This window comes from Leucoraja erinacea, chromosome 17, assembly GCF_028641065.1.
Source record: "Leucoraja erinacea ecotype New England chromosome 17, Leri_hhj_1, whole genome shotgun sequence".
Lineage (NCBI taxonomy): Eukaryota > Metazoa > Chordata > Chondrichthyes > Rajiformes > Rajidae > Leucoraja > Leucoraja erinaceus.
Window position 1 is genome coordinate 13771586 of NC_073393.1, and position 57632 is coordinate 13829217.

General features: G+C 43.2%; 1 protein-coding gene across 2 annotated transcripts; it reads right to left on the reverse strand.

Annotated features, from left to right (window-relative positions):
• Nucleotides 1-5139: 5139 nt before the first annotated feature.
• hsf4 (heat shock transcription factor 4) lies at nucleotides 5140-53690 on the reverse strand. Of its 2 annotated transcripts, none has more exons than XM_055648597.1 (13): nucleotides 52852-53690; nucleotides 37140-37248; nucleotides 27750-27877; nucleotides 24253-24377; nucleotides 23456-23531; nucleotides 21113-21177; nucleotides 17002-17098; nucleotides 16032-16165; nucleotides 14289-14504; nucleotides 12883-12988; nucleotides 11503-11568; nucleotides 10179-10257; nucleotides 5140-6451 (listed from the first exon to the last, which is right to left on the reverse strand). In XM_055648597.1, the coding sequence occupies exons 1-13, from the start codon at nucleotides 52945-52947 to the stop codon at nucleotides 6297-6299; spliced, it is 1452 nt and encodes a 483-aa protein (XP_055504572.1). In that variant the 5' UTR covers nucleotides 52948-53690; the 3' UTR covers nucleotides 5140-6296. The 2 variants fall into 2 exon arrangements, with proteins under 2 accessions (XP_055504572.1, XP_055504573.1); XM_055648598.1 differs by lacking the exon at nucleotides 52852-53690 and adding an exon at nucleotides 40404-40620 and having other exon boundaries at nucleotides 5142-6451.
• Between the last annotated feature and the right edge of the window lie 3942 nt (nucleotides 53691-57632).

A 57632-nucleotide genomic window follows, 5' to 3' on the forward strand; every position in this document is an offset into this window, starting at 1 on the left:
TAAAAGAGGAAGTGAAGGAAAGAGGTTTCTGGAGGTGGAATGCCAGCAGAGGTGGTAGGGATTACAGACATGAAGAAGTTGGGAGATGAAGGAGTGTGAAGAGATTGAAGAGACAATTGAAAGCCTGCCAACTATGGTACTGGAGAAGATAAACACAAAATGGCGGAGTGACTCGGCTGGACAGGCAGCATCTCTGGGTAGAATGAATGGGTGACATTTCGGGTCGAGATCCTTCTGATGTTTTCAGCCATGATCCAGAGAGAGGAAGCAGCGTGCAAACAGGCCATTCGCCTCACTGAGTCCACGCCGACCAGTGTCCACCCTGTATGTTACCACTATCTGACACAGAAGGGGCAATTTACAGAAGCCAATCAACCTTCAAAGCTGCACATTTTTTGGAGTGCGGGAGGAAACCGGAGCACCTGGAGGAAACCCATGTGATCACAGGGAGAAAGTACAAACTCCGTACAGGCGGCACCCATAGTCAGGATCGAACCTGGACTTCTGGCGCTGTAAGGCAACAACTTTGAGGAGGTGTTGGAGAGCTGGTCTGAGCCCGTTCACCAGACATCAGCACTGCCTTTGTCAGCAGGTTTGTAGAAAATATTGGGGTTGCTCATACAGGAGCTGAGTTCAGAGGAAATAACAGAGTAGTCAAATAGTACGGATTTTATGTATTTTGTACGGAAATGCGATTAGAATATTGATGTACGGTTTTGTGTTGTTAAATACGGACTTTAAACACATTGCTCAGCTCAGTCTGAAGAAGGGTCTCGACCAGAAACATCACCCATTCCTTCTCTCGAGGCTGCCTGTCCCGCTCCAGGTTTAGAGCGCTGTCAGTTTAACGCGCGGGAATTTAAACGAAGAACTATCGGCTACAGCACTATGGGTTTTTAAAATAGCGCTACCAGCTGGAGCATTATGGGCTTTGCACATAGCGCTATGGCCACATGCTATGGGTCACAGACTGTTCAGGAAAATTCTCGTATAACAATGAGTCTTTGGTATTCTCTTTCTCAGTGGTAGTTGAGCCTTTGATTATTTTTCAAGCAGTGGTAGAATTCTGGATAAGCCTAGTGGTGAAAGGTTACCATTGGGAATGGCCCTGATTTTACAGAACGGTGGGTGGGCTCAAGGGGGAGAGAGGGAGAGAGAGAGGGGATGGAGAGGGAGGAAGGGAATAGGAGGGAGAAAAAAAGGAAAGGAAGAAGGAGGAAGAGAGAGATGGAGGGTGGGTGGGAGGGGGAGAGAGGGAGGTAGAGATAGAGAGAGGGAGGGAGGCATCCAAAATGGCTTCTACATCATCATCTGGTGCTAAAAGCAGGAACCAGCCGTTCAAACAGCAGTACACAAAGAGATGGCAATGATTACACTGTCAAGTAAGGTGCGTAGAAGATATGTCAATTGGTAGCAAAGTTATACATTCTTGTACTCTTACATGGGTATGACCGCACATTAAAAAAATGGCGCCGTGTAAAAATACTGATTTCCTCAGCAAAATACTGATTTTCAGGTACTAGAATACTAAAATGCTCTGTCAAAACTTGGCAGCTCTGAAATAAGGGCAGTGAAAAAAAAAAAAGTGTTCACTGGGATGTTGGCAGGTGGCAGTGAATAGATTTATAGAGGGGAAGAGTCCAGAGGGAGTGGTCCAGATAGGACAGGAATTCCAAAGAGGGAGATATCATCCTTAGCCTAGGGTTCTTTCCAAAACAACAAATGTGACTCAGATCCTTGAACGCATTCCTCCAATAGCAGTAATTCAAGTATGACACATTACTTAAGTTGCTGGAAGGCTGCACAGCCTGAGGTGCAGCAGTTATTTTCATGGTTTAGGAAATAATCTACCAGCACAAGCCTGCCTTGATTGACTGAGACAGCGAGAATATCAATAAAATATTCATTAACTGCAGCCTCACTCCAATGGCAGATTCACGGCTAACTTTGCCAAAACCTTATCCTCATTTGAACTCTTTTGAGAGATATCAAAGACAAGTTCCAACAAGTTCCAAGTTTATCATGATAAGTCCTCCCAGCAGAAACATACCCATCTTTGGAAACAGATGGTAATGAAAAGAAAACTATTCTATACTTTCAGGATGTTTTTCCCATACTTTTTGTTTAGAAACACCCAATTAAATGGATTTGTTTTTGGACTAGTTAACTCGATATCTTCAACGTGAGCCATGTTCAAACACCACTGGAGTGATAGCAGCAACTGTGCTTGTGTGACCAGACAAAGGAATGTCAAATGACTGAATTATCTTCAGAAAGCACTCCCAAGACAGACTCAGGGTTTGGTAATCAGTGACTGGCTGAGCTTAATGGTGTTCAGTACACGTTGGAATTTCAAATCTCACCTCCACATTGCTGTAATGTAGAGCCTTTACATTGGCAGCTAATTCAACTCAGCTCGTAGTCGACATTTTCCATCCCCCATGACTCTTTTCTCCCTCTCAGTGATTAGTGATAGCCAAGTCTAGGAACAATAGCTTTTTGGAAAGCAGGGACATAGGACTGGATTTGAAAGAGGAATTGGCAGAATCGGCCACGATTTTTTTGGATGTTGGAGCAGACGAGAGGGAACATGTGCCCCGCTCCCCCTACTTCTCATTCTTATGTTCCTGTGATTTGGCTCAGTTACTTTTGTAAACACTGTTTCCTTGACATCGCCATAGCAGAACTGCCAACTATGACTTAATTCAATTTGACTGGTGGTGGAGAATAGAGCTGAATTATATATTCAGATTGAGATATGCTTCCATAGTGCCCAGCGTATCCATTAATGCTGCACTTTGTCCAGTGTGGCGATGTATCCACGCATCACCACACTGTGTGTTCACCTGCATCAGTGTTATCTAAAGAGGACAGCAACTCCTTGTGGGTTAGATGCTTATTGACCATAGCAAACCAAATGAAGGCTACAGGGCAACGATGACTCTCACGTGTGGACATTGCTCTGGCCTCAGTCTATAAGCAGTTGTGCAGTCCTGGCCACATGCCACATATAGTGGACAACTGGCATTCTCAAACAATCCCAATGTCTCGACTAGTGTATAAAACCAAAACCATGAGAGGAAAAGATCGGGTAGACAGAGTCTCTTGCCCAGAGTAGGGGAATCCAGAACAATAGGACATAGGTTTAAGGTGAAGGGGGAAAGATTAAATAGGAATCTGAGATGTAACATTTTCACACAAAGGGTGGTGGGTGTATGGAACGAGCTGCCAGAGGTGATAGTTAAGGCAGGGACTATTGCAACATTTAAGAAGCAATTAGACAGGTACATGGATAGGACAGGTTTGGAGGGAACCAAACGCAGGCTAGTGTAGATGGAACATGTGGGTCGGTGTGTGTAATTTGGGTCGAATGGCCTGTATCCACATTGTATGATGCCATGCTCTCGAGGAACCCTGCAGTCTCTAGAATACATGACAGTATGCCGTCCAACCTCATCATCATGAGGACACAGCTCTAGCCATCAGCTGCACAGTGAGCAGCTACAAAGCAGAAGGAGAAGTGGTGGGAGGAACAGGAGGATCAAGAAAGAAGGAAGCAGCCTTCCTGCCAGGGCGTCTGAACCAATGCATTTGACTCCAATGCTAATAACTGCACTTTCACATGACTAACTTCCACGTTTTAACCCTCCCCTGCCCCAATTCTGAATGTCACAGCCTCCAGTTGGCGAAAGTGCTGAAATAAAGGCCAATACTAAATGAACCAAGCTAAACTTTTAAAGAAAAACAGCTAAGCTTGCACTTAAGTGAAGTGTCGACTCTTCACAGTCTTGGCACCTGCTGGTGTCCTTTGCGTGGCCTCCTGTTCCTGTGCATTGTAAGTGGCTGTAGTTGGCCTCAGATGCTGACCTCGACTTGCTCGGGACCTGGAAGGTTCAGCTCTGCACTAAGTCTACTCAGCATTACCAGTGGAGGTGGGGAGGAAGCACAGTCATCCTGAGGCAGGACGCCAAATCTGCTCTGCACAGCCACTGGCAAACCTAGACATCTGCTGGAGGTCAGGATGCTGGACCTCTGCAAGCCCCTCATAAGTTGAATGTACATGGGTGCATGAGTCATAGGAGCTGAATGAGGCCATTCGATCTATCGAGCCTACTCCACCATTCAATCATTGCTGATTTTTCCCTCCCATCCCCATTCTCCTTCGCCTTCGCCCCATAACCTTTGACAGCCTTATTAATCAAGAATCTGTCAATCTGTTTTAAAAATATCCAATACCTTGGCCTCCACACCTGTCTGTGGCAATTAATTCCACAGATTCCCCACCCTCTGACAAAGTAAATTCCCCCTCATCTCCTTTCTAAAAGTATGTAATTTTATTCTGAGGCTGTACCCTCTGGTCCCAGGCTCTCCCGCAACCAGAAACATTCTCTCCACATCTACTCTGTCCGATTCAGTTAAGTTTCAATGAAGTCCCCCCTCAACCTTCTCCTGGAGTACAGTCCCAGTGGCGTCAAACACTCGTCATACATTAACCCAATCATTCCCAGGATCATTCTCGTAAACCTCTGGACCCTCTCCAATGCCAGGACATCCCTCCTGAGATATGGGGCCCAAAACTGTTCACAAACTCCAAATGCAGTCCGACCAGCACCTTATAAAACATCAGCATTACATCCTTGTTTTTATTTTCTGGTCCTCTATAAGTAAATGCTAACATTTCACTGCTAGCAGTCTATGCTTGTAGGTCAGAACATCGAGCCTGACTGTCAGCAGCCTGTAATCCAGGCTGCTCCAATGGAAGCTGAAACAATGGTCATCAGGTGCTGTCTTGCAAGTGTTCAAATGAAGTTCACATTCACCTCCTTCATAGCTCTGTGCCGAGCACTGTGCTGAACCCCTCTTTCGACTTTAGTCAGAGGGTGGTGAATCTGTGGAATTCTTTGCCACAGAAGGAAAGCAACAGCAACCAAGGTCTAAGTGCTCCAGGTGAGGTTCAGCTAAGTCCGCTACAAATCCTCTATAATGAACACGATGAACTATCTCCTGCACTACCATCGACTTATCCTAATTGAGTTTTTGCACTAACGACTTGATTTGAATTCATAGTATTTTTCTTTTCACTATATTTTATAATCCATGTATAATGTATGTTTTTTGTGTTGCTGAGTCAATGTGCCTGTGATGCTGCTGGAAGTAAGATTTCCATCACACCTACAGTATACCTCACCACACTTGTGCATATGACAATCAATTTGACATGGCTTGGCAATGAAGACCAACATTCAAACTGACTCTGCAGGCACCCTTGATCTCTGGGCCACAGGCTATCAGCCCCAGGGGATTTATCTACTTTTAGGCCCCTTAATGTCAGAGTCATAGAGCATGTGGGTACATGCCCTTCGGCCCAACTTGCCGAACTTGTCTCCACTACTTTCCCATGAGCAGTGCCATTTTAGTTCTCATGTGTGAGACAATGGCAGTGGAAATTGCAGACAGACTTATAGAAAAGGCCCTTTGAAAAGAGAATGGAATGAAGGTATATAGAGCAAAGTTTAAATACGATTCGATAGAGGAAATCCTTAACTGTTTTTAAGCTGAGTGTACTTAGATCTTTGTGCAAGAGGGGAGACATTAAAAAAAAAAGCTTCTGCAACTTTTTTATTGAATGTGTAAAGATTTATCACAATAGCCCGGGCAAAAATAATCCAAATGGAATATCAATACATCAAACCCAACCTTCCAAGCTTTGCACTTTTAACCATTGCAAGTATATAGAATGAAAACAAAATCTGATTAATATTGTGCTGCAATATACAAATACAGAAATGATTACCAATCTTTGTCCGTAGATGTCTAACACACAAACAAGAATTCTGAAACATAATTTGAAAAGATTAGGTAACACACAAGGCAAAAAGTGGTTGTGGACGAGATCTCTGCTCTGTGGCACAGAACCACCACAGGCTCATATACAATCCAGTATAATTCCCTGTGAAGATACTTGAGGCACTGTGTAGATTCTGCCTCTCGGCCCCACCCCAAGTGTCAGCTACAATTTCCAGCAAGATTTCATCTCTTCCAATCCCAATGATGAAGTGATGGGATGGGTGCAGTGAAGAGGAAGGGGTGGTGCAGATTGGAAGATGATGAGAAGAAAGTGAGTTCTTTTCGCCAGTGCCATTGGGGGCAGCAACTTGGTGGGATCCACAATTCTCTAGATGTTCTGAAAGGTTTTTGTTTTCTGATGGAAGACCTCTGCTTTGTGTGAACACCACGGTGGGAGCGAAGGTGTGAGACTGTGCCTTGCAAAGGTGCTACAACCTGGGTGGTTTGCCTCAGAATTCGTCCTGTCCCACCTCCGTATCTGGGAAATAGGCAGCGGTCTCCTCGGTGAGCTCGAAGAGGGCGGTGTCATTGTCCAGGTTGGAGAGTTCCTGATTGATCGGAAGATGTGGCTCTGGAAGGAAATGCTGTGGAAGGTGTGGCTTTCCTGGAAATAATTAGAAAGAGATCAGGGGATCGATCACCAGCCATCTTAGTAATTTCTGAAGCGCCTTTCATGAAACTGAAAACAGTACAGAAAGAGGAAGGAAATATATTGAAAATGAATAACAATAAATGTTACATCTTCCTTCACCCCCAACAAGTTTAATCCACAGGCAACATAAAGAAAGCATCTGAAGAAGGGTATCGACCCGAAACATCACCTATTTCTTTCCTCCAGAGATGCTGCCTGACTCGCTGAGTTACTCCAGCATTTTGTGTCTATCTTCATAACAAAAGGATTATTTAGTAAAAACCCCCATTATAAAACTAATATTTAAAAAATGGAAACAATGGGCATGTTTGGCTGGCTTAGTGCGTTGAGAGATTTATATAATTAGCAGCAAATATAATAGTATATATAGTAGTATCAGTCGAGCTACTATCTCTTAGCTCCAGCAATCCAGGTTTAATCCTGACCTCCAACGCTGTGTGTATGGAGTTTACACGTTCTCCTTGTGACCGCATGGTTTTCAACTGTGGTTCCCTTCCACATCTCCAAAATGTGCGGGATGGTTGGTTCATTGGCCCCTGTAAATCACCCCTCACGAGTAGAATCTGGGCATGATGGGAATGTAGAAAGATCAAAACGTTGGACAGGATTGGTGTGAAAAAAAAATAGGAGCTTGGTGGTTGATGTGGACTCGGTGGCCTGAAGGGCTTGATTCCATGCTATATCGCTCCACGACTGGTTTGGTCCCTAATGGGCCCAGCAGATCCATTTCTAAATTCCATGCAATAATCCCCAAAAGAGGCTGTTTGATTATTGAGGGTAATGACACTTTCATTATTCTGATGATGGGATATATCGCTTACATTATTTTGAGATGCAATTTATTTTACGAGGTGTTTATCTTTTCCTTTGATCTCTCAGCAATGAAGGACTTCTCCTGAAGATAAGCTGGGAAGCATCTGCCCTCCGGATTTGGTCCCTAGGATACTTGAGCTCACAGTACAGTCACTGGCTTCAATCAATTAAGATCCAATTTATACTCCTTATGATGACTTAAGGCTTTTAGCATGTGATGTCCACACTCCCAATCTTAAAGTTTGATAAATTTCCTCGTCCCCTCAATTAGTAGAATGCAGGGGCAGGTACACAAGGCTGACAGTGGCATTTTGAGCTGATGACATGCTTAAGAAATTGGTATACTTAGCAAATATCGTGATGCTGATAATAATATGCATTTTAGGACAATGCAGTGAAGGTGTCGGAATTGAAATACTGTGCTGCTGTTCACACTGTGGCGGTCCTTGGGGGGTAGGCCACTCCTTGGATCATCCCCCTCGCCGATTGAGGGACGGGGCGTTGGTCTGCCACGGGGTTTCCAGACCACCCTGGGTTTAGTGCTCTCGAGGTGTGTGTGTGTGTGGTGTACTCTCGCTGTAGGGATTAAAAGACGTCTGGCCTTTTCCTGACCTCGTCCAGGCTGCTACAACACCTTGATTACAGACCTTGTTAAGAGAGGTAGCAGCCAGGTAGAATGAGAGAAAAGTGGACCTTGCCTAGTCCAAAGGATTTCAGCTCATTTACAATATTTTGATTGCCTGCTAAGTGGGGTCAGCAGTACATGCATTTTTTTGCTTTTATAAATGCTTTTACACTACACAAAGTAGCACGTATCCTCAAAGCCTAGGAAAGTGGGGGGAGCTAGAAGCTAAGTGCAAGATTGCCAGAGGTTTGGTGAAATGGCAGTGGAGATTAAGCTACTCAGGTGTACGCCTTGGCAAGTTTTATCAGAATTACATTCTGCTTACAGTCAGTCGCATAAAAATCATGCTTGGACAAATACGCCATCAGTCTGCCTGACGCACAACTGAAGTAGTTTGAAAGTTAAACTGCTGCTTCAGCTATTTGCCCTGTCAGCTGTTCTCTCATCAATTTCTTGTTCCCACCTGCAGGATGTATCCATCACCAGTATATCTTTAATCTGAAAATCTGTGGCATGGCAAGATGCTCCGTAATATAAATAGACACCTAGTCAGTTCCCCATTTCTTGCAAATATACATCTAAGATCACCAAGGATTAATGTTCTTTGAGCAACAATGTGACTGCAAACAATCGCATGGCAGATGCTGACCCAAGGAATAAGGAAAGATAGAGACAAATCCTGCTTGCACAACAGGAACAAGGACCTAGTAAGAGCAAGTAGTTACCGTATTTCCCGGCAATGAAGACACACCTGCGTTGAAGACCCACCCGCAATTTGAGTTTTTAAATTTTGAAAAAAGACTGGCGGGACATAGAATTTCTCACGCTAAAAATAAATAAATAAATAAATAAAGTGACAATTCAATTTGCCCAAGGTTTCCAGTTCTCCATTCTGAATGACTGAATGGGTTGGGGGGGGGGGGTGTGGGGGGGGGGGGGGGGGGGGTGAGGGTGATGGCAGGTGGAGAGATGGTGGGGAAAACAGGAGCACACCGGGACAATTTGAATCAGTTGTAATCTTATTGAACGACAATACTTGTTCAAGGGCCCAATTGGGGGGGAAGAGTTCCTTTCACAGCGTGTGGGGATTCTAGCCAGGGTCAGCACGGGCAGGAGCGTTGAGAAGGAGGGGGTCGGGGATCATGCCAGCAACTCACTCACCACTGCTGCGGTGCTCCGGGCACAGAGCCACCGCATTGTAGCCGGGTAGGGAAGTAGCTCGGATGGCTGCGAGGGGCCACCGTTCCTTGAATTCCGACTGTTGCTGGGAGCAGGACATGGCCTCACTTGCTGCGCTGGGTGACACTGCATAGCATTCACTGCCCGCAGTGCATGGCATTCACTGCCCACAGTCTTTCAATGTAGACTGGACAGTGAGGGGACCAGCTCAAGAGCAAAGATCAAAGCGGAACGGGTCAGCGAGCGATGGATAACAGGACAGCAGGAGGTGGAGCTTACTCTTGTGTAAGTGCGATCAAGGGACCAATTGAGGTTACTCGCGCTGATACAGGAGTAAGCTCCACCGCCCGCTGTCCTGTTATTCATCGCCCGCTGACCCGCTCCGCTCCATGACTGCTGGCATGATCCTCAACCCCCTCCTTCTCAATGCTCCTGCCCGTGCTGACACGGGCCAGAATCCTCACACGCTGTGAAAGGAACTTTCCCCCCCTCCCCCAGCGGCGCTGTCCTTTTACAGCCGCTTCCCACTTTGCTATCGTTCTTGATGTTGCTGTACTGAGGGGTAGCCAAGTCTTTCTCTCTTGGCTAACCTTCGGCCTCCAAGACGCAGGTAAATTGTTGTGCCTTACTTTTGGGTGAAAAATAGCATCGTCATTGCTGGGAAATACTGCACTTGCAATTTGGCCAGAAAATCTTTGCCTTAGGCTTATGTTTTAGTGTGTAGCAGGAGTGAATTTGATCAATCAAGTACAGTAAAACCTGCTAAATTGGACACAGGTATCTATTTATCTGTTTATTTATGTGTATATATATGGTCTATGGTATATAGACACACTGATCTGTTCTGTGTTTATGCCTGCAATATTCTGTTGTGCTGCAGCAAGCAAGAATTTAATTGTTCTATCTGGGACACATGACATTAAACTCTCTTGACTTGGCTTGACAAATGAAATCTTAGAAAATTAACAATTAGATCAATAAGGAGATTATGGAATTGGCTAAGTTCAGTTTTTGGCAGAAGCTAATTGCACTGTTACCACAAGCGTGTTGTAATGGATTTACCTGAGTTTGCTCCAGATTTCAGGGCTTTGTTGGACGGTTCAATTGGCCTCAGCTCTGGATCCACGATAAGTTTCTGTATCTGGGAAACCACAAACCACATCTTATAATTAGGAAAGAACTGCGGATGTTGGTTTACACCAAAGACAGACACAAAATGCAGGAGTAACTTAGTGAGACAGGCGGCATCACTGGAGAGAAGGAATGGGTGACATTTCGGGTCAAGAACCCGTCTGATATGCCTTCACATCAGACAGGTTCAGCTCATTCAGTGGGTGATTTGGATTAACGATCTGCAGCACAAAGGAATAACTTCAGTAAATGAGATTGAATTCATTTACCAATTCATTTCTTCAGAAGAAGGATCTTGACTAGGAATGTCGCCCTTACTTCTCTCCAGAGATGCTGCCTGTCCCGCTGAGTTACTGCAACATTCTGTGGCTCTCTTTTAATTAGGATGTAGCTACTGGTTATTAATTGTTATAAAGGAATGGTGTTTTATAACCATACTATTTACTGTATGACTAAGCAAATGACCACTATTACATGAGAACAAATGCTAGAGATGCATGAATGTTGCAGACTTCAACATCAGGCTATTATTGGACTGACCTCACATTGCATGCCTCACCTCTACAACATAAAATTAGATACTTAATGAGGAAGACACAAAGTTAATTTATGTATCTCATAGCCTCACTTGATTTTTTAATAATTTTAATGGGAAAGGTTTGTTGAAGGTTGGAGACCCTGCAGTGAAGAGGAATAATCAGGCAGCTTCAGCACATGTTTCTTTCTGCACCACGTATTATCCTGCGACTCTATTAAACGTGGAGAGATTTTAGCATTTCATGATAATGAGACCCTTCTCATTTCTGAATAAGTAAATGTCCATTACGTGAAGCTATTTCATACACTGACTAATAGTGGAAATGTAGACCCATGTATTTCACCAAATGGTACTAGATTCCATCTCTTTAACTAAACAAATGGGAGTTTTGTGAGTCCTTCTCTCACTGCTATTTCGCCCACTCTTCCGGTCTTGACAACTCCTTCCATCCATCCGTCTGTCTTCCCTCTACATTCCAAGCCCTGATGCAGGGTCTCGACCTGAAATGACCATCTCTTTGCCTCCACAGTTGCTGCTTGACCCACTCAGACTGAAGAAGAGTCTTGACCTGAAACGTCACCTATTTTTCTTCTCCAGAGATGCTGCCTGACCTGCTGAGTTATTCCAGCATTTTGTGTCTACAAACTAATTTCTTCCCTTTAATCAGATCCTCTATCCTATATCATGTGTATTCATTTGTTATTCCTCTATCCTTACCATTGCAAGGTTTGCTTCCATATCGGACAGGTTCAGCTCATTCAGAGGAAGATTTGGATTAAAGATCTGCAGGACAAAGGAATAACTTCAGTAAATGAGGTTGAATTCATTTTACTAATATATTCTATTTGACTATTTTATACATTCCCAGAAAACGGGCAAAACCAGTAAAAATTACATCACAACACCACACCACTGGCAAAGTAATTATTGTTGAAGGGAGATCTTCAGTAATCGACAATGTCTCACGTAATTAAAAATTCAGGAAAGGAGGAGAAAGAAATGGTTTTTGCAACACACATTGCAGATATCGATATCCAGAATCCAATTATAGGTGGGTTCCAGGTGGTTAAAACATCGCATAAACAGAGATGCCCAGCAGCAGAGTTGGATTTAATGTGTAGGAAGGAACTGCAGATGCTGGTTTACATCAAAGATGGACACAAAATGCCTGAGTAACTCAGCGGGACAGGCACAATCTCTGGAGAGAAGGAATGTGTGATGTTTCGGGTCAAGACCGTTCTTCAGAGCAGGTTTAAAGAGGGGGCTTGACCCAAAACATCACCCATTCCTTCTCTCCAGAGATGCTGCCTGTCCCGCTGAGTTACTCCAGCATCTTGTGTCTATTTAATATTAACCAGATTGTTTCCAAGGGCAGATCTTTCCCAGTTTATTAGGCTCTCTACCAGTCACCAACATACTGTGTCAGAAGGAGATCACTTCTCCCCAATAAATCGCCTGAACGTTGAGGTTACTCCTTTTGGTACAAATGTTGCTGGTTTTCTTCCCCCATCCAAAACAAGAATGAACACCTTTGTTGAGATTATTGATGGTGTTAGAGCAGAGTAAAGAAGAAGAGTCTCAACCCCTAACTTCACCTATCCCCCATCCTGCAGAGATGCTTCCTGACCTGCTGAGTTACTCCAGCACTTTGTGACTTTTTACAGTCTAATAACTACTTCATCAGCTATTAGGATGTTGAAGCAATTATAGCTATGCTTCAACCATAGTTGTAAATCCTAAGGCACTGTTGCGCAGCGGTAGAGTTGCTGCCTTACAGCGCTTGTAGCGCCAGAGACTCCGATCTGGACCAGGTTCAATCCCTACAACGGGTGCTGTCTGTACAGAGTTTGTATGTTCTCCCACGTGACCACGTGGGTTTTCCCCGAGATCGTCCGTTTCCTCCCACACTCCAAAGACCTACAGGTATGTACATTAATTGGCTTGGTGTATGTGTGAATTGTCCACAGTGCGTGTAGGATGGTGTTAATTATCAGGGATCGCTGGTCGGCGTGGACTCAATAGGCTGAAGGGCCTGTTTCTGCGCTGTATCTCTAAAACTAAAAAAACTATCAGAGAGACCTAATGGCCAAAACTTACGTGCATGATGGTGGAATGCTCCAGACTGTACTGCTGGCCACCAAGCAGCGAGTGTAAACCATCCATGTTCATCTCAATGTTCTGCATGTGGTCAGACACCTCGCTCCTGTAAACCCAAAAAATATGACAAAGGGATAGTTGTGGACATCAAATATCAAACAGTGACTGCCATTTCACAAGGTGCCTGAAATGATTTAGATTTACATCATTGAAGCATGCCCACAGGCAAACACTCCAAAGTCTTGTTTCGCAACACACACACACGCACACACACACGCACGCACACACACACACACACGATCGCTTCCAGCTACTTCATCAATCCTTTCACCATATTCATCCACTCCTTTTTTCTCCAATCATTTATCCAGCTTCACTATTAAACATTTATATTATTTATCTTAACTTTTCCTTTTCCCGTTTCTTTTTTCCCCTATAACTTTGAAAATAAAACCACCATTTGAACGGCTGATGCTTCCTGGCATACAACTGGCATTGGCGTTTAGGACCCTGTTTTACACAAGTCATTTAAATAAAGGGGACTTGGACATAATGTATAGGAAGAAACTGCAGATTGCTGGTTTACACCGAAGATAGACACAAAATGCTGGAGTAACTCAGCGGGACAGGCAGCATCTCTGGAGAGATGACGGGTGACATTTCAGGCCAAGACCCTTCTTCAGACTGAGAGTCGGGGAGAGGTAGTCCAGGGATATGGAGATGTAAAGTGTAAAAACAAAAGATCAAAGCAGACGATGATAAAGAAATGTAGCATGGCTCATTGTGTATCTATTATTAACCCACTGACTCCCACACCAGAGTGTACTCCCTCATTCTCACAGCCAGGCATCAAACTAGAAACTTAAGGCCACACAAGAAACAAAAGGGATGGATGGTCTGGTGCCAGTGCTACCCTCTCATAAGCCATAGCACATCCAGGGACCTCACTGTCCAGGGGGCCAACATAACAATAATGGCCCAGACATTTTATGGAATGTGTTGTTTTAACACAAACTCAAAACTGGTTACTACACATTCATGTTCTTTAAATAACATCAGTTGCACAATGATTTGCCTATTCTCTCTGATAAGATTGTTTGCCTTACTTACTTTGGTCCAGAAGCAACCCCATTTTTCTTCTCACTATACTGAAAGAACTGGAGGAACTCAGTGAGCCAAGCAGCATCTGTGCAGGGAATGAACAGGCGATGTTTCAGGATTGGGGCCCTTCCTCAGTCCGACCTGAAACTTCACCTGTCCATTCCCTCCACAGATGCCGCCTGCAACACTGAGTCAGTCGCTCCAACACTTTGTGTTTTGCTCTTGGTTCCAGCATTCGCAGTTCCTTGTGTCTCCAATTTTCTTCTCATTGTGTATGGAGTCTCGGTCACTGTGTGAGGACTCACCTCTCTACAGCCGTTGTCTGCCCCCTCCTATCCGTATGTTGCATTGTGTTGCAGCTGGATCTGCCCTCTAGGACAGACTCGACCACAGAAATCGGCAGTACAGGAGGCTCCAGACAGGCAGAGCACGAATTCACCGGAACCATCGAGTCTGTTTGGACCTGGACTCCGATCCCTGGACTCGCCGGCTCCTCCTTAATGGCCATCAGACACTTCCCCCTGTATGTATATGGAGACAATTGATAAATAAAGCTGAGGTTCTCTTGAATCTAGATTGTATCATCTCACTTATTAAAGCAATTGCAGAGATACGTATTGTCGCCATAGTTTGAAACGTGGGGACATATGCATCACACAACAGGAGCAAAGATTCACTCAGAATGCAGATGCTGGTTTACATCGAAGATAAACACAAAATGCTGGAGCAAACTCTATCAGAATGTGATTTATGTTCCTTAACATTTGTTCTTGTTTATCGAATAAGTAGTCATTTTCACCAACTTCAGTCAATTCAGAGTCTTAAGTGAATCCAATTTCGAAATACCCAAAATTAGAATTTATCACAAAGAGGAGGATTCACAATGGAAACAAACTCTCAGGTAACTTTCAAAGTTGCACATGCAATAGGAAGACTAATGACAAAAGGAGATGGGTGTAACTTCAGCCTTCTTATGTAACTGATACTTTATATAAAATAGCAAAGTATCGGTTGTGTACATGAACATGAATTAATTCCTGGCCTTTTTAGCTGAACAGCTCAGTTTTTCCCAGCTGGATTAGAAATATTTATGTATTCAATCACAAATGCAAGCAGTTCATTAACACAGAGGCAGTTCTTTCTCTTAAAATGAAGCCAAACTGAAACAGAAGTCAGGTATAGATTTAGGTAGAACTTTATGCTACTAACATAAAGAATTAATCAACTCTGTTATTCAAATTCCCTGCACTTGCAGTAATGTTGAAATGTAACTTTTATTTAAGGAAGACGGGCAGTTGCATCATATTTTTCCTGGCCCAAGCACCTCTTTACAGCCAAATGCCCACTCTGCAAGTGTGACTAATGTTATGCTGCAGGAAATCTAGCAACCAATTTAAAAGCAGCAAATATCCACAAATAGGAAAATGATAAAGGTGATTTTGTGCAGACATCGATTGAAGAAGCAAAGTTTATCAGGTCAGTAAAATAACATCTACGTTCTTCCAATGATGCAACTGAGAGGGGCGATGGGGCTTGCTTTAAATATCACATTTAACATTTAACATTTAACAGATGGCTCCCCTGACCTTCAACCACCCTCTGTTCTTCACTGGACCATGTGTTTTGACCTCCAACACCAGATTATTCATAACATTTGTTTATGTGAAAGTCTATCGTGTGTTGTGTTTTTTTTTATTCGTATGGCTGTATGGTAACCCAAATTTCACTGTACCAATTTGGTACATGTGACAATAAATGTCTCTTGAACTCTTGAACATTCCAAGCCAAGTAGTGCCAATGAGCTGATGTATTTTCTTACAAAAACTTACATTTAGATGATGTACAATGGGCTACTTTTCAAATGTGCATGTCAATGCTGAATGAAATGAGCTGGCCAGGAATAATTTCCGTGTATGCAATTTTTCCCATTTTGCTGTTTAACCCCCATTAAACTTAGCAACAGAGCGACTAGTGTAAAGGAGGGCAACATTCTTTCTTTTTGGAGCGTGCAAAGCAGTTTAATCATCATCGTAAAGCCAATGACCCACCTCTGCTCCTTCCCTGCCGGCTGAATGGTGGCAGCCCTGGGCTGGGAGAGCTCTGTGATATCGGAAATGATTGGCCCTCCAGGGACTGGGCTGTCCGTGTAGGTACTGGAGCACAAGGCAGCTTCTGTGGACGGCTGTAAAATGCACCAATTTAACTACATTATCAACAAAACAGAAGTAACATTTGTAAAACCATCATTAACAATTAACCTGGATCTGAAAGTATTTCTGTTCATTCCAGAGAGGGGAACTGAGAGTTGTGGGTTAATGCATGCAGCCATGTTAAGTAAACATGGCAAGGAGGCTTAAATAGCTCAAGAACAAAAAAAGAGTCCTCCATTGCTCACTAAATAGCAAAGATCATAGAGCGGAGCTAGTATCTTTGCTAAATAGGCTTGCGCAAGGAGAATGGCTCTGAATGAAGTACCACAAAGGAGTACCCATTGACCCAAACTCCAGCAAGAATAAGTGGCGAGGAGCAAAATATAAAGGATGTCTCATTAATATGGAAGTCACCAATTATCTGGAACAAAAAGTGAAGTTGAATTTACTGTCATATGCACATGTACGCTTTTGGCCTGAATTTTTATACAAAAAAATCTCGCCATACCTAGGTGCATGTGACAATAAGGTACCATTGAACCATTGATAAGGTAAAGGTACAATGAGAATCTTGCTTGCAGCAGCATCACAGGTATTTAGAATCAGAAAACACTGACACATAAATTATAGATAAATTGCACAAATTCTGTAACAGACAGTAAAATAAACACGTCTGTGCAAAGAACAAGGCAATGGTGCAAAATAGAATTAGAAAAAAGTGTGTATGTATACTGCAATATAACAGGGTAACATTCTCATGGAATTTTACTATTAACCCGACCTTAGCTGTATTGAATGGGGCAACCACACTGGGTCTAACTGCTTAATTATGACAGAACTGTTTATTGCTAGCAAACAAGTCACATACCGACTGAATGAAATATGGATCCTGAAGAGGTTCTATTGAAAGATGTCGACCATATTTAGTGACAGGAGAAGAACCGTTGTCATCCAACATCAGAGGTCTACATGGTGAAGATTAAGATTGATTTAACCCAGGATTCTGAATTTGCATTGTATTAAATCCTTCAGAACATCACAGTGAGAATGCAGTTTAGATAAAGTCTGTTGCATTGGGAGATGCACAGGGAACACACAGAATATTTGTTCAATTTAGCATTTGTTACTGGTTACCATTGACAAATAAAACAAAGGGCAACGTCATTAGAAGGTGTTACAGGTTAAGGCAATGGCTGCAATAACAAGCACTCAAAACAAAACCTGTAGTTAAAATATGTCAGGAATGTTTTGTGCTTGGCATGTGCTCGACATGGGTGAAGTTGAGCAGTCACACTCACAAAGTGTTCAATAAACATGGAGTCAAAGAATAAAAACAGCTTCAAATTTCACAAGTTCTATGTTAACAAAGGAATATCCAACTGCTGTTGCAACTGAATGTGTAGATGTGGTTCACTAAACAAACCTTCTTGAAAGAATGTGTAGGAAAGAGCTGCAGATGCTGGTTTAAATTGAAGATAGACACAAAATTCTGGAGTAACTCAGCAGGACAGACAGTATCTCTGGAGAGAAGGAATGGGTGACGTTTCGGGTTGAGACCCTTCTTCAGGCATTTTGTGTCTTTCTTGAAGGAATTCTCCTTTAAACTTGTCTGGTCTACATTTGACTCCAGACTCACAACCAGAGGTTGATTCTTAACAGCCCTTTGAAATGGTAGTTAAATTTCATCAAGAAAATTGTGTTAATACGCAAAACGAATGAAACCAGACTGACCAAGGCTGTGCACTCGGACACAGTCAACATGGCAGAATCCTCCTCGTAAGCGTCTGTTGGCTGGTGTCAACATTGGAGAGTTAATCCACAGAGTAGTCAAGCAACAGCTTGTATTCACAGAATGATACCCCACAACCAAAGCTCTGTGCTGCTTCACCCCACTCCATGAGCATCCAGTTCCATCAGTAAGGCAGGCCTACTAGTGGAAGTCAGACTTTGATACACCGGTGGAAAGGACTGGCCAGGGGAGTCCTCAACTCTTGACTGCAAGAAGCCCTAACAACATTACATCAAACTAGACTACTGTCTATTGACCTTCCTCAGCTTATAAATCATGTCTTCTCCAGTCAGAAGAAGCAGTGAAAGGAAAAAAGGCACAATGTACTCTGCATGGGACATTTCAGATTACAATAGGATCTAGAACTAGGAAGTTGGGCTGCGGGATGGCAGATGGAGTTTAATTCAGACACGTACAAGTTGTTGCCCTTCATTAAGGCAAACCAGGGCAGGGCAGTAAATGGTAGGGGCCTGGAGACTGCTGTATAACAGAGAGACCTAGGTACACAGTTCCATGACATAGGTGTCAACTGCAAAACTTGCTGCCGTGCCAACTACATTGTCTACCAAATCGCTAATATAAATGATTAACAAGTGGACCCAGCACCGATCTCTGTGCACACCGCTGGTCTCCGGCCTCCAACCTGAAAAACAACTCTCCACTTCCATCAAACCAATTAGGTATCCAATTAGCAAGCTCACCCTAGATCTCATGTAGTCTAATTAGGTACTTATAGCCTGCCATGTAAGACCTAATCAAAAGCCTTTTTAAAGTTCATGTCGACAATATCTACCACCCTGCCCTCGTCAATTATCTTGATGACCTCTTCAAAAAGTTCATTCAAATTCACAAGGCACATTTCCCCACATAGAAAGCCAGGCTAACTATCACTAACCAGTCCCTGCCTTTCCAAATGCAGGCGGATCCTGCTTTCCCTTAACATTAGCGACCCTCCAATCTTTCTGGTACCTCACCTGTGGTTAACGTTGATACAAATATCTCTGCCAGGGCCCCAACAATTTCTTCCCTAGCTTCCCACAATGGCTGAGAACAGAGGTATCAATGTGGCACAGTGGCGAGCACTGCCACTTGCAATTCCAGGTTCAATCCTGACCTCAATTGCTGTCTGTATGGAGTTTGCATGTGTTGTGACCACATGGGTTTCCTCCAGGTGCTCTGGTTTCCTCCCAAATGCCAAGATTTCCTGGATGGTATGTTAATTGGTCCACTGTAAAAAGTCCCAGTGCAGGTGGATGGCCGGAAAATGGGGGAGTTGAAGGATTGTGGGTTAGTTGAAAATGATGCGAGAGGACGAATGGGCTGACATGGTCATAGTGGGCTGAAGGGCCATTCCCCTGCTGCCAGAATGTCTGACCCTACAGCAACATACAGGGAAAGAACTATGGGACTGGACATCTGGACTACAGTGCTGAACATCTGTACTCTAGAACTGGTTGCTTCTCCTGCCAAACTATTCCAGTAAGTTCTGACATTGTGGAAAATTGCCTAGCTAAATCCTCTGAATGGATTCCAGCAACTAAGCTAGAATTGTCCACCACTTAATCTAGGGAATCTTCTTATAGGTCTTGCCCTAGGTTAGACTTATCTTATTTCAATTACTTGCATTTCAGTAATGTTGTAATGACTTAAAAGTGTGATAATTGTTGTGGTATAATTCAATTTACATTTGGAATCATTCTTAATCTATCTAATTGTTCATTTGATTTAGATTTTTTTTTTTAATGTTCAGGGACACCAAAAAAGCATGAGAGCTTAGAGAGGTGGCAGCAGATAAGGGTCAAAAGATTTTCTCAGCAATTCTGTGGCTTTTTCTGTCCCCAATATTGATCAGCAAGACAGATTGCACTTGAGCCCTTGCTGGCTAGGTCCAGGAAGCTTTGATTCAGCAAATTCTTCACTCGAGATACACTCTGGGTGAGTGTGGAATAATTGGGTGCCCTGGTTGTGATAAGGGACCATGTTTAACACAAGGTTCATACAGAGTGTGTTGGTGTGTCTGGCTGTACATGTATGTGTGTCTGCATACACACATGTAATGGAGACCTGAGAGTTAATCTATAAGAAATAATCTGATCTAAGCAATATCAGCAAGTATGAAGCTTGAACATATGACATTATATAATGGACATTAGAGTGCATGGAAAAGATCTTGCAGCACATATTTCCATGTATATCACATACAATTAATGTTCTGATATCTATGTAGAGAGCGAGAAAAGTATATTTTGTATATTATTTTAAAGGTAATTCCAATTGTTTGCTGCTAACAGAATGTGTGATGATATTCCCAGGATTTTAAGTTTAGTTCATGATAAGGCAGCAAGTTTAGTTTGTATTGAGTGCAACTACATTGCACTTCAGGCTAACACATAGTTTAGCTGTGTAGGAAGGATCTGCATATACTGGTTTACACCGAAGATACATAGAACAAAATGCTGGAGTAACTCAGCGGGTCAGGCAGCATCAGTGTGGTTTAGAGATACAACATGGAAACAGGCCCTTCGGCTGACCGAGTCCACGCTGACTATCGATCATCAGTACACTAGTTCTATGTTATCCCACTTTCCCATCCTACACACTAGGGGCAATTTACAGAGACCAATTAAACTACAAACCTGTACTTTTTTGGAATGTGGGAGGAAACCAGAGCACCCGGAGAAAACCCACGTGGCCACGGGGAGAACGTACAAACTCTGTACAGACAGCATCCATAGACAGGATCGAACCCGGGTCTCTGGCGCTGGAAGGCAGCAGTTCTTCCGCGTTGCCACTGTGCTGCCCCAATGCATTTTAAAACCAACGTCTTCCCATTTATCAACTTTTCAACAAGATGATCAGCTTGCAACTTTAAAGTTGTGAATTTAAGTGATCTGCATCTTCTTCCTCTCTGCTCCAGGCAGAATCCGAGAGGAAGTAAACATTTCTCTTAGCCTCGGGCCCAAGTCCCCAGAACTTTAGTGCCCGAGTTGGCAAGGTTTATTGTGTAGCATGGTCTAATATCTGCTCACCGCAGCAGAGAGGGCTGAATGAATGAGTCATCAGATCTTGCTCAGCATTCTGAACGACCTATTCATTCATCGTTCACATGGTAACAGGTCACCTGACCATTCAGAGTTGAGCCTGGCCAGTGAATGGAAATCAGTCACACTCCGGTGCTCTCAGTACTTACAGCTTTCTCTTCAGCCCGATACCGCTGTGGTTCGATTGGAGCTGGCTGAGCAGGAACTGAATCAGCTGTTAACAGAGATCAAAGGCAGGTGTTAGCAGGGTGTCAGCATGTGACCGCCCACTCATTGACATTCCCTCCACCTCATGCTAATCATCGGGTCAGCGTTAAAGGCAATTCTGCACGTTCTCAAATATCGATTAGTATCAAGGGGTAATGGGGAGAAGGTAAGATAATGGGGTTAGGAGGGAGAGACGGATCTGCCATGATTGAATGGCAGAGTAAACTTGATGGGCCGAATGGCCTGATTCTGCTCCTATGACATGACTTTATGACCTCTATGCAGGCATTTAGTTCCAGCTCAGGCTGCCTCAACCAGTTACATCACTATTCAACTGCTCCATATGCCTCTGCCTTGACTAACCTGCGAACATTTTCTCTGCCACGACGTATTCACACCTCAAATAATCCCTTGTCTTAGAGTCATACAAGTCTTACAGTGTGGAAAACAGGCCCTTCGGCCCAACATGCCCACACCGGCCAACATGTCCCATCTACACCAGTCCCACCTGCCTGCATTTGACCCTCAATCTTTCGGATCTCTCTGCCACATTTCTCAGCTTTATTGACTGGCAAACCTGCTGGCCTGATGGTACCTAAACCTGGTGACTCTTGTATATGGACTTAGTGGGCTGTTTCTATGCATCCTGTACTTAATTAGGGGTTGTACTTATGCGTGGCAATAATCTTGCTGATCTGCATGCAAAAAAAGAGTTTCTCTGTACCTTGGCACACATGATAATAAAAGAACTATTGAACCCTCTACCTGAAGTTGAACACCAGTGCTTTGGAAGGAAAGGACTAACTTGTCAACTTTTCTATTATTGCTAGCCTTGCATTACCTGGTAGAGACTGTGTGATGAACCTATCCAGCCCGACTTGAATTTGTTATTGACAACACTTGGGTCAGCTAATAAATTGGAGGCAAAATAAAGCACCTGCCTGCACTCCCAGCAAATGGAGTCAAGTTATTCAGCAAACTGTTTAAAGCGTGGCTGAAGTAGATGTTACAAAATCAATAAAAGCAACGTCTCCACATTAAAGCAGGGTCATTGTGCGGAAACATTGCGGAGGATTGTTTGAATCAAACAACCAATGCAGCACAAAAAGCCATTTGGCTCACCAAGTCTGTGCCTGAAAGGGATAGTTCTATTATTGCCATCAACATTAGTCATGATCCTATGCACCCCATCAATTCTTCTCTTTATGTTCTTTGCTTTAAGGAGAGCAGCACCTGCTTCTCCAATACAACTTTGCTGCTGAATCTTTTTCTGCCCTTTCTCACAGACCTTCAGAACCTTCTTAAAATGAGCAGAGCAGAATTGGATGCAACACTCCAAATGTGGCCTCACTGGTGTTTTTTATAGGTTGAACATAATCTCTTGCATTTGTACTCTAATAACACAAATTACGAGCTTTAATGCAACCTCACTCACTTACAATGATGTGGTCATCAGACTGAATTGACAGTGAAGATACCAGTCATTGGCATTCGGTTTTGGAAGAGGGCTGTCACTCTCTTCGGCTTTTTAATTAATTATTGAAGGATACATCTGAAATTCAGTGTCAATAAGTAGGCTGAAGCACTGGGATATTACAAGACTTCATGTTCTACATTTTTCATGTCACCTTGCCCTGTTATAGAGTCATAGAATGATACAGTGTAGAAACAGGCCCTTCGGCTCAACTTGCCCACACCAGCCAACATGTCCCAGCTACACTAGGCCCCGACCTCGGGTGATCACAGAGGAAGAGGACTGAACTTTCTAGTGCCTTTCCCCACAGTGGAACATTTTGATTCTGCTGTGGGGGGACATTCATGTTGAATTCGATAATGTGTTGTGTCATTTTTCTTTTTTTAAATTTTTCTATCGATGTACGGAAACTTAATTATTTCTTCTAAGTAAAGCACTTTGGTTTCAACGCGGGTTGATTTAAACGTGCTATATAAATAAATGCACTTACTTACTTACACTAGTCCTAACTGCCCTGCATTTGGTCCATATTCCTCCAAACCTGTCCTATCCATGTTATAGGACTGAACTGCAGGCAATGCAGTGCTCTGTTGGGGCTGAGGGAAATATCAGAGGGAGAGGTTGCTTTTGTGCAGCTCTGTTGCCTGGTTCTGCAGTCGACCTCCCGGGGACCAAGGAGAGCCCCTACCACCCCTACCTACCCCCCTACCCCCCCCCCCCCCCCCCCCCCCCCCCCCCCCCCCCCAATTATTCCAGCCTCCGCCAAAAGACACCGAAGAGGATTGATGCATCCTTTCAGAAGAGGTCTCACCTTGTTGATCACTTTCTGCTGCTGACTATGCTTCTGCCGAAGAGACACAACCTCTCGCCACAGAACTTCATTCTGACTGAAGAAAAACAGAGCATTAAAGAAAGTCTCACCCCAACCCAGGATAAAGAGAGTGCTACCAAACACTCGCATCTCCATTTAGCATAACAACTGATACTCTGGGCCCTACCATTACATATCCAATAACATCTAATTACTGGATCCAGGATGCACTAAGCTTCAGTTCATTTACAATCTGACCATTTTTAGGATCATTGCAAAATAATATTTCCTATGTCAAAATATAAGAACTGTATAATTTAAATGATTCCACTTTGTACACCCACAGGTATGTACAAGGTATTCATACCAGGCCCTAACATGTAATATATAGTCCAAAGTATATATTAGACAAAAAAGCTGGAGAAACTCAGCGAGTGAAGTAGCATCTATGGAGCGAAGGAAATAGGCGACGTTTCGGGCCGAGAGCCTTCTTCAGACTCATGTATGTCTTGTATGTCTACTTTGAAGAAGTTCTCCTCCTCTTTCTTAATCAATTCATTAGTGGCATCATTTCCCCAATTAATACTTTGATTCATTTTCCATTTTAGTGATAAATATTGGTATAATCTGGATACTTTCTTTTTTTGACTCAAACATATTTGGGATTAGGATAGGCCGGATCCATTGCATGTACATGTTTGCAATTGAGATGATGGATTCAAATCACCCAGTCGCTCATAAGATGTATCGCATTATCCCACTGAAGTTACTTCCGGAGCCTCACGCCAAGTACTGACTGTTTCATGTCCTTCAGTCGACAGTCCATGCTCTCTTGATGACCCCGCATCAACTGCATGTCATACAGCAGTTTGCTGACATCCTCCTGACGCATTTTGGTCTCTTCACTCTTTACAACTGACACCTGGAGTGACGAGAAAAATATGTTGAAGTTAAATATCTCACAAGAGCTCACTGCAATCAGATGCTAAACAGTTGTGAAACACTGTCCATCCCAACTTGCAAAAATTCCTGTCAAATTTTAACCAAATTTCCAAACTTTGCCTAGAAATTCTTCGTCACTTATATTTAAAACAAAAAGCGTATTTCAGATTTTTATTTAAATTTGTCAAGTTGTAGAGGCATCAACTGAATCCGGGAATAGGATAACTTTACGGTAGCTCAACTCCATTTCCCCATTAATTAAATGCATCAACCTGGCTCTTTCTTTCACTTTTGTTTGTTTCCTTTGCTCTTGTGCTGCAGGTGGTGACTATTCCTAAAGTACCGTTAAAGAAGCAAGGACCGATTGCCGTATATATGACACATTTAAGCATTTAGAAGACCCCAAAATGCTTTGCAGAGCAAAAAATGAATGTTGACATCGCCATTACTTTGCAAAAATTGAATGATTGGTTCTTTCACCCAGTTTGCTGTTAGGTGTGAGTTACATTGTTATCTGGGATACAAGGAGAGTTTACATTCAGTGGAATCTTCAATATCCATCTGTGAGAGCAGATCAAGCCCTTTGAGGGAATATAAATCATCCATTCCACTCAGCACCACTCTCCCCGAAGGGCCTTCTCTCATTGAGCAACCCCCCCCCCAGAGTAGGCTCGCTGAATTTCATGCTGTGAAATAGAGATGTCCAGGGTGAATCTACAATAAGGAAAACAACAGAAATCTAGAGATCCAAGAAGAATTTAATGTTGCGCGGAACTGGGTTTAATCCCTAAAAGGCAAGAACTCTACGTGGTAAAATAACACCCACATGTGACTCAAAGGTAGTGAGGATAAACACCAGGGAACATTTTAACAATAAAGGCAAAAACTGACAAAGAGCTTTGCATGGGTGAGATTTAAAATAGTGACAACACTGATGATGAGGTACAAAGAGGGAGCATGAAAAATAATTTGCAAGATCAAAGATCAAAGCAAAAATCAAAGATTAACTGTTTTAGAAAAGGCTTTAGGAAATAATGTAGGCCCCTTGAAAGCACATAGAGATCTTGCATATGAAAATAAGAGGATATGCTGGCTAATTCCTTTGTGTTAATATTTACAGTGCAGAATGAGGACGGCATGTCAGATATCCAAAGGAAACTCAACCGGAGTTAGGGAGAGCAACACACCAAAACCACAAACCAAATAATGAAGAAAATAAAGGCTTTAAACAAACACATCCCAGAACCAGCTGGTTCCTACCCCCAAGGCATAAAGACTATAAAATTCAAAAGTTCCTCTAATTCAGCAACTGGTCATTTAGATTAGATAACTGCGCACACCACTTAACCGTACGTTAAGAGAGTCAAGAGTGTTTTATTGTCATATGTGCCAGATAGAACAATGAAATTCTTACACGACATTACAGGGAATTGATCCTAAATTTGTTGAATTCCCTGCAATTTAGATGGTGAACAGGCAATCTGATTGAACTTTTCAAAGCCTCAGTGATAGGATAGAGAGAAATAACTTATTTCTGCTGTTCGGAGAATTTAGGATTAAGACCCATATATGATGAGTTAAATACACAATAGATGAACAGAAGGATCTTGGTGTACAAGTCCAATGATTCCTGAAGGCAGCAGCACTGGTAGAAGGAGATGTGTAGGAAGGAACTGCAGAAGCTGGTTTAAACCGAAGATAGACACAAAAAGCTGGAGTAACTCATCGGGTCAGATTAAGCAATAAAAACGACAAAATCATTGTAGCTTTATGCAAAGGAACAATAAATACAAATAATTCACAGTTTGAAAGCAGTATTTTCTTACCTAGAAGAATCAAAGCGGGAAAATACGGATGAAACGAAGGGCTAATAACACCCAGCAGATGCGCTGACGAGTGACCTATGACCTGGGCATGCGCAGTCGGAATACCGAACTCACTTATTGTGGAGGCTGGCTCACAACTATTAATTACTTACATGAGCAATTGAATTGCTATTGCTTAGAAGGTTTTGGACTGAGTACTGGGAAATGGGATCATAACGATAGAGGAGTGATGACTGACATGCACAGTACGCTGATGGGCCTATCGCTGTGTTGCATGACATTATGACTCAATGAACGGAATATTGTTTGTTTGCTTCTGGAATCCAGTAAGCAGTCCAGTGTAATCAGAAAAAGCAATATCCGACATCTCCATTGAGAAAGAAAGTTGAAAAGGAGTCTGAGGAAGGGGCTGGTGATCATTTTTACGCTGATTCTTGAAATTAAGAATCTGACACAAATCAACGTCTGAAGAAGGGTTTCGGCCCGAAACGTTGCCTATTTCCTTCGCTCCATAGATGCTGCTGCACCCGCTGAGTTTCTCCAGCTTTTTTGTGTAACCTTCGATTCTCCAGCATCTGCAGTTCCCTCTTAAAAACCATATTTGAAGGTCACTTGTCTCTGGAGTAATGGTGATGATTTGCTGCAATGTATTCAAACACCTTTCAATTCTGGGCACAATAGTCTCCTTTATCTGACTGCTTTGCATACTGCAGGGCACTTGGAGACTGCTTAGTAAATGTTTAAGCTAAACTAATTTAATTCAACCTGTTTATCTCAACATTGACTCAACGAAGATTGCTAATTGCCACCTGCATTTATAAAATGGGAAATTTCTCAATCTACATTTCCAACTACATCTAGCATTCTCAAACATAGTGTAAGCGTAAAGACATGTCTCGCCCCATTATATGTGTCCTGTCTCCCAACATCAAGGCCACACTCAAACGTGAATCTGGTGTACACATTTTATTGGCTTTGCCCGCCAACCTTATTGTTGAGGGGTAAGGAGACCTGTGAGTGCAAGATTATCATGAATCTTCTTCTGTGGACTTCTGTTAGGTACAAAATGCACAAAATATTTCATCCCTTCAGCTTTAGCTCAAAGCCCAGTTCTTGTTACATCTGTCATTTTGAAGATCGCTCCATGTATACACCCCCCATTACAGTGCAAGTCAATATTCCCTTGACAATGAAGGAGGGCATTACTGTCCATCTAGTTTAAGCCAGCTAACAGAGGAATCCCTTCTCCAGTAATTTTTTCGATAATCTGTTCTACACACATGGGTCAATTTAATACAGCTAATTAATCTCTTGTCTTTGAATGCAGAATCAAACCCAAGCACCCCTGTGGAAATGCATGAGTACAGACAGCACTAGAGGTTGTGATTCTACTCGGGTTTGCTGGAACAGTGAGGTAGTAGCTTCACTAGTTACGCCTCTATGCCACTCTCCCATGATGTTTATGTTGATTTAATTCACAGCCAAGGGTATTCACAATTTGTTAGAGAACAGCTTGAAGTCCGCACCTTTCTCTTGATGTGCTCCAACAGATGCTCCTGGCCCCTGAGGAAATACAGGTGCTGGAATTCTGTGTCATCCCGTTCTGGCTTCACCAACCCGCTCTGTTCAATATTCACCACCTTCCGGAAACCATCTGCATGAAAGACATCAGAGAGAAATGAAACTTCTGCCCATGTGCAGACATTGTTAATAAAAGCTGAACGTGCGGGGAAACAGTCAGCAGGCCAGGCAGCATCTGTGGGGAGAGAGAGGGAGAGAGAGGGAGAGTTAATGGAGTCAATGGTTCAGATTTATAATTTTCATCAGAACTGTGAAAGGTTTGAGATAAAGCAAGTTTTAAGAGCAAGTGGAAAGATCTGTGATAGAGCAAGCTGATATCAAAACAGAAAAATCAAAAATTCTTTAGCCTCGGACAGCAAAAATCTTAAATAAAATATTTTATTACAGCCCTTCTCTTTTGCTCTTGCCTTTATTATTCATTTATCTTGTTTTATCTCTATCCTTTCCCAGTTCTCTTCCAAGGCCATTGCCCTGAAAAGGTAATGCCCCGTCCCACTTAGGAAACCTGAACGGAAACCTCTGGAGACTTTGCGCCTCACCCAAAGTTTCCTTGCAGTTCCCGGAGGTTCCCGGAGGTTTTTGTCAGTCTCCCTACCTGCTTCCACTACCTGCAACCTCCGGCAACCATCTGCAACCTCCGGGAACCACATGGAAACCTTGGGTGGGGCGCAAAGTCTCCAGAGGTTTCCGTTCAGGTTTTCTAAGTGGGACAGGGGCATAACACTATCTCTTTCTCGCTCTCTCTCCACAGAAGCTATCCGACCTGTTGTGTCTTTCCAGCACTCACGGGCAGTTACTGTACTCCAGATTTTGTAGGTTTGTATACAGATGTTAATGTAATGTCCTGGATTATCTCTGGAATGTTTTTCTGACAAATAGTTAAGAAACACCTGGATTCTACTTAAATTGAACTGAATTGAAAGATATAGCATGGAATAGATTCATCAGCCCATTGAGTCCACACTGACTATCGATCGCTGTTTGCACTTTTTCTGTGGTACCCCACTTTTGCATCCACTCCCTACACAATGGGGACAATTTACAGAGGGTAATTAACCCACAAACCTGCACGTTTTGGGGATATGGATTGAAACAAGAGCACCTGCAGGAACGTCATAGAAAGAAAATGCAAACTCAGCACAGACAGCACCCAACATCAAGGTCGAACCCAAGGCTCTGCCGCTGTGAGGCAGCAGCTCTATTAGCTACACCACTTGGCCACCCAGAACCTGCATCTACATCTTAAATCAGCCCGATTCTCAAACCACAACATTGGCCACAACCAGCAGAGAATCTCTGGAGTAACTCAGCAGTTCAGGCAGCATCTCTGGAAAAAAGGAATAGGTGACGTTTCGGGTCAAGGCCCAACTTCGGGCTGAGAGTCCGAAACAAGAGATATAGGAGGTACATAAACCAAATGAATGAAAGATATGCAAAAAGCACCAATGATCACGGAATGGCGGAGCCCACAATGGTCCAGTGTTGGCTTTGGGGTAGGTGGTAACGCGTTTTAAACTCAACAGGACAACAGTGAAACCAGGTTTGACCTACTTGTTCAGTCTCTGTGGCTGAGAAAGGTTCTGGGAAAGGTCAAATTAAATCGTGACATAGCAATTTAAGATTAGTTAGAACTTTGATGGTAACTTGTTGCCAAACTCTGCTTAACGTTTTGCTAGGTTAACATACATCGCTAATGTATGTGCAGAACTGCTCAGTGGAGTATGGAAAGAATTGTAACATCTTATGAGTTAGAACAAATGGAGCATGTAATGAAGGATGGACTGCTGAATATATTAAGGTATGAAATTGGAAGTCAAAGTAAATTGAAGGTTCCATTGTGGAGATACACTCTAAATACAATGCCTGTTTAAAGATGATGAAAATGCTTAACCTGGATAGAAAAAGCCTGGACAGAGTGAGTGTGCAGTGGGTGTTAGTGGGAGAGTCTAAGGTCATAGCCTGAGAATAAAAGGACATACCTTTGGAAAGGAGATGAGGAGGAATTTCTTTAGCGGATGGATCTGTGGAATTCATTGCCACAGACAGCTGTGGAGGCCAAGTTAATGGATATTTTTAAGGTGGAAATTGGCAGATTCTTGATTAGTCCAGGTATCAGGGGCTATGGGGAGAAGGCTGGAGAATGGGGTTGATAGCAAAATATAGATCAGCCATGATAGAATGGCGGAGTAGGCAATGGGTTGAATGCCTAATTCTGCTCCCATAACTTATGAACATGAACTTTATGACTTTTAATTGGGATCTTAGCCACTAAATTTCAGGTTTGTTTTCATCCTATACTTCAAAGGGTGGAATTTCCCAGCCTTGCAAACATTCAATGAAAGGGAAAGGCCAAACTGGATTCACTGGTTCCCAACCTCCAGCAGAAACCCAGAATTGGACTGAAAAGGATTGAGAATGGGCTGAGAGGAAGTCCATAAAATGCTCGGTTACCAATGATAGACAGGGTAACAATGACAGTCATGGAGATAATGCTTATTTTGTTTGTTTAGTTTAGTTTAGAGAAACAGCATGGAAATAGGCTCTTAAGGCCACGGAGTCCACACCGGCCATTGATTACCTGCTCACACTAACTACGTTATCCCACTTTCTCATCAACTCTCGATACATTAGGGGCTGTTTTTACAGAGGCTAATTAATCTACAAACCCGCACGTCTTTGGGATGTGGGAGGAAACCGCATCCAGAAGAAACCCATGTGGTCAAAGGGAGAATGTGTAACTTCCACAAAGACAGTACCCAAGATCAGGATCGAACCTGGGTCTCTGGCTCCGTGAGACAGCGGCTCTTCCAGCTGCATTACTGTTGTAGAATGGGAGTTCAAATACTCCACATATTATCCAATAGATTCATAGTGCACATTAGGAGAGGTTTGCTTGTACCTTGCTGTCCAAAGTTATCGCCGTCTCCACTGCATTTACAGAGTTGCACTGTATTCTTTGCATGAATCTGTGTATTGACTGAAATAATTCAGAACCAAATAAATCACTAATTGTGTTGGATGCTTTAATGTCCATTTGAGACTTTGATTTATTTGGTATTGAATGCTTAATTAAGTTTAATATGAGCAGCGTTTGATGCTTTAATTTTGTATTCAATTACTTGATCTGATTTTAATTTAATGCTTTAATTTTGTGTTCAACAATTAAATTTGAATTTTATTTCATGCTTTAATTTTGGTTTCAATGATTTAATTTTCTTTTTATTTAATACTTTAATTTTCTGATTGATAAGCTGCAAAGCCCAAATAAAATGCTTTAAAAACTAGAATAATTTTGACAGAATTATCAATTTATTTATCATGTTACTTTAAAGTTGGGCCATCAGTCTGCTATTGGAGAGGGAGAAGGTGAAAACACAAGTGTCGGCATTATTGTCGAGTAAAGGTAACTACAAAGGTAACGACTACCGACACATATAGGCATGAGGGAGGAGCTGGCTAAAGTTGATTAGAAAGGGACGGTGGGAGTTTCTGGGAATAATTCGGAAGATGCGGGATCTTTTCATCTCAAAGAGGGAGATAGATTCTAAGGGGAGAATGAGGTGACCGTCCTTAACAAAGGAAGTCAAAGACAGCATAAAAATGAAAGAAAAGGCATATAATATTGCAAAGATTAGTGAGCAGCTGGAGGACTGCGAAGCTTTCAAAAACCAAAAGAAGGCAATTAAAAAGGCAATAAGCGGAAAAAAGATAAAATATGTAGGTAAGATAGTCAATAATATGAGAGGATACCAAAAACATCTTCAGAGATACAAAGAGTAAAAGAGAGGCAAGAGTGGACATTGAACTGCTGGATAATGAAGCTGGAGAGGTAGCAATCGGGAATAAGGAAATGGTGGACTAATTGAATATGTTTTTTTGAGTCAGTCTTCATAGTGGAAGACACCAGCAACATGCCAACATTTTAAAGAGAGTCTGGGGGCAGAGGTTAGTGAAGTTGCTATTTTGCTATTACTAAGGAGAAGGTGCTTGAGAAGCTGAAAGGACTGAAAGTGGGTAAGTCATCTAGACCAGCTGTTCTACACCCCAGGAAGAGGTAGTTTTAGAGATTGCGGAGGCATTAGTAGTGATCTTTAAAGAATCACTAGTGCCAGAAGTGCTCTCAGAGGATTGGAACATTGCAAATGTTACTCCACTGTTCAAGAAGGGAGTGAGGCAAAAGGGAAGAAACTACAGGCCGGCTGGACTAACTTCAGTGGTTGGGAAGATTTTAGAGTCAATTATTAAGTACAAGGTTTCCAAATACTTAGAAGCACATGATAAAATAGGCCAAAGTCAACATGGTTTGTGAAGGAGGGAGTTTGCCTGAAAAATCTGTTGGAAACCTTTGGGGAAGTAAATAGCAAGATAGACAATGGAGAGTCAGTGGATATTGTGTACTTGGATTTTGATAAGGCCTTTGATAAAGTATCACATGCAAGGCTGCTAAACAAGATAAGAGCCCTTGTTATTAGAAGGAAGATACTGGCATGTATAGAAGATTGGCTGAATGGTGCAGGCAAAGAATGGGAATAAAGGGGGCTTTTTCTGCTTGGCTGCAGGTGTTGGTATTGGGTCCGTTTTCATGTTGTATATTAATGATTTGGATGGACTTGATTGTGGCCAAGTTTGTGGATGATATGAAGATAGGTGGATGAGCAAGTAGTGTAGAGAAAGCAGGGACTTAGATAGAGTGGATGAGTGGGCAAAGAATTGGCAAATGGAATGCAGCGTGGCAAATTGTGCAGTCGTGACTTTGGGAATAAAAGGTGTGGACTACTTTCTAAATGGGGAGAGGATTCAGAAATCGGAGGTGTAATGGGACTTGGGAGTGCAGGTTCAGGATCCCGAAAAGGTTAATGTGCAAGTTGAATCCGCAGTAACAAAGGCAAATGCAATGTTAACATTCATTGCAAGAGGCATAGAGAATACAGAAGCGGTGATGTAATGCTGAGGCTTTATAAGGCACTGGGAATATTGTGAGTTGTTTTGGGCCTCATATCTGAGCAGAGATATGCTGACATTAGAAAGGATCCAGAGGAGGTTTACAAGAATGAATCCCGGGGATGATTGGGCGAACGTATAATGCGCATTTGATGGCTCTGGGCCTGTATTCAGAAGGATGAGGGGAGACCTCATTGAAACTTAACGAATAATGAAATGCCTCAGAGAGTGGATTTCCACTAGTTCGGGTGTCTCGGACCAGAGGGCACATTTTAAGTGTGGCACGGTGGCACAGCAGTAGAGTTGTTGCCTTACAGAGCCGGAGACCCAGGTTCCATCCCAACTACAGGTGCTGGCCGTGTGGAGTTTATACGTTCTCGCTGTGGCCGCATGGGGTTTCTCCGAGATCTTCGATTTCCTCCCACACTCCAAAGACGTTAAGGTTTGTACATAAATCGGCTTGGAATAAGTGCAACTTGTCCCTAAATGTCTGGGGTAGTGTTCATGTGCGGGGATCGCTGGTCAGTGCAGACTCAGTGGGCTGAAGGGCCGGTTTCCGCACTGTATCTCTAAAACTACAAATAAAAATTTAAAAAAACACTGCAAGGACTGGGAGTTAATCATATGGGAAGGTCTGATGGGTGAACAAGACTAGGTGCCTGGTCACACAGCGACACCACAACATGGAACCTGGGAGGCAAACCATCAGTGCCTTGGATTACTCGACTCCATGGGGGACATTGGCAAAGCTGAAGATTTCAGAAGATTACTGAGAAAACAGTAGAGCCAGCTATACTACAGAAGTGAAAGCAGGCAGATCTAAATCCAACATCTGAAAAGTGTTCCAATGATTTACAGAAGCACTGATATTTTAATATAATCAGTATGTATACATGTATTGGATTAGGTCCCTGCAGTTTCCATACTGCCTTCTCCTTGACTCATGCACTGGCAATATTCCTTTCCCTGGTGACAAGCCATGTTCACAAATGGAATTTTAGTCACCTCAAGAAAACCATACTTTTTTTGGTTTCTGATCAGCCTCCCTCCACCTCTAACATAAACAAGAATGAAGTGTTGGTCGTGTTAGTTTTGTTTAGAGATACAGCACGGAAACAGGCCCTTCAGCCTACCAGGTCCACACCGACAAGCGATCCCCGCACACTAACATTATAATACACACACACTAGGGATAATTTACAATTTTACCCAAGCCAATTAACCTACAAACCTGTGCGTCTTTGGAGTGTGGGAGGATACTGGAGCACCCCGGAGAAAACCCACATGGTCACGAAGTGTGCGTACAAACTCCGCACAGACAGCAGCTGTAGTCAGGATCGAACCCAGGTCTCTGACACTGAAAAGTAGCAACTCTACTGCTGTGTCACTGTACCACCGTGCCATCCGTGGGGGAGAATGGTCAGACGATATTTCGGGTTGGGGCTGGATAAAGGATTTTGACTCAAAACGTCAATGGTCCATTTCCCTCCACAGATGCTGCCTGACCTGTTGGGTTCCTCCAGCTACCCTCCTTTTTTCTTGCTTCACATTCCAGCATCTGCAGTCTCTTGTTACACCCAAATGTTACACCCTTTATTCTTCATTTGTACACTGTGGATGGCTTGACTATAATCGTGTATAGTCTTCTTGGACTGGAGAGCACGCAACAAAAAGCTTTTCACTGCACCTCGGCACATGTGACATAATAAACTAAACAAAATTAATTCACACCGCGGGTGGTGAGTATATGGAACGAGCAGCCAGATGGTTGTGATGGGGAAAATGCAGGCAGGTGGGATTAGCTCAGAGGGGACATCTTGGTTTGCATGGGCAAGAAGGGTCGAAAGGTCTGTTTCCGTTGTGAATGATTCTATGACTATTCTTAATGGCTTTGTTAATTGTGCTCGTTTTCTCTCTCACTTGTACACATGCATGTTCACACACACAGTGATTGCTTACTTTATCAACCTCGGTGCACCTAATTATTAGACCCTGGAATAGAAATCATCTAGAGTCATAGAGCACGCAAACAAGTCCTTTGTCTCACCAAATGTGCACCAATTATCAAGCAGCCAACTGCGTTAATCTTACACTCATCCCATTTGATACCATTGCCAGCATATTGTCCTGTATTATATTATTCTAGGAAACACAATGAAATAAAAACACAAATAATGCTATGAAGTTATAATAGGACCTTATTTACTCTCCATCAATTTGAATACATGGAAAACCTATGCCATTACAAATTGCTGAACAAGATTGTATTTAAAAACACAGCTTCAGGGTTGTAAACGTAGGCCACGTACAAACCCTTGGGAAGCCGCTTCTGCATAATCAGTGCTGTTTCAGGCATCTTCCAGATTTACATCGCTAAATAACACATTTGAAAATCAAATCACTATTTTTAAACACGGCACATCCTCTGCCTTTGGCAAAATAATTAGATTACCGATGTACATCTTTGCCTCCACAAACTGGAGACCATACATGGAAATCTCGCCGCAAGGCACTGTGCCTGTAGCACGGCAGAAGGCTTATTTTTAGTTTTTATTTCACGTCTGGCAAAGTTACTGTAGTAGGGCTAGACACCTGTAAAAATTCCCAACTCACACAAATATTTCAAAACATGGCTTCAGCTTTCTAACCACAATACACACGCCACCAACATTTAAGAGAGTCATAGAGACATTGAGTTAAACAGCATGGAAACAGGCCCTTCGGCCCATCTTGCCCACTCTGTGAAGATGCCCCACCCACACCAGCCCCACCTGCCTATGTTTGGGCCATATCCCTCTAAACCTGTCCTGTCCATGTACCTGTCTAAATGTTTCTTAAACATTGCGATAGTCCCTGCCGCAACTACCTGTACAAGTAAATACAGGTTTGTAGGTTAATTGGCTTGGTAGAACTGTAAAATTGTCCCTAGTGTGTGTAGGATAATGTCAATGTGCAGGGATCGCTGGTCGGCACGGACTCGGTTGGTCGAAGGGCCTGTTTCCGCGCAGTATCTCTAAAATCTAAAAACCTCCTCCGGCAGCTTGTTACATGTACCTACCACCCTTTCAGTAAAAATGTTGCCCCTCAGGTTCCTATTACATCTTCCCCCCTCACCTTAAACCTATGTTCTCGATTCACTACTCTGCTTAAAAAAGATTCTGTGCATTTACCCAATCCAATCCTATCATGATCTTGTACACCTTCTTCTTCGGCCGCCATTTCACACATCCACATGAGAAATCAGGACAAATGACCACAATGGTGATCAAGCAGGTAGGTTTTAGGTAGTGCCTTGGAGAGGTGAGGCAATTTAGAACATTTTCCAGTAAATCTGGCAAGTTTAAGGGGAGCATGGGAAAGGAGGCCCCGGTGAGTTTAAAGGGAGAGCAGAAGACAGAACACGAGTCTTTCAAGGGAGTGCAGCAACAAGAGACCGAGTGTTAAATGGTGTGTGGAAACCAGGGCTTGTGAGTTGAAGGGAGCACGGGAATCAACACTCGTTGAACCAGACGCTCCATAACCCTGCTCACAGACCTTGCACTTCTTTGATTTGTTTACTCATTCACATGGTGTGTATATCATTGGCAATGCCAGCATTTACTGTTCACCCTAGTTTTAAATTTGCATGTGAGTGTTTACTGAATGGCAAGTTGCTGGAGACTGCATAGATGCAGAGAGATGGGGGTGGGGGAGGGACTATGGTGGTGCAGCGGTAGAGTTGCTGCTTCAGTGTCAGAGGCCCGGGTTCGATCCTGACTACCGGTGCTGTCTGTATGGAGTATGCACGTTCTCCCCATGGCTGTGGATTTTCCCCGGGTACTCGGCTTCCCTCTCACACTCCAGAGAAGAACGGGTTAGTAGGTTAATTGGCTTTGGTAAAAGAAAATTGTAAATTGTCCCTCGTGTGTAGAATGGTGCTAGAGTAGGAGAATTACTGGTCAATGTGGACTCGCTATGCTGAAGGGCCTGTTTCCGCGTGGTATCTCTAAAAAAAGATTTTAGAGTCTTAACAACAAAGAACTAACAGGTAGTTTAAAAACAAATGATAAGGCTAATTAAGTTTGAAATTAAAAGGTTATTTAGGTAAGAAAAAAGTTAGTAGCAATGTTAGCCTTTATTTCAAAAGAGCTAGAATATGAAAAGTTAGAAGTTACACAAAGATACACGGAATTGCAGAAGCTGGAATCTTGAGCAAACCTCAAAGTGCTCAAGTAACTCAGCGGGTCAGGGTGCATCTGTGAAGGACATGGATAGGCGATATTTCGGGTCGGGAGCCTTCTTCAAAAGTTACACAGTATCTGGATTATGTTCTGCACAGTGCGCCTCAGGAAGGCCAGCATCAGCCTGTCCAGAGCAACTCTCTACAATTCTCAGCAACTGGTGGTATCACTTACACATGTTTAGCTGCCTCACGAAGCTGGCCATGTTGTTGTGTTTGAAGTATTTAGGCAGCACTTCCTTAGCAAACCTGCCCTGATCAAAGACATGGAAACTGGTCCCATTCTAGAAATGAAATTTAAAAAGAGAAAACACACTTGTCACTTCACGGAACGTCTAAATTATAGGGGCAAGAGAAATAATAAACAACTCTAAGCATCAATCCAAAAACTATGACTGGCACCATTCCGAAAGATACACAACAATTAACGAGTCTCTGTCATTAAACGGTAGGTACATTCCAGAGCCCGCTGGAGGGTTTGAAGAATCAACCACTGACTGTGATCATTAGGATTTTAACTTGCTTCCTGCTCACATTTTTCTAACATCAGGATGTTCCCAAAGTGACCTGTTGGCAGAAGAGTATGCATTGGCAGCTTGGCAGTGCACAGTGATAATATTGTCCCTTGTATAATTAAAATACTTACTGGTACTTATTAAATCCGCACCCAGTACACCCGGACGCATGTGGAAGGGTGGAGGTATGGAGAGATATTGTGAGAGGACATGTCTTTTGCGGGTCACATTCTAGAGCATCTACTGCATTGTGAATGTCCAGATCAGCAGTAAGATCAAGTCATTATTACCCATTTTTGGCAAATGGACTTTGTTACCTAATCGGAAACATTTAATTTCCCACGGTTTCCCCTTAGCAGCAGAAGAACCCTTCCTGGGTTCCTTGATATAATATGTACGTCCACGTTAGTCTAGTCTCCAACGCATTTTTAGTATTGCCAATGCACAATGTCAGTAAATAGTACAATTTACATTGAAAAGGTACATAACAGGCAAATTGTGCAAGTACCAGGGTCTAAATTAAAGGGTAGTTATGTAAATGAAGCAATGCAATCCCAGAACGCTTCAATGGGTGCAGGGACTGTGTGATGGATGATTAATGCGTGGTCATTTAACCTGGTGTTTTACGCAGGGGTTATGTGCTTGAAAACTGGTGCATAATTCAAAAATGTGTAAATTAAACATATGTGAATGCGCTGTCAGCAATAAATTTGAACGTGTCATTCAAAAAATACCAGCGCGTAAATCAAGCTTTGGTATTAAAAGACCAAGCGCGTTATTTAAAAAAAGGCATAAATCAAATGTGTGTAAAACGAGAGGTGCTTTTTCTCAATGCAATTTTAGCAATCAGCTATACTGGTCTAGACTCCAAGTACATACCCACAGGCCCCAAGATTAAAGTTCTGTAGACACTACTTAAACCCGACTGCTATGTGGCAAGTTTGCTCATTCCATAGTTTAGCATGCTGGAAAACACAGCAGTAAATGCATTAACAGGCATTGATGTACTACTTGGTGAATGAGATGGAGTGGAAGAGAGATATCTATTGATGCAATGCTGCCAAAAGGCTCACAGCCGCATTTGCAAGGCTTGGTCAGTGATTACAACATCAGATCCCATTTCCCAGTAACTGAACGCACAGTTTGCATACACTCAACGCAATACGACCCAATCATCCATTTACCAACAATCACCATCAATCAGGACTCATCCAATATTTAAATAGCCATCCAAGATATAAATTTACATCCCGGTCACCAAACACTCGCAGCTGTTTAGATGTGACGGAGACTTCGCCCAAGTACATTGCACAGCATTCACTGACACACTTTCCCTTCCCTTCCAGGGCTTGGTGGCACTCAATGAACAAATCAGACGCAAATTATTAAGAGACAAAGGGGCTCAGGCCTCCACAATAGAGAGCACTGGATGGGTACAAGTCTATTCTTGAACAGGAATTTGCAAACTCAAAGCTCCTCATTTTCAGCTCTGTGTGCCATTTGCACATTCAATCATCATCCAATGCCTTTTCTCCAATGTCTCATTAACTCCCAATTGTGGGTACCAAAACAAGGTGATTCTGCTGCACATTGCACAGTGGTCCCAGTAGTCAAAACACTGTCAGAATGCTGGTGTTCAGGTTGCAGGCAGCAGCATGGCTCACGACTTCAATATGTTCACCTCCAGTGTACGTGCTTGAGAATTGAGACAGGAGCATCGTCCACAAAGGACTGTCTTTGAGCTGACGTACATGATTAAAGCGTTGCTGCTTGGTGAAAAGAACGTTGTCCTGCCATGTGAGATGACAAACCTCACAGCCCCAGTGACCCAGTTTGAATCTGACCTTTGATGCTGTTGATGTGAAGTTTACACATTTTCCCTGTGGCTATCTGGCTTTTCTCCTGGTGATCTGGCCCGTTCCCCCTCGCCCACTACTCAAAGACACGTTGATTGGTACATTAATTGGCTACTGTAAAATTTCGCAGAGGGGTGACAGCACAAACAAGGGGGGGTAGAGTGGTGGATGGGGAAATTGGAATTAAGAGTCATTGTGTCATACAGCATGGAAACAGGCCATTCGGCACAACTTACCCATGCCGACCAAGGTGCCCCATCTACATTACGCCCACCTGCCTGCATTTGGCCCATATCCCTCTAAACTTTTCCTATCCAGGAACTTGTCCAAATAACTTTTAAATGTTGCTGTAGTACCTGCCTCAACCATCTCCTCTGGCAGCTCATTCCACATACCCACCACCCTCTGTGTGAAAATAGTTCAATTACTTACATTAATCAATTAGTGCAAGGTAAATGCAGGTGGGGGCCTTGATGGTCTGCATGGATACAGTGAACTAAAGGGCCGGTTTCCATGCTGTAGGACTGTGAATATTCATACCTACCTTTTTTCGTCCCCAATTTCCTTCCTATCCCTACTGCTATTTCTTGCTCTGGATCTTTATACCATTTAGACTTTACTTTAGACTTTAGAGGTACAGAGCGGTAACTGGCCCTTCAGCTCACCGAGTCTATGCCAACCAGTGATCACACTGGACACTAACACTATCCTGCACACCAGAGACAATTATGCTATTTTACATCAGCCAATTAACCTACAAACCTGTCTTTGGTGTTTGGGAGGGAACCGGAGCACCCAGAGAAAACCCATGTGGTTACAGGGAGAACATCCAAACTCCGTACAGATAGCACCATAGTCAGGATCAAACCCGGGTCTCTGGTGCTCTCAGGCAGCAACTCTACCGCTCCACCCGGTCTAATATTAAAACAGTCAGTAGACTGTTCCTTTTCCAAAAGGCATCCCCGTCGAATGTGATTCTTTCCTGTTCTTCATTCAACAAAACCGGTCATTTATGGGCCAGCATGAAAAAACGTTGCTGGATCGTTGAAAAACAAATGGTTCACTTACTGTATGTCCAGCTCGGAAGAAAACCTGCCAGTGGTCTCCTGCTCAGGCCGATGTTTGACTCTGCACTCAAGTTACATGGTTGACTAAGAATCCACTCAGAACAAACAACTATTGAACAGTAGATAGACACAAAATGTTGGAGTTACTCCAGCATTTTGTGTCTATCTTTGTTTCAAACCAGCATCTGCAGTTCCTTCATACACAACTATTGAATAGAGCTGCATGCTAATCTCTGGAACACATTTCAACAAAAACGACAAGTAACAAGAACTGTGTGAAGGTGCTTCACAAACAGGCAAAAGGAAACAGATGCCAAGCCAGGAAGAGAGAGATTACGGATCGTGAGCGAAAGATGGTCGACATAGATAGGTTTTGAGGTTTTTAAAGCAGGAAGTTCTAAGGAATAGAACCAAAACGATTTAAAATGTGTCACCTATGGGAAATGCAGTCGGCATGAAGGTCGAAGGGAGAGGAGTGGAGTGTAGAGAGCTGGGAAACGATGAATCACTAAGGTTTTAGGCCTGCCTACAGTTCATTGTGCTATAGTTAATGTCTGCATACAGAAATTCAAAAGTGAAGGCTGTTTATTTGTCCTATGCACTAGATAATATACAGAACAATGACATTCTTAGGTGCTGCAGTTTTGAAGGCACATTGGATGCAACAACAATAATAAATATATGATAGATTATCAGTAAAGCTAAAGTAATCTAGATCATGAAAGTTAAAAAACCAAAGCAGGTGGAGCAAACATAATTTGCTGTCCGTGGTGGTTTTTATGTAGGGTTGTGGTTGGGTTTGGGCAAGGTGCTTCAAGATGGGAGGAATTTATTCTGGAACCTAAAGATAATGGTTGTCAGGCTCCTGTACCTTGTTAGTACCAGAGAAGAGAGAACATGGTTAGTATGGTGTGGATCTTTGATGATAATAGTTGCCAAATTGTAATTAGATAATAGTTGTCTAATCGTAGATCCCTTCAATACTGGGATATGTCACTTTTTACACAGAGTGAATCTGTGGAATTCTCTGCCACAGAAGGTAGTTGAGGCCAGTTCATTGGCTATATTTAAGAGGGAGTTAGATGTGGCCCTTGTGGCTAAAGGGATCAGGGGGTATGGAGAGAAGGCAGGGATGGGATACTGAGTTGGATGATCAGCCATGATCATATTGAATGGCGGTGCAGGCTCGAAGGGCCGAATGGCCTACTCCTGCACCTATTTTCTATGTTTCTACGTCAGTACCCATGACACACCAGTCAATGTCCACCACTTTCTGCAGCCTCTTTCATTCTTGAGTGCCACATGTGATGAATAGTCAGCATACGGGAGAGGAATTTCAGTTTGAACATCAGACTTTGAGTATTTTGAGAGGTCACAGAGTCAATGAAGACCACTTGTGGAGGGGAAGCCTGCATGAACATTGCCCTTCTGAGAGATGACCTGTTTGTTATCTGAAACTTTAGTTTTATTTTTATTCCTCTGAAATTACTTTTTTTTTTAAATTGAAACTGTACTGAACGTACCAGCTCTGTCCAACTTAAGGCACTGGAAATGCATTTTGGGTTGGGATTGCTAAATTAGCTATTTAGCTGAGTGCTGTACTTTGCTTCAACTGAGGTTGGTATTGTGAATGTGGAGGAATTTCTGGGCATACGTTTTTGTTTTCACATTGGCCTTTGCGGAAAGGTTATTTGGCTGCTGGGCTCTTATATTCCTGCGATAGGCACTGCAAGACCATCGACATTATGACACGGTGTGTGGAGATGTGAAGAGGAAGGACTCTGTTCAGTGTGTAGACTAAGCTCACAGCCTGCAAGAGTGCTGCTCAACAGGCTGGTGATGCCTGCAGATTGATGGGGACAGTCCCTTTAAATTGCATTGTTTCTATGCCTGCAACGTGTCAAAGCTGGCTCTTCACTGTTATTTATCAGACAAATGTGAAAGAAAATCAAATTTGTGATGGAATCAAGATGTAAGCAATTGGCACTAGTACAGCTAGAAGCACGTGCAAAGTTGATTTATTATGCCCTATTATTTTGACCTTGTGCAAATAAATTTCTGTCCCTGACTGTTTTTAAGAGAGCCACTATTCTTCACCATTTCAATGTGATGTTCCATAACCAACACGCAACTCACCAGCACTGTTTAAGATTGAGGTTTAAATGACAATGCTTAGAGAAGTGTTGCTAGGCTACATTCTGCCCCACGTTCTAGCTCTTTATTTTGGATTGTAACAGTGTCAATGTGCTGAGTATTTGCTAATTCTGTAAAGGACTTATCACATGTTGTTGGATGGAGTGGTGGGCAACATGGCTGAAAGTTGTAACGTCCAACATCACCAAGACAACACAACACAACAATATTTACAACAAGCCCCTGAGATTTTAGCCAGCTTTTTCCAAGTTAAACCATCAGTTGGGTATGTCTCCATGTATCCAGTGGATTTGATTGTAATCCCACAATATTCATTTTTTTACACTGAGTCACTGGTGAATTCTTCAGAGCAACACACTTGGCTTTGGACTAAATTGCTGGAGCTCTTGCCAGCATGAGGGTGCAGTTGTTTCTGCTTCATAAACCATTACAAGCGGTAATGTGAAGGTTAACTGAGCATAGATTGAAGACAATTTGCCAGTCAGATAATCACTTCTTTACAGTGTTCCTGGCACAGATGAAGCTAAAATGGATCAATAAATGTATCTTCTTATTGTTTCAAAAGTAAAATATTCTCATACCAGTTAAGCCAGGCTTGGATAGGGGCGAAAAAAAATAAGTCATAAAAAATTCTTTGCAGTTCCTATAATGATAAAAAATATGACGCCAAATCTTCAGCCATTTACAAGTTTTTTTTTTAAACGTAAATACATTATATTCTAAACATATTTCCACTGATTTGTTCTGAGATAGACAGAACTGGTAATGATTTGTTCTGAGGTCGTTTAATAACAGTGTTAAGATGGGGTCTATTATTTGCCAAAATGATTTGCTTTGAAACAAAATGATGGCAAAGCTGACAAGAAATGTAATGTATTCCTCAACTTTATAGTTAATTTTTCTATGAGCAATCCACAACATTGTAGGCTCAGTCTGGATAGGATTGAGACACGTCACCACCTTTAAACCAGTGTTGGCATCTTAAACTCAGCTAGAAATACTTTTAGTTAATTCTCTTTGCTCTGCTCCATTTGGCAGGCTATTCACATAAGTATTATCCTAGAAGCTTAATGGCATTCACTCGATGGTCTGGATGTACTTGGCGAGTTCAGTAATCAATCCCCCATAGTTTAGATTATGACATTCCCATTGTGGGAGAATCTGGAACAATGAAATGAGAGCAGAAGCTTTTTCACTTCCATTGCTTTGTATGTTGTGGACTGAATCAAAGTTCATATGTTCTAGGAGCAGTATTAGGCCATTTGGCCCACAAAATCTACCCTGTCATTCAATCATCGCTGATCTATCATTCCCTCTCAACCCCATTCTCTTCTCTTCGCCCCATAACACCTGACACCCTTACTAATCAGGAATCTGTCAAATATCCGCCTTAAAAATATTCATTGACTTGGCCTCCAAAGGCAATGAATTCCACAGATTCACGACCCTCTGACTAAAGATATACATAGTCATTGAGTCATAGAGTGATACAGTGTGCAAACAGGCCCTTTGGCCCAACTCGCCCACTCCAGCCAACAATGTCCCAACTACACTAGTCCCACTTGCCTGCACTTGGTCCATATCCCTCCAAACCTGTACTATCCATGTATCTGTCCCACTGTTTCTTAAATGATGGGATAGTCCCAGCCTCAACTACCTCCTCTGGCAGTTTGTTCCATACACCCACCACCTTTGAGTGAAAAAGTTACCTCTCGGATTCCTATTAAATCTTTTCCCCCTTCACCTTGAACCTATGTCCTCTGGTCCTCTATTCCCCTACTCTGGGCAAAAGACTCTGTGCATCTACCCAATCTATTCCACTCATGATTTTGTATACTTCTATAAGATCTCCCCTCATCCTCCTGCGCCCCGTGGAATAGAGACCCAGCCTACTCAACCTCTCCCTATAGTTCACACCCTCTAGTCTTGGCAACATCCTCGTAAATCTTTTCTGAACCCTTGATAATATCATCAAGCTTGACAATATATTTTCTATAACATGGTGCCCAGAACAGAACACAATATTCTAAATGCGGTCTCACCAACATCTTATACAACTGCAACATGACCTCCCTACTTCTATTCTCAATACTCTGACTGATGAAGGCCAAAGGGCCAAAAGCCTTTTTGAGTAACTTATCTACCTGCGATTCGACCTTCAAGGAACCATGCACCTGCACCTAGATCCCCCTGCTCTACAACACTACCCAGAGGCCTACCATTTATTGTTTAGGTCCTTCCCTTGTTCGACGTCCCAAAATGCAACACCTCACACGTTTTGGTATTAAATTCCATCAACTTTATGGTAACCCGATGATTCACACACAATTCTGACTTGGCTCCTTTCCTTCGACATGACCGTGACTTTCTTACTCTCTCATAAAGATACCAACTGGCCAAGTCCCAACAACAGAGCTGGAGCAACCAGAAGAGAAAGAAGACAATTTCACATTAAGTTAATATGTTAGTCTGTGTCCAAGATGGCTGTCGGAAGGGAGAGTGGACGCTAGCGCGCTTTAGCTGCTGCTGCTCTCTCTTCACATTGTGTTTTATGATTTTTTGTCTTTGGAGCGATTTCTGTCTTTAATTTGTGTATTGGTGATGTCCTTATTATTTATTTTACTCCGACTATATGTTTTTTCTCTTTTGTTAATTTCTGTAAGGTGTCCTTGAGACTTTGAAAGGCGCCCGCAAATAAAATTTATTATTATTATTATTACGTGCACATCACATCACATAATACCTCAACGTCTGGGACGCGGTGGGCCGAAGGGCGTTTCTGTGCTGTATCTCTAAACTAAACTGATCGAAGCACAAGCCTCATATCATCCCGATTGCACATCTAGGCTCGTTTTAAATACGCAAAAATGTTTGACATCTTGAACAGTCTGATTTTGGCTTTCAGGAATTGTGAAGGGATTGGTTACAGAGATTAGCAACATGAGAACTATTGCTGTGGGGATTTTCGTTTCTCTTTATATGTCATCATCCATGGGTATTGTGCATTGCTGAGAGATCAGCATTAGTTGCTCATCCCCGCCCACAAAGCAGCTGCCTTGCTGACCTGCCACAATGCCTGTGGGGAGGGAACTCTGACACTGCTGTTTTATGAGAGAACTGCCAATATAGTGAATGAGTAGCACACAGTGAAGAGAGGATATATTTCAACGTGAGGATGTGTGCTGCTTGAAGATATCTTGCAAATATTGAAGTTCCAAGTTGTAGCTGTACTTCTCTATCAGTGTGCTGCAGGTGGAAGCCTTTCCTTGCGATGGGCAGGAAGATTTTACAGGTTGAAAATGGCATTGCATCGGTTGGTCTGCAGCACATTAGTGAGGTGGTTAATGGAATTGCAGCGGGTTACTTCGTGCAGAAACTTGTGGAGTGTCTTTTTGGAGTTGTGGATGTTATTTTAGGCCACATTCATAATGACCTGTACAAAGCATTGTTCAGAAAATGAAAGGCTGGAGGAACTCAGCAGATCAGTCAGCATCTGTGGAGGCAAAGGCATGGTCGACATTTCAGGTCGAGACCCTGGATCACAAGCTCAGTTTTTGCTCCAGATTCCAGCATGTGCAGTCTCTTGTGTTTCTCTAGAGCATTGTCTTTTATAATCCTGACCTGAGTCTTGCTGATGGTGGAACAGCTTTGGCAAGGAAGGATTAGAGTCCTTCACTGTGGCACAGACAGCCTTCAGCATTCTCTTGGAATGGTTGTGCTGGTATTTTTCTGGTCAATGGGTATCCCTAGGATGTTCCTGGTAGGGAGAAATTTATGGGCATTCTGTTGCATACCAGGATGATCTACTGAGACTGAAACTTGATGGGAATGGCCATGACCAGGCAGAGGGATTATGTGAGATAACGTCTCAGTCTGAGTCCAAATATGGCCAAGTCTGGTCATTCAGCCTCAGACCGTCTCTTCATAACCCGATGTTGGGGGTGGGATGCTAAAATGTATCAAGCACACTGGAACAGCATGTCCACAGGGAACCTTTCTACTTCCATCTATCTTCCTCCTTAGGTTGCTGCTCCTCATCGACCTGTTGCAGTGTAGTGGACAGGGGGTATTATATGGATCATTCAGCATGCAGCAGATATCTACACGGCATGTGAGTTCACCAAAATGATGGCAAATATCCCCTCGGCACTCCAAATGGTGGAACGCCATCTCAGATCCCAATGGCTTTCCACACTGAGACCCGAGTGACCAATGGCAAATTGTCTGTTCCAAGGCTACAAGTGCACTTTCTACATAACCATGAGTCAGGGATAGAGGAACCGGTACACCATCCCTCCTCCCAGCAATGGGTACAGTCCCAGGATCAACACATCATGCAAGTTTCCTGGATGGATGAGATTCGGCCATAATTATAATTTTGTTATTGGTCACACAGGTAATTTGTACATTGTCGTCATGAGTAACACTAGATGCTTACACTATCTATCACTTCCATAAGCTTTGGGAAGTCCACAAACCTGGTAATTTCATGTGCCCTCAATGCATATTCAGATAATAGAAGAAGCCTTGTCTCCTCATCAGGGCAGCTCAGTTACATCCTCTGGACAATAGTGAGTTACAAACTGAGAAATATGACACAATCAGTCACCATGGTGTGCAGTGATCGGCAATAAACTATAATTGAATCATTGAATTGAATCATTGATCGAGGGTTGAGAATGATTGTGATTTAACCTCTGTATGCACTGCCAATATTGTGCGTATCAAAGATAACAAACCTTTATCATCAAAACTGAAGAAAACCTTAGCCTCCAGAACCACTGCTGCTCTGATGTCTGGGCCTCTCTTAAGGTTCTCAGGGGAAGGGCCTTTCCAAACAAGAGTTTCTTGTCTTCCACTTTTCTACCAATTTGTTCTTCCATTTGGCTCTCAACCTCTTGCTACTGATTGTATCGAAAGGTCAGCGGGACCTTTACTAAAGGTCCTCCAATATTCAGCAACAAAAGATAACCGTAAGCTTTGTGCACACCTGAACCTGCTCTAAAAGTGAGTACTGCGGTCTCTAACCCCAATAAATGGCAGTAGTTTCATGTACCTTCATCATGTTAAAACGTCTCAAAGCTTTTCACACAATGGACATCACTTTAAATAACCAGGTAACAGCATTTCAGCATCATCCAACACCTATGATTTGACTGAACAGTTACTCTATTTTTAGCTGAAATGGGGGTAAAACAGAGAATCAAACTTTTCCATACGTTGGAAAATTGAAAACTGAACAGAAAATGTTTTGACTTGAAACATGAACTCTGTTTCTATTTCCACAAAGGCTGCCTGACCTGCTGAATATTTTCAGCATTTGTTTTTATTTTGGGTTTAGTAAAAAGTTGGTTGGAGCCAGAGCTCCATAATTGTACTATATTTGAAGAGGTAGGTGTGGGCTTCAACAAGTGCTGTTTGGAAGAAGGCATTTCTGTTCATCTAGTTCTTCCCCCACTATAGCACAAGCCTGCCGGCCCCATTTAAGTTATAGTTTTCCTTTTTAATTATTTTTGCAGATTTTAAAATACACTTGAGATTCAATCAATCCGTTTGTACATTTAATAGCTAATCCCTGCCAAAGGGAAAAATAAAACTGAAAAAAAGACTTCAGGTAAAAAAAGGAATGATAGTAGCAGCTGGGATAAATTTTACAAAAACTGCTTATAGAGAGAATATAAAGCTATTAAAATACTTTAATAGCAGTGAGATAGGCTGCACCAGAGGAATGTAGTGAGAGAAAGAAAGACAAATAAAGTAGAAGTAAGAAAGACATTTAAAAAAAATATATATATTGCCAATGGTCAACAGGATTAAATAGCTATAAAGACAAATATCGAACTCTTTGTCATTGTGAGCACAACCAACGTTTGGAACATTAATGAAGATAAGTTCAGGTCCAATGGCACTGAAACATTTCAATGTATTATTCTTGGAGTTAGGGATATGTGCAGGGTTGCAAATGTGGCTGCACTTGGAGGAGTTCACTTTACATGTGTACAACACATGCAAATGCTTACACATGGAGCCTTTGTGTGATCAATAGTTATTATCAGTGAGGCCTGTACCTTCTCACATCCCAGTAGGCAGTAAAGTGTTTCATTACGGACACAAATCAATGAATTGAAATACAAATCAGCACATTTTGACTCCAAGGGAAGAAAAATAAGAAGCTATATTCCATCTTAGGAACCGGCTTTTGACTGACTGCAAGCTGGCTACTTTGGTCATTGCTTACACTCCTTGAAAGTTAATAGATCAGTCAGAGGTCTGACTGATTCTCGGCAGCTGGATACACTCTGTGAGTGATACAGCTGCTGATTCCCTAAAGTCTCCCCGCCATCTACAAAGCACAAATTGGGGGTGTGATGGATTATTCTCCACTTGCCTCAATGACTCCAGCTGAAACAACACCCAAACCTCAGCAGCAACCAGGACAAAGGAGAGTCAATTGGCAGCCTATCCTCTGAATATACATCCAGTTCCTCCACCAACCATTCACAGTATATTCTAGCTAAAGAAGAGAAGACCAGGCAACGTCACCCATTCCTTTTCTCCAGAAATGCTGCCTGACCTGGTGAGTTCCTCCAGCATTTTGTCTTTGGGGTAAACCAGCATCTGCAGTTCCTTCCTACATATATTCAAGGCTTCTTGGGTAACACCGGCTTTAGGTTACGCAGGCATGTGAGATAGTCTTCATCTCCTCTCCCTCCAAGTTACAGTCAACACAACATGGATGTATATCATATCTTGTTCCTTCAATGTCAAAATCCTGGAATGCCAACAACATCACCACGTACGCATTTTTACTGTAGATACATCAGTTGGCTTTAAGAGGTGGCTAATTGCTCCAAAGAGATATGTCAGTCGATAGTCTGCCCCCTGTGATGGAGACAGAGAGATCAAGAAAGATAAGAGTGGTGTTGGAGATAATCCAGGTGAATCTGTGGGCAGGGTGGAAGGTGATTACATCAGTAGATAGTCAGATTACCTTGTTGGGAACCCAGGCCAATAAATAACCACCGTGCCACTGCTGTCCTCAATCCACATTGCGAGACCCTCAGACTATCTTTGGAGACCCTCAGTCCATCTTTAATCGGATTTAACTGAACTTTATCTTGCACTAAACATTATTCCCTTTATCATGTGTCTGTACACTGTGGATGGCTCGATTGTAATCATGTATTGTCTTTCCGCTGAGAGATTCGCACAGAACAAAAGATTTTCACTGTACCACGGAACATGTGACAATAAACTAAACTGAACTAAATCATAAAGAACAAAGCTCAATACCCGAGGCTGTTAAAAGAAGGGTCTTGACCCAAAACGTCACCCATTCCTTCTATCCACAGATGCTGCCTGTCCCACTGAGGTACTCCAGCATGTTGTGTCTATCTTCAGAGCATAAATAAAGTTGGTCTTCCTGCTATAGTTTTGGGTCCATTTCAACCTTTTATTTTAGTTCCAAATTTTCAGTTACTGATCTCTTTTTTCCTATCTAGCGCGCATTGCTGGAGGTCAAGGAATGCTCCTCATCATCCCTGTATCTCCAAGCATTACTGTGACATTGGTCAGGCTGTACAGCTCCAGTCAAAACCAGAGAAGGGAACCAGATCAGGGATTATCTGCCAGAGGCTATGAATGTTGGTCTGGAACAGAGGCAGAGACGGGCTGGAGAAACACCACAACAGTTAAATCTCAAAACCAGAGCTTTGGCAGATAGCTCCAAAAGCTCTGAACAATGGGAGGCACCTGGTGTATTGCCAGGCGAAAAGCAAAAGAGTAGAAGTATAGAACTGCAGATGCTGGTTAATAAAAAAGTACACAAAGTGCTGGAGTAATTCAGCGGGTCGCAGCAGCATCTCTGGAGAACGTGGATAGGTGATGTTTCGTGTCAGGACCCTTTTTCACACTTATTGTTGTGGGAGGGGGGAGAATGCTGGGAGCCATGAGGGGCAGGACAAAGCATGGCAAGTAATGGGTGGGGGGGGGGGGGGGGGGGACGACGTTCATAGGCAGATGGTTTGGACAAAGGCCAGAGATTAAAGCAGAAGGTGCAAGACAAAAGGATTGAAGTGTTGCAAATTGTGAAGCCAGAGGAAAGGATGTGGATGGAGTGGTGGGAAGAAATAGGTACATCTAGGTGGGTGTGGGAGAGAAATGGGAGAGGGAGGGGTTGTTAGAGGTTACCTAAAATTGGAGAAGCCAATCATACCATTTGGTTATAAGCAACCCAAGCGGAATATGAGGCGCTGATCATCCATAATGTGTGTGGCCTCCCTCTGGCAATGGAGGCGGGTTAGGACAGAAAGGCCAGTATGTGAAGTGGAATTAAAATAGTTAGCAACCGAGAGATCGAGTAGACCTTGAGGGACCAAGCGCAAATGTTCTGCGGAATGATCGTCGAGTTTTTGCTTGGCCTTGTCGATGTTCCAACCCCCCTCCCCCTTCTCCCTCAGTGGAGAAAGCAAATGAGGATGCGATAAAACAAGCAACTTCACTGCAAAATGAGTCCATTTATACATGGATGTCACATTCACATTCTCCGGATACCTTTCATACTTCCTCGTCAAATGAGTATTTTTGAAGTGTAGCAATTCTCACAACATAGGGAAATTGTTGGTGGTGAAGCTATGGAGGGAATCATCCACAGCAGTTGTCATGTGAACAATGAATGTGAGGGCTTACCGTACTGACCAGGCCTGGTGCCAAGATCCAGGGGCAAGATTTACCTGTTTTATGATGAGATAGACAAAAATTGGATCAAGTTTTAAGATGAATGAGTTACTTGTGGATGGGTTTTGCATTTCTCAAAACATGCCAAATTTTTCTGTAGGATCAGTCTCACATGGGGCAAGGTGATCAGGATATTTTGTTACTCTGCGGATTACCGTAATTTATTGTCCCTTATCCTCCCACATGACGCCATTGTAGGAAGTTCTGGAATCTTTGAACCCAAATGTATTAGGAATCCATTGGTTTGTTGCATTTGGCCCAAATTGACAGGTTAAAAGAAGATGGTTGTCTGGTTTCATGTAAAATGTGTCACCACACCTGATGCAGCACAAGGGTACAATGTAGAATCGTGGAAAGGGGATCGGGTCCATACCAATCGTTGTTCTATCTCACTGATCCCCTGAGTAAAATGTAAAACATGGAGCAGAACAATACAGGAACAGGTTCTACTGCCCCCAATGCCTGTGCCGAACAAGATGTCAAGATAACACACCTGGAGTATTGTTACAGTTTTGGTCTCCAAATCTGAGGAAGGACATTATTGCCATAGAGGGAGTGCAGAGACGGTTCACCAGACTGATTCCTGGGATGTCAGGACTGTCTTATGAAGAAAGACTGGATAGACTTGGTTTATACTCTCTAGAATTTAGAAGATTGAGACGGGATCTTATAGAAACTTACAAAATTCTTAAGGGGTTGGACAGGCTAGATGTAGGAAGATTGTTCCCGATGTTAGGGAAGTCCAGGACAAGGGGTCACAGCTTAAGGATAAAGGGGAAATCCTTTAAAACCGAGATGAGAAGAACTTTTTTCACGCAGAGAGTGGTGAATCTCTGGAAACTCTCTGCCACAGAGGGTAGTTGAGGCCAGTTCATTGGCTATATTTAAGAGGGAGTTAGATGTGGCCCTTGTGGCTAAGGGGATCAGGGGGTATGGAGAGAAGGCAGGTACGGGATACTGAGTTGGATGATCAGCCATGATCATATTGAATGGCGGTGCAGGCTCGAAGGGCCGAATGGCCTACTCCTGCACCTAATTTCTATGTTTCTATGTTTCTATAAACTGCTCTCATCTGCCTGCACATGATTCATATCCCTCCATTCCCTGCATATATCCATGTGCCTATCCAAAAGCCACTTCAATGCCACTATCGCCTATGCCTCCACCACCACCCCTGGCAGCGCGTTCCAGGCACCCACCACTGTGTAAATAAAAATTCCATACATCTTCTTTAAACTTTGTCCCTCTCAACAAACCATAACCTCAATCAGAGACCCCATATCCAACGGGAAATGGTATTTTATCCTCGTTAGTACTGGACTAGGAGAAATGAAAGATTTTGTTCAACAAGAAATGTCTGAAACTTTTGAAACCCGATCTGTGGCAGTCCGTTTAAATAAGCAATATACAGCTTGGGACAGTCAGTGCGCGTTCGGTGCTGGCGATGGGAAGCATCCTTAGATTTGCCGTCAGATGTGGATGGTTGTCCCTATGATAGCGCCTGTCGCTTAGCACGTTCCCTCCCCAGTCCGCAAATTGTCTTGGTCCCGGAGACTCACCGCGCTCCAACAGATCAGGTCGTTGGTCTCAGGATCTTCCACCAAAGTCCACAGCTTGGTGAGGAAGGCGGGCACGGTGCTGCTGTATCCATCCATGTTGCAAAGTGCAGGCTGGGTTCATCACATCAACTGGCTCCAAAGCTCTCCCAATGCATCAGGCTCTGACACTGGCCGCAGCAGCACATCATCTGACACTGACCTCCGGGATAACAAACGCTGCTGCTAAACACAATGGCACCTGCCGCTGACCCATTGCACACCACCTGACCCCAGCGAGCCATCTGCACAGTCACCCTGCCCGAACAATGAGCCCCGCACACGCTCCAACACTGCAAAAATAAAATCACACAGAACGATAGCTCCACAAAGGATTACATGCAAATGTTGCGTTTCAACTCCATCCAACCAACTGAGGGATCTCAACAATAGGCAGCAAACTTCAGATGCAGTGGCCGTCAGCCAATGGATACAATGACCCAGCCTTAACACTTTCCTCTCTACGGGTTTATAATAAATTATCCGTTTTAGATTCATAGTATCCAAACAGCCAGCAACTTCTTTTCAATGTTACTAATCAGCTTTGCCATTTAGACCGTCCATGTACAAAATGTACTATGCAGAGCAAATACAATGAAATTGTTCCCAGCCTCCATCTCATGTCCAATGTTTGCAAATCCGCAAAGCCCAAAGTCAGCATCCAAAACAGCAGATTACAGCAAAGTTCACAGTTTGGTGAGGAGGGCAACAAATGGGGAAATAGAGGGAGAGCTAAATCCTCCACATCACCAGTTATATAACTGTAGAGTCATAGAGCATTGATTCAGGTCCTTTGGCTCACTTCGTGCTCCAGACACCCAGGTTCAATCCTGACTTCCAGTGCCATCTATGTGGAGTTTGCATGTTCTCTCTGTGACCGCATGAGTTTGCTCCAGCAGCTCCGTTTCCTTCCACGTCCCAAAGACATGTGGGTTGGTAGGTTACCATCTACATCGTTGTACACCTTTCTTACATTCTGAGTTTGTGTCAGTTGAGGCAGGTACAATAAGAAACATTTAGACAGGCACATGGATAGGATCGGTTTGGAGAAATAAGGGCCAAACGCAGACAGGTGGGAATAGTTGGTTGATGTGGGGAAGTTGGGCCGACAGGCCTGTTTCCATGTTGTATGACTAACACATCGGTCAGAGGGAAACTGTGAAAACTGTACATAAATATTACAGGCCCCATAGATGCTGCCTCACTCGCTGAGTTTCTCCATCAATTTTGTCCACCGTCGATTTTTCCAGCATCTGCAGTTCTTTCTTAAATATTCCAGGCGGTCAGAATCGCTCCCGGTGAGACACTCTGAAACTGTTTGGCCTTTCGGTGTAAGGAGACAGCGAAAAGCACCCATATCGATTGGCACATCCCAAAGTGCAGGAGCACATATTGAAGAATGCACTGCGGGGTCACGGTGGAGAAAGGACACAATCTAGCATTTATTCTGCTGCCATTGGACACCAAGGGGCTGAACGTCATTTACTTCATCTCTCAAATCAACCTCAGGATATCACTGAGAGAGTTTCTCAGTGCAGTTTCCTAGGCGTAACCATCTTACATTTCATCAGATGTTTTTTCCATCATAAGGTCAGAGATGGGAATGCTTGCTGATGACCACGCAATGAATAATTCCATTCACAACTCCTCAGCAAATGAAATAAGCCAGGAGACTCCAGACTTTTCAGCATGAGGGCCACATTATATATTTGGCACATTTTTGCGGGCCATAGGAAAAAATAAAGAAATGTCACACACACACACACACATACACACAGAAACGCACGCGCACACCTGGACTCCCACAGACCGAAACACACACAGACCCGCACACCGACACCAAACCAGACTCACACACAGACAGACACACGCATACAGACTCACACATACAGGCTCTCTCACATGCTCTCTATCTCTCTCTCCTTCTCACACACATACACACACACACTGTGATCACCCCTCAGGCATATTTCACAAAGACCCACACACACATAATGCTCATCCATCGGGCATACACACACACTACCGATCTCCGCAGGGCTGGCGAGAGGGAGAGAGCAAAAATGGAGAGAGAGAGAAAGAGGGGGGAGAGAGAGGGTGAAAGGGGGAGAGAGAGAGAGAGAGAGAGAGAGAAGGGCAGAGGAGGATTCCCCTGTCCGCGCCGGCAGAGACCCGGTCAACGGGTCCAGGTAGGTGTGGCGCCCCGGAGCGGGAGCTGTTCACGGGTCACCCTCACGGGGGTAGACGGCTACGCACCGACCCTGCCGCCAACTAGCTCCCCCCTACACCCCCTCGCTCCACTCCCCACCCCACACTACCACCCCGCACAAATTGCCTTTGCAACACAGGAGCAGTGGCACGGTGGCGCAGCGGAAGAGTCGCTGCCTCGCGGCGCCAGAGACCCAGGTTCCATCCTGACTACGGGTGCTGTCTGTACGGAGTTTATTGTAGCTGCGTGGGTTTTCTCCGGGTGTTCTGGTTTCCTCCCGCACTCCACGTTTGCAGGTTAATTGGATTTGTTCCGAGTGTGTTGTGCGTACGGGCATCGCTTCGATGGGCCGAAGGGCCTGTTTCCACGTTGTGGCTCTAAAGCTGCGCTACCACAGAACCTGCTAAATAGCCCGCCGCACGGAACGTGTTAAGAGCTTGTTGCGGGCCGGATATAATCTGGTGGCGGGACCTGGCCATAGTTTGGAGACCCCTGAAATAAGCCATGCAAGTGCCAGGCAAGACCATAACAACATTCGGACATGGGCTGATAAGTTGCAAACACATATACCACGAGCAACATCCCGAGAGTCATTGTTGAGTAGAAACTCTACCCGACTAACCCACATTGCTTTATTGGTATATTCACATGTACAGTGAGGTACAGGTACAATGAAAAACCTTTTGCAGCTGCATCACAGATACATTGTTTCAGAGAACAAACATGAGCATAAATTATCTAAGTCATCAAAAATGAAAAGCTTGTGCAAAATAAAAGCCAAGACATTAGCACAAAAATAAGAGGAAACAGGTCCATGGTAGTGTAAGAAGTGGTTTGTAGAGTTTTGTTGCTGAGATAGGATTGAATTTGATGAACCTGATCATTGCAGGAAAGTAGCTATTCCTGAACCTGTAGGACTTCAGGCTTCTGTACCTCCTGCCTGATGGTAGCAGCAATAAGAGGACAAGGGTCTGATGATGAGGATCCCTGATGATGAGTGCCAGTTCAGGACGTCATCTGTGATGTTAATGGCCAGGTTTTTGAAGCTGCTAACTCTTTCCACTGCCAATTTACTATCGGTGCCACCATTTCTAGTCACTTCTTATAAGGCATTCAGATGGAGATTATTTGGCCAAAGCGACGTTAGCCTTTAATCTCATTGGTATGTTTTCTCTAATGATAATGATGTTTTTGGAACTTAGAATGGCAGCATTTTGTGAAAGCCTATCTGGCAACCCAAGCAAATGGTGCTTTCGCCAAGGTTGTGTTTCATATACTGTCCCATGCCTCTTTCTCTCTAATGCCCAAAGGAGGCTGCTTTGCAGCAGCATAGCAAACTATAAATATTGGAAACACATCAGCAGGCCAGGTAGGATCTATGGGGAGTATAAATACGTGCATTTTAAAATCTGTTGAATTGAGCTGATAAAGAGAATGGCTGTGAAAGGTTGGAGGCAGTGGATGAACAGCAAAAAAATCTCCAAATGCTGCAAGTCTGAAATAAAAATCTAAAATTGTTTCCCTCTCTAACTGTCCTCCCCCCACTAATTCTCTGAATAGTTTCACTGTCATTCTAATTAATTTTCTGATTGTATGCCTCTTTGTCACCTTCCCCTCAGCTAACAATGAACCCAGGGCCGGCCTCAGGAGGTACGGAGCCCAATTGGGAACAATTTTAGTGAGCCCCAGGTTCCCAGCCAAGGTCTGCCAGCCCTGTTCTTTAGTATATATTATGAAATTGTACTAAGGTGCTATGGATTATACATTAATCTATCCTGCCCCCGTCTGGATGTCAGTAGCTCCGGTGGCTTCCAACCTTTACCGTAGCTGCTAATTACCATTAAACTGCATTATGTGATTGGGCACAATGCCCATGAAGATAGCGGCTGATTGGACGGGAGGAGGCCGATTGGACGGGAATTTTAAGGCAAGCTGGTCGGTGATTGGACGCAACCCCCTTAGAGACAGCGTTTGATTGGCTGCCAAATAACCGGGCACAAAAAAAATGACAAATAGGAAAACAAAAACAAATCGGATTTAAGGTACATAGGGTGAGTATCGATTAATTCTAGACAACCTATAAAAAAAATCTAACCCCATTAATTCACTCAAGGTGTATTATGATGTGTTCTACAGTATGAGGTGTACAGCAAAACTTGCACTTCCAGAGTGGTCTATCGTGTTGTTTCTTCAGCGGACCAGGGATTTATTTTAAAGGTAGACACTAAATTCTGTAGTAGAGAAAGATCTTTGGAGAAAGCTGCATTCTGGAGAGTTGCAGTTGATGAGGTGAACTAACCCGACGAGATTGAGACATGCTATTAATGCATTCCGTTTTTGCAAGAGGCAGACAGGCGAAATACTTGAATATATTTGAAAAGCAAACATCACAAACAATAGTGAGCCAGTGGTGCACTCCAGGAAGTGAGGAGTGGATTTGAAGAAATTCTCAATGTGTCATCAATACTTCGATCCACATTCCTCAGTAAATGTAATTGTGTTTTGACCAAGCATAAATGACGTCGCATTCCTTTGA

Coding starts and splice junctions, on each gene's coding strand:
- hsf4 (XM_055648597.1), bottom strand. CDS start 52,947: ATGGATGGATACAGCAGCACCGTGCCCGCCTTCCTCACCAAGCTGTGG. Junction 17,099..21,112: donor ATCGGGCTGAAGAGAAAGCT/GTAAGTACTGAG, acceptor TTCACCATGTAG/ACCTCTGATGTTGGATGACA. Junction 14,505..16,031: donor CCGGCAGGGAAGGAGCAGAG/GTGGGTCATTGG, acceptor ATATACATACAG/GGGGAAGTGTCTGATGGCCA.